The sequence below is a fragment of the Grus americana genome, chromosome 3 (assembly GCF_028858705.1).
Source record: "Grus americana isolate bGruAme1 chromosome 3, bGruAme1.mat, whole genome shotgun sequence".
Taxonomy (NCBI): Eukaryota; Metazoa; Chordata; class Aves; order Gruiformes; family Gruidae; genus Grus; species Grus americana.
Genome location: NC_072854.1, coordinates 82,313,812 through 82,385,900, shown reverse-complemented (window position 1 = coordinate 82,385,900; position 72,089 = coordinate 82,313,812). Strand labels below are relative to the sequence as shown.

At 42.0% G+C, this 72,089-nt stretch overlaps 1 protein-coding gene across 1 annotated transcript; it reads right to left on the bottom strand.

The window, feature by feature from the left end:
- Positions 1-28,240: 28,240 nt before the first annotated feature.
- KCNK1 (potassium two pore domain channel subfamily K member 1) lies at positions 28,241-61,424 on the bottom strand. Its single transcript, XM_054819926.1, has 3 exons — positions 60,891-61,424; positions 33,748-34,143; positions 28,241-30,879 (listed from the first exon to the last, which is right to left on the bottom strand). The coding sequence occupies exons 1-3, from the start codon at positions 61,243-61,245 to the stop codon at positions 30,620-30,622; spliced, it is 1,011 nt and encodes a 336-aa protein (XP_054675901.1). The 5' UTR covers positions 61,246-61,424; the 3' UTR covers positions 28,241-30,619.
- Between the last annotated feature and the right edge of the window lie 10,665 nt (positions 61,425-72,089).

Below are 72,089 nucleotides of genomic sequence, written 5' to 3'. Positions count from 1 at the left end.
GATCTAGCAAACACAAAATGCCCATTGCTAAAAGTTTGTAGCTAATTTGGGCTGGCAAGCAAAGGATGGTAGTCACTGCAAAGAGAGCATGTGAATGGGTAGATGGTTATTGCAACAGTGCCATGGCAAGCTCTTCAGGGAGTATGAGAAAAGCAATTTTGAGCTTCCTGAAAGTGCTGGCGAAAAAAAAAAAAAATTCTGAAGACCTACAGAGCAGCAACCATCATAACACAGCACGTTTGACCATTGCATCAAAATACCAGTGCAACTCACTAGGGTAGAAATATCTCGGCTGTAGCACAGCAGCACTGTCCTTGCAGCTCAGGCAACAACTGCAGCATAACATTCACCAGAGACACACTAAGCCTGAGGCAAAGCTAAAGTATAGAGATGTCATTTTGCCATGCATTGATGGGGGAAAAATACAGCAGAGCTGGACTTGCCAGGAGGTTTTGATCAAGTGTATCAGGGGATGTGTTGACTGAGTAGTGAGTCCAGTCGCTGGGTTTTTAACTACACCCTGGCCCCCAGTTTGGGGTCCTGAAGTGTAAGCTCTAACACGATGAGAAGACTTCACAGGGCTTCCTGGCAGTCAGATTTCACTCAGCTGGTAAGGTTTTTCTGCAAAACATCACAGAGACATGTTGAGTTACTTTTTGCGTGGCCGGAGCTCTTCTTCAAAACCGTTTAAGGCTCACATATCCAGGTGGACTTAAATTAATACATTTTACTCTCTCACAGCTGTTTGTAGCTGCTGAAGCTAGAGGTGGGAATAGGGCAAAGGAAACCAAAGATCTGAAATACAGTAGGCAACCACGACTGCTTCTGGTGGGGGTTAGAGCCAATTTGTACAGAAACACTCTATCTGACCAGTATTCATTTGTACACTGTGGGTGTTAATACAACTCAGAGCCATCTTCACAAGCTGCATGAAAATCTTTGCACACAGGTACTCTTAAGAAGCCATTACTCTCTCAAAGCAACTCCCATTAGTTTCGATAGGAGATCCAAGCTGATATCATGGGAGGTCACAGACCCATTAAAATTTGCAAATGAAAACCATAGCTTCCCATGATTGAAATACTTCTACAGAGATGCCCAGCAAATTTAGACAAGGCTAAATGTATTCAAACCTGCTCCAAGATCACAGGGAGTGAAAATAGTCACCATTTTTAAATCAATTGTAGCTTGCATGAGCTAGGTGCAATTTTTGGAGCAATCATGTCAATTTTGCAGATAACCATTGTGCAAGTTAAGAATATAAATTGTATGATATAAAAGAAAGAGAAAAAGCTAATTCCTTTTGAATTCACATAACTTCAAATGAAAGACAGCAAGAAACATCAGGCAGTCACTTTTCATAGAAGCACAGTTAGCAGAGGCTTAATTAGCATCGGATCATATGTATCAGGCTGAAAATGTGTAATGAATAGCTAGCACTTTCACATGAGACAAGGCTGATAATCTGCTCTATTCTTTCAGAAAACATTTATCTATGTAGAGAAATGATCCCGGCCAGAAATAATCACACTGACTGCTGTAGACCTGCTGAAAGCATAAATTTGAGCTTAAAACACCTAAAAATGAGCCTTAAAATGTATATTCAATAAGGCTGTAGTTTACATATGGCAGAAACCAGAACCTTCTGCCAGACTAAGCCACATCAGAGATGTATAATTTACCTTTAATGAAAACAACCTACAGCAATCTTTTGGGTTGCTTGGATTTATTTTCCTTGCATCTGACTAAGATGAAGTATGTCATGTTTAGGATCTATACTGGTACATTTTTGGGACAATTTTGTAGAGCTGTATTAACTGCTACAGGTTTTAAAGTTACTTGAATTTTTGCACCAAGATGGCTGAAAAGAGAGTGAATGGGTTGAACACTGTATAGGGAAGCTGGTGGTGTCAGGGAGAGATAAATTTATATAAGTAATCCCATTTCCAGACAAATGAGACACCAGCTGGGGAACACATTTGCATTACGGCTTCATCCAGATGTTACAGAATTTACCAGCATGCCTCTAGGGACTTCTCCTCTGCCTCCAGATTGCAGGCCTGGCCACGCAGACCAATCTTTAATAACCATTCCCTCTCGACTTAATAACTTCTTTCAACTTTCTCCCCCTTTTCCTCGGCAAAGTCTTCTACTTGCAGATTCCTGCTAATGACTGCTCTGGTGATAATATTTTATGAGGACCTGGCTGTCCCCTGCTCCTCCAAGCTGTCTCTGCAGAGCGAGCCCAGCCCTGGGCAAGTATATGTTTACAGTAAATAAAAATTTGAGGCTTGCTTAACTTGCAGGCCCTTGCTCTTCTTTCAGAGCCCTGCTGAGTTACCTGTCTTGCTCTGTCATGGTTTCAGTATGTGCCAGAAGAGTATTTCCTACAATGCCTCCCCCTTCCTTGCTTTCCCCACATTGTTGTGGTTCTTGCTGCACAGACAGGACAACCAGGGCTCAACCAAATCTATCCCTCGTCACCCAGTTTGCTCACAGATCAATCTGCTATTTTTTCACTGCCATCATGGGACATAATCCTTCATCTACCAGTCCATCATGGGAAACAATCCTTCACACAGCACAGCAGAGTGTAGCTCTGAACACTACTGCTTCCTTCCATGGTCCTGTAAGAGCTTATTTAAAGAATTAGACAGAAAATAGTACCAGAGTGTTTAAAAAGAATGTTTCATAGAATCATAGAATGTCCTGAGTTGGAAGGGACCCATAAGGATCATCAAGTCCAACTCCTGGCTCCACACAAGGACCAGCCGAATCAGAGCATATGACTGAGAGCATTGTCCAGAAGCTTCTTGAACTCAGTCAAGCTCGGTGCTGTGACCACTTCCCTGGGGAGCCTGTTCCAGTGCCCGACCACCCTCTCAGTGAAGAACCTTTTCCTGATATCCAACCTAAACCTCCCCCATCACAGCTTCGTGCCGTTCCCTCGGGTTCTATCACTGGTCACCAGAGGGAGGAGATCAGCGCCTGCTCCCTCGCTCCCCCTCATGAGGAAGCTGTAGGCCACGATGAGGTCTCCCCTTGTGAGAAACCGGACTGTAAGAACTTTTGTCTCAAAGATCACTTTGCTCAAGCGGGAAACCCCTCCAGCTACTGAGTGCGATAAGGACGATTGCCGGGTCGTAAGGACAATTGCCAGGTCTTCGAGACTTTCAACCTGAGAAAAACGCCTTGCTGGGTCATGCGCCACGGAGTCAGATAACAGTCGCGTGAAGAACGGGGCTGGAACTGTGTGTATGCGTGTGCAGGAACATGGAAGCCGTGTTGTACGTGCCATCGTGAAGACCGCCACCAGTATAAGAGGGGACTGCCAAGATGAGGGTGGCGCGCCTTTGCCCACCGTGGCAGAACAAGAGATTTGGACTCTCCCAAGACGAACCTCCGAGACGCTGTGGACCCGTGCCGCGCCTTCATCCATGGGACGCTGTGGACTCACGTCGTCGTCCACCGTCGCAGAACAAGAGATTTGGACCCCTCCACCCAGACACCGTGGATCAGTGGCGGTGACTATTCTTGCGGTTCTATCCAGGAGTCTTGCTTGGTTTTCTGCCTTTCTTTTCTGCCCTGTCCTATTGCTCTTATCGGTTACCTTTACCTTTTCTTTTTTACTCTTCATAATAAAAACTGTTTCTGGCATATGGCATTTGACCTCGTTTGTGTCTTAATCTCGCTCTTGGGATCATATTGAAACCTCCCCGATATTGGATCAGGACACCCCTCAGTCTCCTCTTCTCTAGGCTGAACAAAGCAAGGGATTTCAGCCTCTCCTCATACGTCTTCCCCTCTAGACCCTTCACCATCTTTGTTGCCCTCCTTTGGACACGGTCCAATAGTTTTATGTCCTTTTTGTACTGTGGGGCCCAAAACTGCGCACAGTACTGAAGGTGAGGACGCACCAGCGCAGTGTAGAGTGGGACAATCACTTCCCTAGACCAGCTAGCAATGCCATGCTTGATGCACCCCAGGATACAGTTGGCCTTCCTGGCAGCATGGGCACACTGCTGACTCATGTTCAACTTGCTGTCGACCAAGACCCCCAAGTCCCTTTCAGCATGGCTGGTCTCCAGCATCTCATCGCCCAGTCTGTATGTGTAGCCAGGGTTGCCCCTTCCCAGGTGCAGAATCCGGCACTTGCCCTTATTAAACCTCATGTGGTTGGTGATTGCCCAGTTCTCCAATCTATCCAGATCTCTCTGCAAGGCCTCTCCACCCTCAACGGAATCAACGGCTCCTCCCAATTTGGTGTCATCTGCAAACTTGCTCACAACACCTTCTAGTCCTACATCCAAGTTGTTTATGAAAACAGTAAAAAGAACTGGCCCTAAAATTGAGCCCTGGGGAACCCCACTAGTGACTGGCCGCCAGCCTGATGTAACCCCGTTTACCATAACTCTTAGGGCCTGACCCATCAGCCAGTTGCTCACCCATCGCACTATGTTTTTGTCAAGCTGTATGCTGGACATTTTGTTCAGAAGGATACTGTGAGAGACAGTATCGAAAGCTTTACTGAAATCTAAAAAAATGACATCAACTGGCTTCCCTTGGTCAACTAGATGGGTCACCTTGTTGTAAAAGGAAACTAAGTTTGTTAGACAGGCCCTTCCTCTCATGAACCCGTGTTGGCTGTGACCAATGACTGCGTTGTCCTTCAGGTGTTTTTCGATAACTCCCAGCATAATTTTCTCCATAATTTTACCAGGCACTGAAGTGAGACTGACAGGCCTGTAATTACCAGGGTCTTCTTTCTTGCCCTTCTTGAAGATTGGAACAACGTTTGCCAGCTTCCAGTTAACTGGGACCTCTCCAGATTCCCAAGACTGTTGAAAAATAATTGAGAGAGGTCTCGCAATGACATCAGCCAGCTCTCTGAGCACCCTGGGATGAATCCCATTGGGCCCCATGGACTTGTATGCATCCAGGTGGAGCAGCAAGTCCCGCAAAATTTCAGGGTCAGCTGGGAGTTTATTGTTACCGCAGTCACAGTCCTCCAACTTGGGGCAACTGGGGTCCCAGAGCCCGTCATCAGTGTTGAAGACAGAGGCGAAGAAGGCATTAAACGTCTCTGCTTTGTCTATGTCCCTGTTTGTAAGGTGATCATTCTCGTCGAGTAACGAGCTAATATTCTCTCTGGTCCTCCTTTTGTTATTAACGTACTTTAAAAAGCCCTTTATTGTCCCCCACAGTACTGGCCAGTTTCAACTCTAACTGAGCTTTGGCCACATGAATTTTCTCCCTACAAAGGCGAGCCTGTTATTATGCTCTTCTTACTTTACCCTAATTTCTCTCTTTGTTCCACACTGCAAACGTTGATTCTACAGGGAGCAAGACTCAATAGTTCACCATAGAAGAGGACAGTAAAAAAAATTCAGATTTTCATCTGCACGTTGTTCATTTTCCTACACAACTCCAAAACAGACTTTAAACAAGAGCTTTTAGTGACCCAAAGAGATTTCTGAAAATCCTGCTTGTTGATGGAGTTTGCAAATTTACTTGCACCTTTTCTATACCAGCATTTCCCCCTGCCTCAGATATTTCTCACAAATCCCTGAAAGAGAGCTTTTAAGAGCAGAGGAAACACTTCAGCCAGGGGGATGACAGCTTAGCTTTGGCCAGAACTGAACCTGATTTATGATGTTTGAACAAGACCAAGAATTAAAGCACAGTCTTTGGACACCATGCTCTAAACTAGACAGAAAAATAATTTTTATACCTGGATGCTTCTGTTTATCTAATTCATGATGCCTTTAGTTTAATAGCTTAATATTTCTTTGAACAATCATGAGATAAAAAGAGGATTTCAGAATTGCTTCTCATCTGTATTAGTAAATTACAGACTAAGTTGCAGAAGTTCCCTGAATTCGAACTGATGAGGGAATACAAGATGTGATGGTTTATCATTAAAGCACCAAAGATTTCTTTTTTTGTGGTTTTCTCCATAAACATTCAAATCCCTCTCATATCCACATACATGTGGACCATGATCAGGTCACCTCTAACCTTCAACTGCAGTAAGCAAATAGATTAAATTTTATACCCTTTTCCTCCCATTTTAAAATCTTTCTTGAACACTTTTGCACAAAGCGTGCTAAGACACGCCCTAGAGTGGGTAGTTATATTCCTGCGGTGGCGGTGGTATTATCCTGTACAGAAGCAAGACACTATTTCTGCTCATGTGATATTCCCCTGTTTATATATGCTTTGACACAATGCCAGGCAGATTCTTCATTGTCACAAAAAGGTATTTGAGTAGCGCTACAGGGAACATCAGAGCAGTGTACCGCCTGATTCCCGTTGAGTCAGGGAGCAAAATACAAATCTATTAATTAATTAATTAGATTTCAGTCCCACTTTTTGCCTTTAACATTGATTGACCATAGACTGTTGTTGTTGGCGTTTTTTAAAATAAAATACTGTTTACAGAATACAAGACAAGTCCCTAACTGTACCTGTCAGTTTAATATCTTGACTAAATACTCCCTCTGTTCATACTTCCATTACGCATGTCTTTAAGATGGAAGTAAAAAATAGCAATGACATATATATTAATGCACAGATATAAAAAATATGTATGCTAAGAGGTATGTTGATGTATGTTAAATATGTACTTGTAGGCATAATATCAATCCAAACTAATTACATTTATTAGATATCAAAAGCATAATTTAAAAAATCTTTATCAACATAGGTATTTTGTGACAATCCTCCCCCACTCATTTTCCCTGAAGCACATTTGCCTTTTGAGAACTATAACTGGGCTTTTCTTTCTTGTTCCAGAACCACATTCTTTTCCTCCATGAAGCTGTACTGTGATCATGCCTTGCTTATAGGTAGCTGTAGGAATTAATTGTTAAACTAGAAACATTTTTTAGAGATAATTCTATCTAGCAGACACAGAATAATCCTAAGCCGCTGGCAATACCTTGTTTGGAAAAATCGCATTTAGAGACTTGACAGGTATTTTGCCATTGGCGGGGATAGCCCTATGGTATCTGTCTTTAGACTCGAAATCAGCCATTATAATGCAGATCCTTTCTGCCTGTGAAGAAGCTGCTTATCTAGGTCATTCCCCTGATCTGGAAACCCTTGCAGACTCCCTGGCAGCAAGTCCCATCACTGAACCTGGGGTGCTCTACACATCCCCTTTCAATTTGTCAATAATTACAGCAGATGTCATCACACCCTGTGCGAAGTGCCAGTCCCTTCTGCCTTTCACCCGCCAGCGGTTCACAGGAAGCTCATTTTTTTCCTTTTTGGCTTGGAGAGTGTGCATTAGGAAAAAAGAAATTCCAACACATTCATACATCCAGATTTAAGTCAAACTGAAGATGATATCCCAGCATGTTATGACTTGATGGAAACTATTTGCATGCAATTTTTACTGGAATTTTTTTTTCTGTATCAGTGGAAGGGAGGCTCATGAAGGAGTTCCCACATATTATTATACAAAGCAACTTGTTTATCAGAGTTTGTTATTTAAAATCTTCATTAGGCACTCAACAGCTAATTTGGAGTTCTGAAAACTACAAGCAGTCTGCAGCTTTTGAACCTTGGGCTACTTTCTCACTTGAGGCGCTCGAAAACTTGTATAGGTGATATATATAATGAAGTTTGCAATGGAAACTGCAATCCCAAAAGATCTTCCTTCCAAGAGCTAATGGGATTTATAAATCCTATTTTCACATGCCACTTTTATACACTCGATACGCATGAGCACAGTTTCAGGCTATTTATTTCCAGCTTTTTACATCAGCTGTATGTTTTCATCTCCATTTTTTTTTCCCCAGTAGGAGAACTTCTCCATGCCTGTTAAGTAGATGCACCTCATCTGTGAGTACAAAGTAAGGCAGAAAACAAGTAGAGATAATATATGACTTCCACTGTTCCCCATCAAATCTAGCACCTTACGGTACTTCCATATGCTATAGACTTTGAGTCATGCTCTTCTGGAAAAAGAAAATGAAAAAGGCTGCTCAGCCTGTCTATAAGCAACGTGGTGCATGTGTGCATGCCAGAAAGCCTCAGCCTGAGAAGGAGAGTCTCTTAGCTGCGACTCAAGGATGGAAATATCTGCTAGCAGGTCAAACTGAATGCAAAATCCTGTTAAAACTGAAAAGGAGCACCGGGGTACATGACCTGAGCAGCAGCAGGACAGGGGACCCGTAATGGTGAAACCAGGACAGTGCCATCCTGGGGATGCTCTTTCAAAGATTTTTAGGGCACTAAGTGAGCAGCCAGCCATCATTTTGACGAGAAGCATCCTGAAGTTTAAACTAAAAGGGAACATGCTTGACTGGTGAAGAGCAACAGGATAAGAACATTTGAAAACTTCCGCCTATCAATTACTTGAAGAGAAAAACACATTTATATAAGAAAATGTGTACAACACTTGGGCTAAGCGAAGGTGGACACACAACTTGCCTCCAAACTGATGAGGACAGCATAACTATTTTTTTCATAAATAAGTAAAAAAACCCTCTGCCTGGGAAGCAAGTTATGGCTTCACGTATGCTCAACTACTTAAGAGAAGTCAAGGTGTGAAGGCACCGGCCCCAGAGTAGTACCGAGGAGCTGATGGAGAATGGAAGCACTCACGTAAGATGCAGAAACAAGCCTCTACCCACTGCACGTGTCACCTTTTGAGGACAAGGGCAGGGAACAGGGAAGTGCCCAAAGTGGTCAGGTGAGACATGGGGGATATCTGCTAACACTGAGGCAGTGGAAAGTTGAAGAAGAAATGAGAGGAGTGACACCACCCTCCCTCAAGAGTCTAGCCATGCCCGATTAATGTGCTTCCTTGCTCCTGTTGCAAAGATGGAAGAAGAAGCCTCTGTATCCAGGGAAGAGGCACTTATACTCATTTTTTGAGTCAGGTGGGCTAATACTCTAGGAATGGAGGCTGCAACTGCTATTTGATCTCTCCCATATCCCTCCCAGTGTTCAAAGAAGCTCCAGGAGAACTTAATCTATGAATTTTGGTCAAATTAAGTGACTAATTTTGAATACATTAAAAAACATAAATGGGATTAAGAACATGATTTTTTTTCCCCCGAAATGGTTACTTCTGAAAAATATATTTTTAAAAAGAATGCTTCAATTAATTTTAAGAGATCAAATTTATACCTGTCCTAATATGTGCTAACACTTGATAAAAAAAAGGGTGATTAAGAGCTCCCCCTCACAACAGGATTACTTTTCATACAAGTCTCATAAAGAACCCACAAACCTGAACCTTTCCTTTCAGGTTCAAGTCCTTTATTCTTTGTTTTGTTTTGTTTTATTGTTTGGGGTTTTTTGTTCAGTCATCACAGCAGGAGGAAGAACCCCAGTCCATTATCAATTCCACCCAGACGGCAGGCAGCAGGTGATGACCCATTGTATGAGAGACCCTGCCTTGCGTGATGCTGACTGTACAGAGGAGGCGAGTGACGAACAGACAAACTACACCCTCATCCAACTCCTCCTCGCCTCTTCCCCTACCCCTTCTGTCAATTAGGTCCTGTCACTCAAGTGATATACTTTCCCACACCAAAGGCAGTTTCCAAAATGCTGTTTAGCTGTTGCTTCGGCCGTATTACTTTTATTTACACCCTTTCTTTTAACCATCACGCCAAATACGTAGCCTTACTGCACGGCATTGCCAGTGCAGACACTATTTGGTCCTACGGCCCTAGGCAGAGTGCCATAAATTTAAGATGGGCCCTCTCCCGGCATGTCAACCATTTCCTTTTGGAGAGAATTTCTACTGAACACGCCTGTGACAAATGTCTTTTCTCCTTCCCTTTTCTTGGATTATGAGGATAATAAAACACACTCTATGACGTTAATGGTCTGGTAATATTGGTTGAACTATCTGGATGCTAGGAGACATCACAACTGAGGTCATTTGTTCAAACAATGTATTGGATTACAAGATTCTTTTTGTTTTGCTGTTCCCTGCAGGACCCATTTGTACACTGAACGAAGTACGCGCTTGCTTAATACAGCTATTCGGAGTTTTGTCTCACTTTCATTGTCTTGTCTAACCAAACGGTATTTCTGTTCTTCTGTGACAGGAGAACTGTCGCTTCTCCCGCACTGTTCTGCGCACTCACACGATAATGTCTGAATCCATAATAAATAGGTGTACATTTACTGTCACAGCAATCTGGTGTTGGGGGACTTGCACTTTCTCTCCCTTTTTACAGGTGGAGGATCAAGAGAAATTGAACTGTGAAACCATCCATTCCTTGCGTGGTCAGCTTCAGACAGGTAGGATTTCTCCTTTTAGAGCGCTTATATTATACAAACTTGTAATACATGATAATTATACAGTTCTATAACAACAGATGTGCTGGGGATGTGGTGACACTAATTCAGCCATTCTAGGCAAACTAGTAGTGCTGGGAGAGCCACAAAAATTGCACTGTTTGCATTTTGCAAGTGAGTGCCTTCCCTCTCAGCCCAGTGCTACATCGTCTAGGCACGATCTCCAGCTTTGAAGCCCAGTTCCTAGCTATTTAAAAGTGGTGTGTTTGAGCATTAAGTGCTTTTGTAAGTCTTACAACAGAAAATAGGGGGTTTAAATTAAAGGATTTTTAAAGGATTTATCTGCACAGCAAAATGAGATGTGTCAACTTTTGCATGGACAAGCTTGTACAGCTAATGCCATGGGTGAAGGGGACTCAAGTAAGCTTTGCAATATGTCACCCGGGGAAGGACCCAGGTGCCTGCGGATGCTCAATAGTTACGGCCCATGCACGCAGGCAAAACTTTCTCTTTATGGTTCTGTTTATAGCTTGCAGGAGCACATACACATTTACTAAGCAGTTACGTATGGTAATTCTAAAATGAGGCCACTCTTTGTCGGTTCCTAAGAGCCAGCGCAGTCTCAAAGTAAGGATTCAGGTGGGCGCTCAGTACGTGGAGGCAGCTGCTTGCCTGATGTCAGCGTTTCATTGCCGGAGAGATCCTTCTCACAGAGGCTTAGAACATGGGTTTTGCAAAATTTCCCCCTCATAACTGCATCTTCCCACTAAGAAAAGCAATATGATTTATGGACTTTTCTTCCCGAAGCTGTCACCGGCAACAGTAAATTGTAGAGGATGAAAGTCTTTCTCTCCATGCCAGTTACAAAAGGTCAAATCAATACCCCTTCTCTACGTGTCTTATTTCTCCTTTGTGGCCCCTTTCTTTCTTCCCTTGGTGTCCCCCCATCCTTCTCCTCTCCTGCTTCCCTCAGCTGCAGGCACAGCATTTGAAGGCTCCTGCTCCACTGGATGCTCCTGCAGGACCTCACCCCACCTCTGCCGACACTTTGTGCCCAAACACATTAGAAAGTAAATCAACATTTCAAGTTGCTACAGACTTGGGCAGAAAGTCCAGAGAGAGTGGTTTCTCTCTTAATTTTCTCCAAGATAAAAAAGATCAAAACGATTGATTCTGCTACGAACAGTGCCCCAGAGCCCCAGCGATCTCTCTGATAAGGTGAGGTACAATTAGTCCCACAGCAAACACAGGGCACAGAGAGCAAGCGAGGCGACACAGGGCACAAAGAGCAAACAGCCCAACCGCTGACGTGATGAAAGCTTACAGCTGATAGTGCCTGAAAAGGCCTTACTTCTTCCAGTGAACACCGGGTATTTATTACGAAGTCTGATCTGGGTTTGAAGGCAAGTATGTTTTAGCCATAAAACCTACAAACGTGTGAAACCTTGAGGCCAGGTGTACTGTTCACGTCAGCTGAACAGCTTGGGAGAGACTGGCGTTACACACGTGAAATTCAGAGGATTCAGAATTTCTTTGCCTTTCTTCCTTTCACTCATCCTTACTTTTTGGTAGAACAGAGAATGGAAAGCACTGGTTTTGAAAGCAACAAACCTGAATGCAGCCATAAAGGGTTTATACTCCGCAGTCTTTTTAGAAGGAAGTGTCGGCTGCTGAGGTCCGCATGCAAGTGACCTGCCCTAACGCTGAACTGATCGGAAAACAATGTGGAAAGGAGCCAAACATTGCAGAGGATAGAAGGGGAAAAGCAGCTGGCTAGCCACACCTGGGACTGCACTAATCAAACAGGAACTGGAAAAAAACTACCAGGCATTTCAGAGAGTGAAACAGGAGCATTGGGAACTCCCTTTAGGCCAAACCTCAAGAGATAGGGAGATGGTGGTTTATTGGCTGTCGCCGAGGCTAAATCAGCAAAGCTGAGGCCCGCGGGGAAAGATTAAATAGAGGCAGGTCATTATTTGGGGAAGGAAAAGGTGCGAAAAGGGATTGCTGGGTAAAACAACTCATATGATTGGGGCTCTGTGGGTTTCGTGTCAAACATCTGTGCAGCTGATCAATACAGCCTGGAGCAGGACAATAAAACTGGTTTTGTGACCATACTGTATGCACCTGGCTTGCTTCCCTTGTCAGAGGGGTCCAGAGGGCATCCTCAAATGTCAGGCTGGAAAGGGTTGGAGGATGGACTGAACAGCACTTTAGTATCAGTGGTCCTAATCAATCTTCCTAACATACACCCAACTTTATTTTGTTTATTTATTTTCATTAAAATGAAGATTTAGGGCAAGAAGAAGTGTTTTGAAGTAGGTCACGTTATTGGTCTAAGCCTATTTACACTCTTCTACCGCATTGTCCTTTGAAGCAGCCTTTTGCTGAGCACAGCCGCGCGGGTGATGTCTGTGCTCCAGCAACACCTTGGTGTTCTGGCCATACCCTGTCCCACTTGTTTTCCTTCATTAATACACTGCTCAGGGAAGGTTGAGGGACTTGCCAAAACTGGGCAATTTCTGGAGTTGTTTCCCTCAGTACAGCAGTACACAGGAGCTTGTGTCAGTCTGTCTTGTGGCTGTGCCCTTGTTCTCTTTCCACATTTGTGTCCTCCTCTCTACATTATTCCCTGTCAAATAGTTTCTCTGGTTAGCAGACCAGAAATGAAACTTCAGCAATACAGAGAATTCCTACAAGTGCTGGCAATGATCAGTTTCTACTTGAGCCAGTGGATCTCTATGTTAATTCACTCATGAAGAAAGTTTAGGAGAGGGGAAAAAAAAACCTATTAGATGGAAAAGAAAAAAAAAATTAAAAATTGATGCATTTGTAGCTGACAGCCAGCTAAGGATAAACTCAGAAGCAAAAGCTCCAGCAGGCTGCAGCCATGCGGTACAATCCTTTCCCAATCCAGTCACGCAAAGGTTGGTTGGACAAATCAAACATAGAAGCTGCAATTCTGCATGTCTCGGGCAATTCCCTCAGTGAATTTTGGTGCGATAATAAAAAAAGAAAATAACCCCTGACTCCTCTGCCAGGCGTGCTTGGCGCAAGGTGCCACCTGGGGCATCCTGGCCTTGCGGGCAGAGAGGAGACCCTTGTCAACATCATGGCTTCCTTCAAGCCATAGCTGCCCTCAACTGAGGCTGTGTGAGATGCAGGCAGGGCACGAGCCCCCCTTAAGGAAAACATACCAAAGAGAAGGTCTACAGGCAGGCAGAAACCTGTAATTGCAACTACAGGTCCCCAAACTCTACTTCCATACAAGGCACCTCCAAAAAGGCTCCAACTCCTATTCCAAATGGAGTTTTCCTTCGTGCCCTGTGTTGGGACTCCAGGAGCAGTGCCAGAGCCTGGGCTTGGCATTTTCCCTGGAGAGGACACCCTCAGCCAGGGTGTTGTGACAGACCAAGCACCTTGGGGCAAGAGACGTACACTTTCTCCAGGAAACAAGAGAAGGGTCCTGTCCACAGCTCATTCTTATCTGTTGTGCTCAGGTCCTGTGCCCCCCTCCATAGCTATAGCTCCTGCCTGGCTGTGGGGCCAAGCAGAACCTCAGCACACACCCCCATGCTCCGCGAGCCACTGCGTGGGTGAGGTTTTCATACCAGCTCAGACTCAAGCCGGCAGGGGTGTCTGCTCTTTTGTACGCTCCTATGTCTCCTCCCTAGATGATCACCTTCTTCTCACGGGCCCTGCTCACATATCATGGTTTCTCATGTCCTGCTTTTAATGGTTAGCACCAAGCAGGAAATACATTTGAATTGTTGTGTGCAGGAAATACATTTGTTATGCAAGATTTCACTCGACCTAAATCGAGCCAAGCACTGGCCTTACAAAGAGATCAAATGGAGGTCATATCATTACAGACGTGGTTTAGGGCATCGACATACACCTCCACCTCCCTACAGGCTTGAGGGGATGTCCCCATGCAAAAATCTCTTCCAAATAAGCACAGTAGGGTCATATCAAGCTTCCAGTCTCTGACAGCCTACATTTTACTGAAGGTTACTTCATTTTTTGGAACTTCGTCAGCATTCATCCCTAACCTCTGACACTCCGCAGCAGTCAGCTGTTTGGCATTCATTTGGCATCACAGTGGGGTGATTCTTTCCCCTGAGAAGTGTCCCAAGCAGCTGGGTTTCTAAAGGTGCCAGAGCCTCACCTCAAAGACCCTTTTGCTTGCCAGTGGGTTTTAAAGCAGCCATTCACTTGGTGAACTGAGCAGAGAGAGAGGAAACAAGAGCCCAGGGGTCCCCAGAAAGGGATGGTGTGGCAGGAGGTGGTCAGAGGAGAGGGAGGACAAGGGTGAAGGAAAGACTGGGAAGAGAAAGGAAGCGGGCAATCAAGTGGAAAGGAAGGACTTATGGCGACGACAGCGATATGGGTGACAGCTGGGGTTTTATGAAGCATATGAAAGAGTGACATGCTTTTTAGGCATTTTGAGTCTTTTCCGCTGCTGTGTGATAAGGGAAATGCAGCTGCAAGAAGGCATATGGCTCAGATAAGAGGAGGCTAATAAACATATGGATGAGGTTTAAACCCAGCTAGATCAAAGGAATGTATTTGGCTATTCTCATAACAAGGGTTTTATCCTTGCCTTGCTATTTCCCCTCAGAAAGGAAACTCATCCTTTAGTCCCAGGGCAGTTCAGCTTTTTTCTCTAGGTCTCCAAACAGCACTTGCAAGGGTCTAAAAAGAAAATTGATCTCCTGGCTTACATTTGCTCCCAGCACAGCCCTCTGATTTCTCTCTAGTCTCAGCTTCTTGCTCCCCAGCATCACCCTCAGTCCTTTACAGCTGCACCCACCCCAAGCAGCAGTCACATCCCCTCACCAGCCCCTGCACCCCCAGATCAGGCCAGGATGCTCCACAGCTCTGGCCCTGGGCTGGGGAAAGGCACAGCAAATAGGAGACGCACGCTCAGACCTTACCTTTCTCCAGGAGCGAGGCCAGAGCTGTTGCACATACATGGATGCGCTGACCTAGATAGGCTGCCTGCGAGGCTGCTAACACCTCCTGCACCCGCCAGCACCGATAAAACCCACCATCACTCTCTGCTGCAAGTCCTCACTCCATAGCTAAAGATGCCAGGACTTGTTTTACCAGGTGTTTATCCTGTGCACGTTGCTTAGATTTTTGTGATTTTCCTTTTTAGCTAGCCTGACCCTCTGCAGAGGAGAAGCTCTTGCCCTTCAAACCACAGAGCTTTCCCCACCTGGGCACTGATTGCCATTACCTACCGCAGCTGCCCGGCCTTGGTTCAAGGGAGAGCTGCCTGAACCCTAGAGGATATGCTTTTTCCTTTAGGGAGCTCAGCCCGTCACTCTGTGCCTGTTCACTCACATTTAATCCAGCAAAGTTAGCAAACATGTTTAGCTAAAAGAAAATGACAACATCTTAAAGATAGCATTGACTGTGATTTGGGGGCGTTTGGTTCACTGAGGAATAATAACTCCCCCTTTAAGGTAAGATCTACTTTGTCTGTTGCAAAAAAATACAGCTATGTTTACTCTCCATTGGTATTTGCCCAGCAGACAGTATTATCTAGTTTTGAAAGCACATCAGGCCACACAAAAGAGCTGCCAGATTCTTACTGAGCTGATGATTCCTTTTGTATCCTCGTTTTCCTTATCTTGGGATCCAGGCTGTCGTCTTTAATTATTTTTAAATGAACTGCCGCATCTTATCTCTTTTAGAATATTTTATCCTCTGTTCGCTCTTGTATCTCTTCCTTATTCACAACATTAACGGGAAAGAATTTTGATTGTTCTTCTTTGATTATTAGTGTTTTAGCTCATTGCTTCTTAAAGTGGGGAACTTTTTAAAAAAACAAGTTATACTCAGCTTCCCTATTCTGGTTCTCTGGTGTGAGCGTCCTTACTGGCTGCTCAGCTCTTTCCAGCAGACTTTTCTCCTATGCTGGCTGATGAAGCTCCATGTCCTCCAGTTTGCCTGGAACGTATCAGCTACGTGACATTGGAGAAGAAGGACTCAGAGACTAGAACAGGTGATGCACGAACCCACCTGCTCTGTCTGCATTACTCCACTTCTCCTGCCACATTAACCACAGGTCTGACATCGTAACCACTATGCCCCTCGCTGCCAGCCCAAACACCATGGCCCTTTCCACCCTGCTTGACACAGTTTTTGTTAATAATTGCTATCTATCTAGGCACAATAAATTTGTGCATGGAGTTTGCAGTCTCCAGGCTCTACTTCACACCAAAGAAATACAGCATTTCGCAGTTGCACCCTGCTCTGCAAGAAGGAGTGACTATGCCTATGAGTGTACCTGAGCATACCCATCAGGGTACATCGCTGTCATGGGGCTTGGCTATAGTCTGGGGAGTCGGGACAAACACCATTTAGGATAAAATTTTAAGAACTCTTGCTGTGAGCAGCGTGAATGGACTGAGGATCTTTTTTAGATACTTGAAGTGTTTGTGAGATGTCCATACAAGCCTTCCTAGTCCCTTGGCACCTGAATATTCTTAGGTCTGCGGGGCGTTCACCCACGGGCTGCGACGTGGTGGGCCCCACGTGGTCGCTGCGTTATGGCCAGCCAGCATCAGCAGCCGCTCGCTGGTGGCTGCTGCGGCCTGGGAGAGGAGAAAGCTGCTGCACCTCCAGGAGCTGTCTGCGGGGGTCTTCAAAGCTGACTTTGGCGTGTGTGTGCTTCTTTCAAAAACAGGCAGGTGGTCTAAAAAGGTGACGGGCAGAGCTCTGAGTGGGAGAGGAGGAATCGTGGTTCTTAGAAACCAGCTTTCCTTTAAGATTATTTTAATTGTGGCCTCTTATTCGCAAAAATCAAACTGATTTTACACAATCTAGTCCCACCATAGCATGGACAATATGTAGATAAATGCCTAGGTAGCTACATTTCTATTTGTTTAGCACAACACATGCTTCTAGTGGTCAATAAAATACAAATTTGGAAAAGTGGGGATTGAGTGAAATAGGTTTTTAGCATTTTGATTATCACAGGCAGAATGTAATAAAGTAGCTCTATGCCAAAACACTCAAACTGGCATCTTATAATGTGTGAGTGTGCCTGTCAGGAACCATTTATTTAATATTTTATCGTATTAGCCTTAAAATTAAGAAATATTCTGTACAGAATAACAATCACATGAGCCTGCGAATACAAGAGGGTAGTTAAAAGCTGGGACACGCAGATACGGAGTAGAAGTGAACGAAGTATACACATTAGTAAGAAGTGAGGATGCGACACTGGGCAACAAGCTGAACTGATACGGACATGGAAATAATTAGAAGCGGCCCAAAGAGTGGAGTACAGCACCCAGCGAAGCAATCAGAGCTCCGCACCGGAGAGCAGAACAGTAACTGGCATCAGAGCAGAAGCTGAAATGAAAGCTGACAGTGGAACAAATGTTGGTCGGTAAAACACAGGCTGATTATATATACCAGTTAGCATTGATTCGGATGCCAAGAATAACAGCAGGCACTGGAACAGAGTGGGGGAGTGTGAGGCACTGAGAAAGAGCTCGGCACAACAGAGCAGGAGATGATTAAACAAACAAACAAACAAACAGACAAACAAAACAACCCCCCACCCCAAGGAAGAAATGACTAAAGCGGCGCGAACAGGGAGCTGCAGCCACCTTCTGTGGGAAGCACATTCTGCGGTGAGCTGCCAGACCTGGGAAGCCATCAAACGGCAACTTTAAATTACTGGGGGGAAATGAATCTGGGTTAGCCATTAGCCTGATATGTTTGACCTTTCTGAGAAAACTGGCATAAGTGCTTTTATTAATGACCACAGCAGGGAGATGGGCCGGCGTGGAAGGAGGTTTGATTTCCGGACCATCTGCGAACCTGCCTGCCAAGCGATGGTAAGGCAGGTGGCCACCAGCCAGCGCTGGCCCAGGGCAGCATCCCTTCTCACAGGCAAGGGAAGGTGAGACCCGCTCATCCGCACTTCCCTTATGCAGGGGTCTCATTTAACTCATTTAACTCTTGAGCGCTGGCATTTGGATTTGGGGACCTGTTGGAAGCTGTCATGCGAACAAAAGGCACCGCTCGCCTGGGGAACGGCATGGCCAGGCTCTGTGCAGCCACCTCGTACCGGGAGAAAGGGAAGGGTAACAAGAAGACGCACCCAACAGGTTAAACCATGTCAGATCTTGTATTTCATGATACATAAAGCTCATGTTTCTGTATCCATCAAGTCATTTCTTTTTTCTTTCAAGTACCCATGGCAAGGTTTTTTTGTCTTCTTTGTTACATTTTATCAATGAACAGGGGTGAAGCCAGGCAGATAACAAAAACCATCATGTTCACTGAAAAGAATTAGAAAATGTGATCATAGAAATAGCTGGTTATTATGTACCAGTGCATACAGATGGAGAGTGCTGCGGAAAAGGTTATTCCAGTTAAGAGCATAGATTGGTTGGCCTCGTCTCTACAGAAGAATTTAGTACAGTGACTCACAAGGATTTCTTTGTAACGCTGGGATGTACTGCAAGAATTATAAACAGCGTAAGGACTTGGGTGAAGAGGACAGTATAAGAACATTAATTGGTAGCTTTACCAGCACATAGAAGTATCAAATCACAAATTAGCCCATTTCCCTTCATGCCTACGGTGCAAGACGACGCCTGTGTTTATAATGGGTGATGGGATAATTTCATAGGAAGAATTAGGTAGTCCTGGGGCTAGTGAAAGTATGAAAGGTGATGGAAAAAAAGCGTGGCATAATTCACCTGGGGACAAAAGTCTGTTGCCGTGTGCTGAGATGTTATCAAGGGATGCTGGGGAGGAGGGTGACCTGGGCGCACTGCAAAACGATACGCTGCCGCTGAGCCTCCTGCGCCAGACAGCCGGGGCAGACGCGATGGCAGATCCAGGAGGAGTCAGGTGAGATGTTTTCCACAGCGGCAGGGAAGGCCCTGGTGCTGGCTAAGGCACCACGACAGCCTCATTGAGCTGTCGGTGTGCTCTTCTCATCACCTGTCTTCCAAAAAGATGATTTTAAACAGACAAATGGGAAAAGGGCTGATTCTCTCTGTTTCTTAAGGGCGGGTTTAATAGCCTGTCTCGTGTGGCTGTGTTAACAGAAGGTTGAGGGAGGGTTGGATTACATTTGAGCAATAAATACAGGAAGGGAGAGGAAATATGTCCATTCAGATAAAAGCTACTACAAGATCTACCAGGTGTGCACTGACCCTGAATGAATTTGGGTTGAAAAGAAGATGATGACATTTAAGAACTGCTTTCTGGAGCAGCCTTTGAACAGGGATGCTAGGAGAAGGTGTCTGACAGTTATGAGATAATGTCAGACTAAGTTACAGAAGAGATTGTGTGAACACAGGGATGGTTCTTGGTTTTGGAAATGATTGTGTAAGATACGGGGTTTCAATTCCTTTAGTATTATTCGGGGTTCTAGTTGAAAGGAGACTTAGTCACGTGTGTTTGTGACACTAGATTTAGCCGTTCAGTCCTGTGCTAGGTTGGTTTCCTGGTTATCCCCAGACTCCAGAACAGATTTTCTCTTTCTTGGTTAATGCTGTTCATTTTGATTTTTACTCTTCTTTAGGGCACTGCAGCTGTTGCAGACAGCAACAGGGTGTTGGTCCAGGTGCATGGATGCCTCAGTGGCGCAGAGACCACTTTTAGGCACCCCAACCAGTTTGTGTCCCTCCCAATCCCAGAGTGGTCTAAGTCAGCTGAGACAGTTTTTCTTGCTCTTTTTCATGAAATTTTAACTTGCATTAGATATGATGGGAGAAGACTCTCCTGTTTGGCAATGGACAGAGCACGAAACTGGAGGAAAGAATATGATGAAGAAAGGCATTGCCATCTGCAACTGAGAAGTCCTTGCAACTGACGGACTTTTTCCTTTGACCTGGGCTGAGGCCAGTCCTGCAAACATTTCCACACATCAGTACATCTGGCCTGGGAGAGACCCTGATTTTGGGGGAAATTTACCTACAGAAACCACGAGTATTGGTAAAGTGGGGCTTTCAGCCAGTACCCTTCCCAAGCTGAATGCTCATCCAGGCTTTCTTGTTTTATTAGAACAGAGAACCAAATCCTGTTGAGTGACAACAAATAGCAAACATTGCATATAAGTACCCCAAGAGGTAACAACCCATTTAAACATAACCAAAGGATCTGTTATTTAAAGTACGTATTTTTTACCCAGGAATATTTCCCAGCTGTTAATCTGCAATGTAAATGGGCATGAAGTCTTTTTTTCCTCAGCAGGAGTACCATTTACCCCAAACCTCCTTCAGACCCAGTCTTGCCCAGCCATTAAACACACTGGATGTATTCAGACTAAGCCATTTGACAGCAGCATCTCTCAGAGGACCAATAACTGAGCAAGACTTAAGCCTGATAAAAACATACACAGCTCGGTTGTGGCTTTAATACATACCTACAGCTGATATAAAGCCTAGGTCTCTATTTGTTTTGAATTTGCCCCTCTAGATGATAAATATTTATCCAGCATCTCCCAGTCTGTTATAAATATTTTCCTGCAACCCATTTAGCTGGGCTTCAGATTAAATAGTACATCGAAGAAGAGCTGTTAATGCTATGGCTTGTGCGCAGCATTAAAGTTTGGATGTGAAATAGGCCAAATTTATGTTAAAATTGCTAAGCTCCCATGTGAGCGTGTACCATGACTGCTGCGTGGGGGTGAGAATATGAATTGAATTTAAGCAAGAGGGGAACAGAAATTCACATCCCAGCTCAATGCCTGTTCTTGCTTCCTCACAGTCCTTCAGAGACCAGTTTGTCATTAAAGAGCTGAATTTGGGCTCTTGGGATTGAAAGAGAAGTCTCAGGTCTTGTACACGTTTCTGATTCTCGGATAAACTCTGTGTCAATACATTCATCTCTAGTAAAATAGTAGCACAAATATGAGGGGGATAGAATGTGGCTGCACATCTAAAGTATGATAAAGCCACGATCTATCAGCAGCAGTGTTTATAAAATCAATAAAGAAGATAAGGAGCACCTCTCCTATGAGGACAGGCTGAGAGAGTTGGGATTGTTCAGTCTGGAGAAAAGGCAGCTCCGGGGAGAGCTAATTGCGGCTTACCAGTTTCTGAAGGGGCCTAGAGGAAAGATGGTGAGGGACTGTTTATCAGGGAGTGTAGTGACAGTACAAGGGGTAATGGGTTTAAGCTGAAGGAGGGGAAATTTAGATTAGATATTAGGAAGAAATTCTTCGCTGTGAGGGTGGTGAGGCACTGGAACAGGTTGCCCAGAGAGGTTGTGGCTGCCCCATCCCTGGCAGTGTTCAAGGCCAGGTTGGATGGGGCTTTGGGCAACGTGGTCTAGTGGAGGGTGTCCCTGCCCATGGCAGGGGGGTTGGAACTAGATGATCTTTGAGGTCCTTTCTACCCCAAACCATTCTATGATTCTATAAACTTGGTTCCTTTTGAGAGAGGTGCAAAACTACTGGCTGAAATTGGAGTGGTAATTCCGTGTATTATTCAATGCGTGGGTTTTGTACTGATTTTATATCTCACACTTCACGAGATGTGAGGGGTTATTAAAATGCCAGATTGACCATGGTGGCCTCAGTGAATCCCTCATGGAGCTGCCAACATGATGGTGTTAGGACCCGATCATGTTGCTGATGCAACATCTCTAATTTCAAAATAAACTTGGACTGCATTTGAGAAGGGTGGTACCCCCTGGATGACAGGATGACTGCAAAGTGTAACATCAATAAAAAGGTAGAAAAATAGCAGAAGCAAATGGTTGTGTTAGTTATCCCACTCAGTCACTTTGGTGCAGAGACATCCTCTTGTTTCTTGGAATGCAGCAAAATGACCTTCCTGGGGTCTTGCTGAACTGGGGTGGTGTGCTTTCCATTTATTCCTACTTCTCTGCTCCAGCTACCATCTCTGAGAGTTTCCCACAGGCTTAGATTTTGCATCTGGGGAAGAAAGTCCTGGGGAACTATTTGCTCAGTGGATCTATTTTTGTTCAAGCATTCAGTGTCAGTCTCCTGTCTGTGTGCAGATCAATACATTATTCTGTTTAGTCACCAAAATCACATTTAAGGGCATTCAGGACTAAAACCATTGGAAAAACTATTGACGTTTTGAGATTAGTTTTTGTTTCAATGCTAACATGCAAAGAAAAAAACTTAAACCTTATTAGCCTCCTTTGTGGGAAGGTGAGATAGCAATACTTGCACCATCAAAATAATCAGTAACTTGGCAGATACTCACAGGTTTTTGGATTGTTTAGAGGTGGGTCCTCAGTGCCTGACTCAGAACATTGCCTCGCCTACCTCGGCATCCTGGAGTTAGGGCTCTTGCCTCATCGCTAAAAGGAAATTGCAGCCTCAGCTGCATTTTAATCAAAGCCAGACCCCCCTAAGGGGGTTGCAGCACCAGTGTTCCCAGTGCGCATCACAGGGGCACTGTCTGTCACAGGGGAATGGTACAGCCTGAGAGCAGCTCCAGTGAATGCAACAGATTATTTTTTTGAGCTGTACCCTAAAGTTAATAAAAATACATCTCCTCTCTCTGCAATGCCCACCCTGCAAGGTGCTTCACTCCCTACCAAAGGTGCATTATACTCTCAGACGTGTGCTCAGCACCTTATTGATGCCCGAGGCGCTGCCAGGAGGGTGGGAGGATTGATGAGTTACCCCTATTGTTGAAAATCAGTGCTCTGGGATTGCCTGAAGTGGATGTGTAACTCTCCCTTCCAGCCGGTCAGCCTGTTTCTTTGAGCTCTGACAACCTCTGACAGCCATCCTGAGGATCAACACAAGACACAAACACCTCCCGCCCAGCAGGCTGGGCAGATGGGCTGGAAGGGGGTTACAAAGCTCCTGGCTCTCGTTGGGTGCAGCAGATCGTGTTTAAAATGAACGTCACTGTTTCAGACACTTAGGACCATGCAGGGCAGAGAGGACTTGGTGCTGCCACAGCCTCTTCCCTATCCCCATGCATCTCCACTTGGGTTAAGAGGGGTAGGGACAAGTACCTCCTGCCCTGCAGCCCCGGCTGTGGCACCAGCCATGCCCCACAGGGCTGGGTGAGGAGAGGGATGAAGGGAAACTTTGGGGTCCCCAGGGAGAGAGAAAGCAGGGTGGTGGGGGCATGGTGGCTAATGCCATCTCCCCTTTCTGCTCCATCGCCACAGCCCAGCCCCTCTGCAGGGGGGTACGGGCAGGAGCGTGGCACCCTGGTTTCAGTGCCTGCGCTGAAAAATGCATGTTGAAAAATTGAGCCAGGAATGAGCTGAGCTTTTGACACGATGCTTGCGTTCAGTGCCCAGAGCTCAGCCTGCGTCGCCTATTAAGGAGGACATTGAGGGATGCTCACCCACCTTCTCAGGGCAAGCTGATAGCTAATGTAACATGGTCTGTCACCTAGCAGACATAAACATAACAAAGCCCTGTAGAAATGCTGCTTTTGGGACAATTAATTAGAAATTGTGCAGCCAGACAAAGGAAACAGGAAATTTTTAAGAGAGAAGGTAATTAGCTTCTGGGACAGGGGATGAGAGCCAGGGCAGAGTCTCTGTCAGACTTGGAAATCTCATCTGTCTTAATGCAGCTATTGCTGATGTGTCTCGAATCCTGCAAGAGGTCAGGGAAGAGCATTCACAAGGGTCATTTCTGCCTTTAGAAGACAGAAGTCCATATTTTCTCTCAACACCTCCTAATTTTTACAGATTCCCTAGTTCCTACTTCTCTGTTTCTTTGCAGTACACTTCAAAGCTCCCCACAACTCAGTGTGGAAGATTAAAAGTAACTTGAAAAAGCACCACCACCACCACCCCCTTCGATAATCCTGATACCAAATTATTTCACTCCTTTCTTCATGTTGCAGCAGGCGCAGGTCCTCCCCCAGGGGCTGGAGCAGGCTGTCTGCCCCTGCCCTCTCCAAGTCCCACTGCGTGTCCCCTCCTTTGCTGTCCGTCTTTGCTATTTACCTTGGGCCTCAGAGCAGCTCTGGTTTCTCCTCTTGCATCCCAGAGAAGCTGCTATTCCCTCGCCGCTCCCCCGGGCCACCCCATCTCCTGAAGGCTGGGGATGTTGCTTGTAAGCCTTGCTGGGGCAAAGACTGCCTTCCTCCATGCTCTGCACGGGCCTGGACAGCCAGGGGATTTTCCAGCTCCCAGCATGGTTCAGCACTACCAGGGCAAGCTCCCTGGGAGGTGGGGTATGAAATAAGGTCATCTTCTTTCATATTGATTTTTTCTTTTCTCTGAACATGCAGTAGGAATTTGAGTTAAATGGAGTGTGGATTTTAATTTTTGCATAATAAATTTCAAACAAGGCCTTATTACCCCTTGCAAAGAGGATTAATCTGCAAAAGCAGCTAACTAAACATTTGGGGGACTTTTCCCAAAGGTGATATTGTACTTTATTACTGGACATCAATATTTTTTTGTATCTCTGTTCAGAAAGCATGCCTCAAATCACAGCTGCCAATCGCTAAACAAATTTAACAGATCTTTGCCCATAATAAGGAAACCAGCCCAGGAATGCAGAATTAGGATTTGCTAATTCCCATTTAGACTGATACTACAGTTTGCCGTCTTCTGTTTATGCAAGCATACGAATTAATTTTTGCCCATGCGTGGCTGAGACAGAAGCTTTACAGTTGTGGGATAATGTGGCATTTGCAGGCCAGAATAAAATTAGTCTAAATAATGCCCAGAAGCACAGCAACGATGCACTTAAAAAGAAAAATAAAATAATTTAATTCTTCTAGATGAGCTATTAGTTTTTATAGTCATTACGTTACTAGCAGCATGAACTTTGGCTGACGTACAGAGAGCGCAGCTGGGTGAATCGTACAGTCCTTATAGACATTGGAACAAGTTTTCAATATAAACCGGCACACCTAGTGGTGGCTGCAGCTGAAGTTAACGTATACTCGTGGGCAGGGATGGGGCTTTCCCAAAGACTAGCTCTCCTCTCACCTATTCCCATCACGGCTCCTCCTTAGGGCAGATGGTACATAGTCCCTTCTGTTCTCTTCATCTCACCTTGCCGCCTGCTGAAGTGGCCCAGCAAAGTACCAGTGAGCACTTAGTGAACGGTGTAAGTCACATTCTTAAATGAGGAAGATAAATTCAGAAGGTTAAGTGGGTTGACCAGTCCCAGAAAATTAGGCATAGAGAAACTGAGTCCCAGTTCTCTGTGCTACTCTGGATACTTGCACATGTAAACTATAAGCTCAAGACTACAAGACCTCTAGGATTGGCACAAAATGGGTTTGGGGAGCTTTGAGCCTCCCATAAGAGTGGGTTCCTCACTTTTTATGGTACGGGTTCCACTTTTTCTAGACAGCGTGGACTTTAAAAAGGGAGGCAGCCCCAGTACACTGAGCCACATTTGCCTCTGGAAAGTTTCAGCAGTGTTGCTGACTTATGCTCCTGCTCATGGGTCTGAACACTGAGTGACCTTAACACAGAAAAACTCGTTACGATAGCAAGTATAACTTGCTTCAGGGAGCACAGGGACCATCTACACTGGGGAAATGCCAAACTTTTCTTGGTTCATGGTACATACAGTGCAACTGAAGTAACAGAGAGCCACAGACTATAGACAAATTGTGAAAAAGGGTAATTCCATTGAACTTCATTTCAGGTGACTTTTGCCAATGTCCTTTCTCTGGAAACATCTTCCTCTTACTCCTAGCAACAGGCAACGAAGCCAGGTGAAAACTATATGGTCACTTAGCAGTCTGCCAGGATGGTTTTGTCCTGACATTGACTGTCAGCCCGTGCAACTGCTCCCAGCCACATTGTCCCTCCTTGTTACCTCAGCCTGTCACTTGGCCCCAACTGCCGCACATGAGGTAGTCTCACTGTCAGCTAAGGCAATGGCTCTGACAAACTGGCATCATCACCAGCAAAATAACTACATTGCAGCACTCATCATCACTGGCAACATGATGACCTTTGAAGATAATTGGGGCAAGAAATCCAGGGTAATAAGCAACTAGAATGTTTAACTTAGGAAGTGATGAGACTAACACAGTGGGCATTAAAAATGACATACATCAAGTGCCTAATATACGTTAGCGAGCATGTGAATTTGCAGAGCTAGTCATGGTGATTTCAAAAATTACTGTTTCTGTTTGAAACAAGTAACATGAAAATATACACTTTTTTGTCTATCTAGGAGCTTCTTGATACCTATTATGATGACAGTTACTAGTGGAACTCTCCACATAGAACAGAAACCCTGTTCTTTTTTACTGGTGCACACCTGGAATAACACTGCTTCCAGCTATAGGAACTTTCTTTTGCTTCAGTATAAAGCAGCATCTAGAAGAATGAATAATAATGGAATAGCATTAGGGCAGTAATATTTTTAGCAACTTACAGTTCATCTCAGTACATTTCTGACTACAAAGCAAATGGTGATGTGGAGTTGTGAGATTTAGCATTAGCAAACAGGTTCTGCGTATGTTCCTATCCACTCAGAGGAGAGCAATGTCCAAGGAACAGCGCATAACAGGCCTTCTCGTGCTTTTCTTCCCTTTTTCAAAAACCCATCCCATGCTGTCACAGTGTTAGTGCTGCCCCACCTGGTTACTGCAAAGCACTTAACTTGAAACTGCTTTCTGGGAAAGTAACAGGTAATCTTCATTTGATCCTGTGCAGGACAGTCTCTTACTGACCAAAACAGAGAGCACACACATCAGTGCAGCACATCTTCTACACAGCATACCTACACTGACTTTCCGTACCTCCTACATACTATCATAGATCAGGGCTGCACGTTGGTGGGAGCTAGGAGAACGCTCTGGGGAACTGCTGCTACATGCTTGCCCTCTCCCTACACAAGTTCACACATATCCGCTCTTGGCCATTGCCAGAGACAAAATACTGAGCTAGACAAACATTTAGTGTAATCCAGAACTGCTGCTCTTGTGCAACTGCTCTGACATAAACACCCAACTAGGTAACTTTTGTATTACTGGCATTAAAACTGCAAACCACCCAAGTCTCTGAAGCAACCTACTTAGAAATAACTCATTTCAACCTTCAGCAAGTGGTGTGTTCACCCACACTAGGTGCAATTGGTGAACCTTCAAAGACACTCTTAGGGAGGGCATGTTCTCAAAGGGACAAACGTGGCTGTCGCTCAGCTCCAAGATCAAAACTCAAGTGGGTTCTTCCATTTTCTTTCCCCCAGCACAACTGAATGGCCTGCCAGTTCTTTCCCTTGAAATAATATTAAAACACATTGAATGACTGAAAGACAAAGAGAAGCTGGCAAATGTCATCAGTAGCATGGCAATAAAGCTATTAATGGGCTATAAGCCTGGAACAATGGAAGACAGGAGAGTGAGGATAGGACCCAGGCACTTCTCTTCTGTGTACAAGTCATTTGCTCGCATTTCTAACTCCCTCTTGCAACTTTTGTTTCAGCACTGTTGTTTTATGACCCATGCTCTCCACTTCGGTTTACATGCACCCACTTCACAGTTTGCCTCTGGGAAAGATACGCACTTTATACTAAGGTTCTTGCACGATAATCTTTCTCCTTCTAATCTGGATTCCGGTTTTAACTATTCTGAACTTGTGTGTTAGCTTCACATGAAGATGTAAAAGCTGTAGAAAATGAAGGCAATTGTTTTCATCAGTGGTACTGGTAACCTGCAACGACAGTTTTTCAGATTTCCTCAAATATTGGAGTAGTTGGGTTATATTGGAATAGTGAGGTTATAAAGACAAGATAAATGTTGTATCACTATTTTTTATTTGCTATAATCAGTCAGCATCTGAAAGAAAAACAAACACACTTCAGAATGCTTTTTTTCTATAGGAATAATCAACACAATACTAAGCTACAATTAATATCAAGGTTAGGTAACACACTCTGGCATTAATGGTCCCTCCTTGAGTTGAGGAAGACTAAGGGATGCACAATCTTGACAAACGCAGACAAGATTTTTGCACAGTATGTGCACGCACACACACTACTAAAGAAAATACTCCCCACTTCATAGTGCAGGCAGGCAAAAGCCAGACTTTTTATTTAAGTTTAAAATAAGAAATACTCACCTACATCACAGTATACTGCTTAGTTTATCGCTTCTGCTTTGAATTCTGTGCTTTCATTTCACGTGTCTACATTTTGCAATTGTGTACACGCTGCAAAATTAACTTTATGTATCATTTAGCATCTGTGCATATCCTTTAGAGCTTAATGTTACACTGAAATTAAAAGAAATCTTGAATTTTAAGGTACCGAAAACAAATCAATAAAATTCCACTGAAAAAAACCCAGTATAAATGTTTCTTGTAGTACAGTACTCTTAATTTTATGTCTGTATCATTTTAATGCCATAGATTTCAATTATTCACTCTATAAAGAGAAGCCTAGGGAAAAAAATATCTAAAATGCCATTTCTAAGTCTGTTAAACTCTGGTGATTTGATATATGTACAGTATATAAATATATTTATGTATATATGTACATATACATTGGTTAACATTCATTATAAATAGAACTGTGTTAACTTAAGCAGTATAAAAATAGCCACTTTCCTGGGAACATGCAAACACAGTATGCTCTCACCTAATCTATAAAACCCAAAACAACCAAAACCTTTAGCTCTGGTTTTCTATAAATATAAATTTTAATTGAAGACTTTCAGATGATTTAACCATAAAGTAAGTTTTTCCAGTAAAGATACAAAAATCTGTTTGATGCTAGCTATAATTAAGCTCAAACACAGTATATTTTGGGTTATTTACTTTCAAGTATTTTTCCCACGTGCGCTATATCTAGACACACTGCATTTTTTTTTTTCTTTTACAGTAAAATGTTACTCAGCTCTAAACACTAAAAGCCAAATTACAGGCAATCTGGCATGCTTGCACTGCAGGGAAAAGGCTCTCCTCTACACTAATCCTATGTGGGAGGCTGTCCTAATATGGCTATTTGTGCTCCAGATCTTTTGTTCATTGCAAAGCATTATCAAGATTCCCGTATCGCAGATTCTTAAGGCCAGAAGAGAGGGTACTACAACCACTTAAGTCTCATCTCCTGCTCACTGGAATTCACTCCGAGGTCCCTGCGTTCAGCACAGTGACTGGTAGCTGGACTAAAACGCCTCTCCTGTTACAGCCAAAGAGGTTTCGGCTTCAGAAGTTGAGCGAGATCTTGACTTTTTAGTGACTTTTCCCAAGGGGAAAAAATTTCGGTTCCATCCGAACCAAATGTGACATTTTTCCTTTTTTCTTGCCATATGAAAAACTGAAAAATTGTTTTGCCCTGAAACATTCCCTTCTCCTTCAAAGTGCTCTGCGTACTAGTTAGAAAAGCAAAAGCAGAAAAAGGGGCTCCATTCAAAGGTGACACTATTTCTGTTCCTCCGCTCACCTATCAGGTCAGCGGAGAGCACGCACTGGGCTGAACTGTGGAAGGAACAGTGTCGAGTCCTGCTGCTGCTGAACAGATTTCAACCATCTACTAGGAGAACGCTGTAAGCACATGACTATGCCAATCGTGGCATATGCTGACTCATTCTATTCCACATAGCTAAAAACCCACTCGTCCCCATATCAGAAGACAGAACTGAAATGCAGCTGTCTCCCTTCCCTACAACCCCATCTCACCCAGCACTTTGAATTGGTCTTGCTGTCTCTCAAGAGTTTACAAAAGTATTTCATACAAAGACAGACAGCATGGAAGACTCAAGGCACACTCTCTTCAGGACAATATTTTTCTTGTGATTAGGGGACCTTTTAAGGAAGTAGGAAATTTGAATGTAAATTGCATGGGCAAAGGAAGGACCAGAGCCTTGTTTTTTCATTGCTAGAATTATTATTTGCACCTGCAAGTTACTGGGTAACAGAGGGATGATCTAGATACTCCCCCCTCCAGCAGATCTATAGATATTGCTCTGGAAATGTTTTCCAGATTAAGATATTTGGTGTGTTTGGATTAAATCTGTGACTACACTTCTGACAATCAGAAGTGCACATCCCAAAATTTACTGTGTCACCCAGTTGCAAGATGGAGTGTGCAACTAAATGAGTTGGATGCAGTGAAGGCCTACTCTCCTAAAGACATTGGATGAAGTTGCTTGTGCAAACCTTTCTCTCCGGCACCTCTGAAAGTGGCACACCTAACTCCTTATGCCTCAAGCAAAATGGCCTAATGTTTCCAGCCACATCCTACATGTTTTTCCCTATTCCCAGGGTGGCTCCCACATTTTTCCCAGAAGTCTTTTTTACGTCAGAAGTGATGAATCCTCGTTAAAGTAGTACAGTCTTCCAGCTTTTATATTTTCAAACAAAAAATAATAATGAGGCGTTCTATTTCTTATGGTAAGTAGCATAAATGCACCAAAACAATGGTATGGATACCCCTGTATTAATTGTTTGGAGAGCTGTCATTGGAAGTTGGGGACTGGGAAGTCACAAAGGGCTCGTTTGCCTTCTGATCGTCCTTCATGGAGGCTGCTTGGTCTGAGATGGAAGAGAAGGAGAGCTGGTCATGTTCCATTATATGCACTTGGTCCTCTTCCTTGTCCTTCTTCACATAAAACAACTTCCTAAACTTTTTGAGCTCATGGAGTTCACAGAAAGTCTCGAGAACCACCAACATTGCGATAAGGCCCAGTAACAGATAACCTGAGTAAAAAAAAAAAAAAAAAGTGTTTTAATTATTAGCAAATTGAGGCTAGAACAGTTTTAACCCTATAAGTCTTCCCACCCTTGTCATCTCTGACTAGTATGTTAATTTTCTTTATGACCCAGTTTCAGAGCTCTGTAACCCACTTTGGATTGTCAAATTCTTTTTTTCCTTTTTCATTTACAAGACCTCACATAATCAAAAAAAGTAATGCTAGTGGCTTTAATTCTGTTACAAATGTACAGGAGAAAAATATGTAAAGGCATTAAATGAAACAGAATACTAAAATATAACGCATGCTCCCCCACTTACTTACGACCTTTATGGTTAAGTGCTCTTCAAAAGATTTTAGTTCCCTTAATATTCCTACATGTTACATATAAAAGTAAAAATATGGCAGCTCATTATGGTTACTTGTTGTTTGTACCAGTTTAGCAGGACAAATCACTTATATTTCATGAAAACTTGATTTATTTTCCTTGAATATTATAAGAAGATACGCAACACTCTGAAATGAGTGGAAAAACAAAGCAACTAGAAATGTGTACAAAATCAACAAAATCCAAAAGAAAAATTACTGGAAGATTACTGCTGATATTTTAAAAACCTGACAAAGTTGCTGTATCTGATGACACCTTGAAGATTATTTGCAATGCTTAACTAACATACATAAACAATCCAAACTTGGAAGTGTTACTTAAATGATATTACTGATGACTTTGGTGGTGTACTGACTCTTATTTTTAAAGGTAATAGTCAGTTCTCATAGACTGAGACTTTTGGAAATGGAGCTTTGTATGGTTAAGAGCCCACTGTGCTTTTTTTTTTTTTCCCCTCTCCAAACATATACATCTAGAATTTGAGGGAAGGTGTTAAAATGAGCATTTCTTAATGTGAGTGTTTCATTAGATCCCTGCTACTGATCATTACAATTTAATGAGAAGCATGACTACTTGAATATTTTATCATTTCAATGAGTATATCAAGCAGAAGCTAAGTGTATAATTATTAGTACAACATGCTCATCCAAAGGCTGAACATTAAATGTGCTGAAATATCAACACAGATTAATTATTATAATCTACATATGGTCGCTGTTCTGTTACCTAAAGGCATAAATATTTCACCTGTAGTTACACATTATTCACCAGCAACAACACTCTTCTTTTCCTTCCAGGAGCACCACTAAATCAATATTGCAATACCAGGTACTGATCTAAATTAGCACTACTGCTAAAATTTATAAATTGTTTCTAAGCTTTGTCTCATGACATCAAATGGGAGCTATGCATTAATGCAAGGAAGAAGTGACAAAGCTATGCCAATTAAAAGACATCTATAAATCTGCACTGAGAATTCTGTAATTATCTCTGAAACTCAGTCCAGCTGATCACCACTTGATTTAGAACAGGACTTGTGTTCTCCTAAAAATTCTTGAAAAGCATGTAGCGCTCATTAAGCATTTTCCGATGTAAAACTCAAAAACTTCTGTTGAAGAAAATTTAAGTTCAGTAAGAGAAAACATTTTATACATCCTGTTTGGTTCCTTGAATTGTTCACATGAAAGGAAAAGAATAATTTAAAAGTTATGACCTTAAAACCTGTTGAAATTAAATATTCTAAGGTCATAATTTTGCCTAAAAGCTACTTTTTCCTTTTAGTATCGCCTGCAATTTATTTCATAAGTGTTCTAAAATTTGAAAATTTTCTTCTGATTTTGAGTTTTCAGAATAGCTAGGATTTTTACAAGGCCTTTACTAAGCGTGACTTCCACCATTCACTTCATCATTTAGCATCCTCAAATCAACTCTACAGATCAACAGGGTAATAATTAAAAGCTACTGCTAGTAGGATAAACATAATGGGTAGAGGGGCAAATCTCCTGCAATGACAACAGGCTTGGCAGGAGAATAAAATAAAGTGCTCTGTTGGCTAGTTCAAGGCCCTGCTTCAAGGAATGAAAATTCAAGGCCCAATCTTTCTTTAGGTAAAACACAAAACCAAGTTAATGGACACTTTGCCTACATTAAGATTGCTGGATCATGCACAGGAGCACAGACAAATGCATACCAGCCTAAGAAATGGACCTGACAATAAAGGTTTGTTTTGGCCATTCAGATCTCTTAACTGGTGCGTCTCATGACCCAGAACTGCACAAACTGAAGTCATATCAAAAACTGGGATGCTTCAAAACACTATCACTGGAGAATACTGCCCTCAGCATACATTCATTCAGAATGCCAACATAAAGATAATTTTCTTAGCTCTACTTTGATCAAATCACTGATCACTGTGCCTCTCTTCCATGTCAAACATAATTAAACAATTTAAATTTAACATTCATGGTCTTGCTTTGTTATCATCTTGGTCTACTTGTCTCTGACAGCTAGTATGTGCCAGCGCCAGCTTCAGCTACCTCCTGTTATAACTGGAGTCAGAAACTTTGCTATTCTGCCTCATTTCCCATTGCTCCTCAATTTGTCTCTGTCCACCTGTCATCTCACCTTACAACATGACCTTAGGTTACAAGGATCATCTTCCTGGCTCTGTGATGCACTCAAATCTTAGCCCAAGATGCTTGTAACCATTTTCGTAACAGTAATGTGAGCATTTTTTTCTACTATTAATAAGAGAGTAAGTAGCTATGGTTTAGCACAACAGAATTCTGGTTTTGGCTTTTTCTTTCTTAACTAAGCAAGCTGACCTTATTTAAAGGTTTCCTCTTAGCACAGCCACCTACAATGCCCAGTTTGCTAGCTGACAGCTCACAAAACAATGACCATCCACAGAATGGAGAGGGAAAGCCTGATTTTTTATTTTATTTTTTATAAAATGTCTTTTATTTAGCCGGTTAGTTTGACACTTACAAGTAATTCCGATTTTATATAGCTCTCGGAATTTTTGATTGTAGCCTTCTCCTGGCACATAGTCTCCGAGGCCAATGGTGCTCAGGGAAATGAAACAAAAGTAAAAAGATTCCAAAAAATTCCAGTCATCCTCCAGAACAGAAAATATTGCTGCTGGGATTAAGAAGAAGCACGAGACAGTGATGAACCCAAGGACTATAGCGTGGATGATTGCAACAACCTGCTTGGAGAAACCCCAGCGAATGTGGAAATACAGTACAGGCCGCCTGGTGACATATACTATGATGCGCTGTACCACTGCTGTCAGGAAAAGCAGTGTAAATGGGATCCCAATGACTGAGTAGATGATGCAGAAGGCCTTTCCCCCATCAGATAAAGGCACTGTGTGTCCATAACCTGGAACAAAGCAGAAGAGACAGAGGTTGAGCTAAAGCTAGGAGCTCACGTACCAATTGGATATTTGCTATACTGTGTGAGAAAAAAGAACAACCATTTTGTTATTGCTAATTCTGAATTCTGCTACTCTTGACAAATGCTGTTCAAAGGTCTGTTTTAAGCAGGCAAACAAAGCCTAAGTACTAGCAATAAGCAAGTAAAAATAGAAAAATATGGGTTTTTATTTCAAAATTGTGAACATAATTGTATAAATGCTTTTTTGGTGAAGTAATGCCTAGTCAGGATTGGGAAGCTATGCCAGGAAATCTGTGTTTTATTCTAGGTTTTCCTGCTGACCTTTCTGTTTAATTTTAGAGAGTGATGTAACTTTTTACCCACCTTGTCAAGTGGAAAGATCCATACTTCAGAAAAATGTTCCTACATCCACTTTGTAGTAAAACACTCTAAGACCTTTTGTGAAAATAATTTAAATTACATAGAGGTATTATAATCAGCATTCCACACAATATAATTCCATGCTTCTGCAAGGTGTTTAGATGATAATCCATCAAAGATATCTAAAAGCAGAACAAACATTTTCACAGCAAAACTCCTGGGATCTAACCACTGTGGCTGGACTTTTTCTTAGTCATTTACACACAAAATGTACCAATAGCGACCTGTTCAGAGTGCAGGAATGTGTCCACTGGTGTACTGGCTGATCATGGCCAGCAATCTCAATTCCACAAATGTGTGCAATTACACTTGTACGCAGTGCAAGCAGCTACGCTGCCAAAGCACACTCTGCCAGGCACCCTGGTTCTAAATGTAAATCATAGGCACAGAAAAGAACAGTAAATCCAGCATAAATCAGGAATGCTTTCTTCTGTTTGCCAACCAAAAAAATGAGTATTTTGTTTTCACTGCAGCAAGGATGAGGAAATCTCTTGAACTCTAGTTCGGGTAGTCTTTACACTGACATCAAACCAAGCAAGCACTGACAGGCCCTAGTAATTCTGCAGCCCCAAATCTGCCAGTTCATTTGGGTTACGTTAGTGCTGTACAACGAGGCATTTTCCAGAGCTACTGCAAGTAGCTATCTTGAGGAGCCCAGGCAGAGTCCAGTGCATACAGGGTTGTGCTGCTTCTGATTTCTGAAGTGGGCTCACTCTGCACTCGCCCAGTCTGCCCAGTGCAGCACTGGACCAGGCAGACATTTTCCAAGGGCTCCTGGGAACCCCCTGCCCGCTCCTCTGTGAAACAGGCTGCTCAGCAAGCCCCTTTGGGTTTTATATGAACACGGGAGAGATCCCCTCTACGTTAATGAATTTAATAGTAGAAGCATTGCTCCTTTAAGTTTTCCAGCTAAGTAAGAAAAAGAAATGATCTTTTTATTTAAGATCCATAGAGATACTTCCAGACAATGAAAGACGGGCAAAACATCTTATCATTACAACATACAAAGTCTTAGAGAAGAAACGCATGCGGTGTACTTTCTCTGTGTTGACTAACCCAACAGGAAACTTCAGTTGTATTTGAATTTTAATGACATTATGAATAATTTACCAAAGCTGAGTCTTTTGAACCCCAGAAAATCGTATTAATTAATGGCTTGTTTTCTTGCTCACCTTCCGTTTGCTTTATCTGCTTTGAGATAACAGAACTGGAATTGCACAGAGCATGCCAGACGCAGCTGAATCAGATTTATGAGGCTGCAGAGAAGGTTTCTCACCTTGCATTCTACTCCATCCCTAATAACACTGGACATTTGACTGGCATTTCTGACTTCCACTGAGCTGACACTTTCTTGGCCCTGTCTATCAGAACCCCAGGATCTTGCCCCTCAGAGATATCCAGGGATCCACCAGTGCAGATCCCATCACTTCATATGTGAAACTATGACTGGTTCTGCTGTGTGCATGACTTAACATCTTACCCGCGCTCATTTTTAAGTACCATTTTATTGCCCAGTTGCCCTGCGGCTCTTCCATCATCCTTACTGCCTTAAATAATTTTGCGTCTTTAGTAAACTTTGTTACCTCCCTCTTCCAGGTCATTTATGAATGTGTTGAACAGCACATGCCCGAACACAGGCCTCCAAGGAACAACCCTTGTGACATTCCCCTACTTCAAGAACTAACCATTTTCTCCTACTCTGTTTTGTCTCTTTCCCTATCACACATCCACATTAGGACCAGCCTCAGTTGCTTCGTTTTCCTGAAAGCGTTTTGTGACAGGCAATTAACGCCAAGTTTGGAAGATAAGATAGATGTGTGCTTTGAGTAGATCATAATGTACCTAAAACTGACCCATGTGACACAAACATAAAAAAGCAAACTGCAATGCTGCATCACATCAAGGTGTCTTCAGTAAAGCAGAACTAGAGGTGTGTTATTTGAGTAAGACACAGATCAGACCTCATCCAGACTAATCGACCTCACTCTGTATACCCACACTTAAAGAATGAATTCACACTGGAAGAAGAGCAGAGAAATGTTACTGAACCCATTAGGGGAATAGAGACTATTTTATAAGAGGAAGATAAAAAGTGGTTGGCTTCCTTGGCACAGCTGAATGGAGGCTGAAAAGTGATATAGTATCTCCCTGTTAATGCATCAGCATACAAGTACTATCAAGGGAAAAGAAATGCTTTAGATGAAGACTAATATTGCCACACAAACAAATAGCTCTGATGTAGCATGAATAAATTTAGTCTAGAAATTAGAAAAAGGTTTTCAAGCTTCAGAGAAGAGTTCTGGAGCAGCCATCCACTTTCAGTACTGAGGAAAGAACTCAACTATGTTTAAAATGGAGCCTGATGAAGCTTGGTAACTTTATGGATGGTGCAATATCATGAGGCTACACAGGACAAGCTGAAACTGATCTTGCAGGCCTAGAAAGTCCTTTGCAAGCTCCAGGTTCCTAAGTTTAACATGTTTGCACTGTACAATTAATCTGAGCTTTCATTAATTTGAACCTAAACATCTGCATCATGCGTACAAAAAAAATAAATCTCTGACACATTTGTCAGTTCATTACGCACTGAGCAGGTTGATGGGGATTTGATCCCAGCCTCTGCACTGATCCAGGCAGCAATCAGCTCATTTCTTGGTGAGGAGGGGTTCTGTTACCTCTCCAATACTTCCCTCGTAATTCCTTCTGAAGGACTGATATTATCCTTCCAGGTGCTACACAGTATGCACCCAGACTCAGAGGAAAATGTAGAATGAGAAAGACTTTACTACAGGAAAGTTCACAACAAGGTTACATTAAACTAGGTGCTCAGACTAGCCTTCCTGGTTAACTATTACAGCAATTTTCCCAATTCACAGAATTAGTTGAGGTGCCTGAAGCTGATGCTACCTTTTAAGGTCTGCTCTGCCATTCTGGTGAGGTTGTCACATCACTTAAGGGACAGCTGAGGGGATTGTGTATCTGCTCCGCAGCTGCTAACAGTTACAGGAAGAGCAGTTACTAACAGGTACTAAAGAGCCATGACAGTTTCAGACTGAGGAAAGCTTAGATGCTCCACTCAACCAGCAGCAGTAAAAGGATGACATCTTCCAAAAGCAATGGATGAGTGATCAATGTTTGCTTGCTACTCAGGATACAGAATCACTGCTTGGGAGTGATTATATTGAAAAGCTTGAGCTAAACCAGTCACGATTTATGAGGCTATGGCAAGTGGGGAGGAAAAAGATCCATATTTTTTCCCAGTATGAAATTGCTTTTCTGTGACTTTTCCTAACAAAGCCTATAATCTTAGTCATCACTGTACAAAAGTCATTAAAAAAAACCCAACACAGCCATACATTAAAAAAGAGGAAATTACAGATCCTAGGCAGGAGATACTCCATGTCTGCTTTCAGACATTTGTACTCTATTGCCTCCCATCTCTGCTCCTGCACCTGTTTGTAGCATCTTTGTACTATAACCTCTTCAGGGAAATTCCCTTCTATAATCCTTCTGTAAAGCACATGCTAGTTCTACATAAATAATAGATAATAAAATGTATGCCAAATTCCCTTTTTCAGTGGAAACTACCATGTTCAGAAGCATTACAATCACAAACCTAGGATATTCTTTTTGTTACGAGAAAAGGATGCTCAGAAAAAGGGGACTACTTACGAAGACATTTCTTTGTTCTATTAAGGAGACTTGCTTTGGGTGACTAGAATTAAATTGCCCGTGTAGCATATCTGATAACCGTATTACTGATTATGAAGACAGACAAGATTTACTGAATGCTGTATTTTCATATGTATAATGCAAATATCAGATAACAATCACCTGTTTAAAAGCACTGACCTTTGAAAAACCAAACCCCCAGATAACCTGCCTAAACTCAGAAGCAAAGTGACACCAGAGATAAAAGGATATTACACACATATAATCCCTTCTATTGTCTATTCCTAGCTTAGAGGTACCATTCCTTCAAAACAGCTCACAGGAAAAAAAACCAAAAAGGTGTGCAAGACCAGCAGTTTTTGCCAAATTAAATAAGATCAACATTCCATCTGGCTCAGTGTCTTCAGACAGACCATATTTGATTGATCATACAAAGAGCAAAAACCCCCCAAGATGTAGACAGTTGGGTTTCAGTTCTGTTCATGTATGGGAATTTTTTCCTTAAAAGTCATTTACTCTCTTATGACTTGGAAGACTTCTACTGTTGTAAGTTTACATAAATATACAAGATGTCTTTATCTGTTCTGAAGTAATTTTGAATGTCATCATAGTCTACAAAAGTGCTTATTTTAAAAAATAATTTTAAATGCTTAAATCTTTTTACATTGATCTTGGTGCTGTCAGTTATGCAGGTCAATTATGTGTTCAATAAAATATTTACTCTTCCATTTGCTGTCTTTCAAGTTAGTCTTTTGCTTGTATATCTTTCTAAAAAGGCTTGGTCATGACTATTCTATACTTTTCAGTGGTTTGTATCCCTCCTTGTGCAAGTTCCTCTTTTAGTTATTTTCTCTTCTGTCTTACCTGCACCAAATTGTTCCTGTTAGACCACTTTGTAAAGAAACATGCAGAATTGATCATTGTGTTCCAGGTAAGATATATTCTCTCCCTCCATTTTTATAAACCATCACACTGTTTTCCGGAGTCTCTAGGTAGCCTGCAACAATGTCCAACTCATAACAGCCTGTGTCAAACTCAGCATGGTGTACAAGCATTTCACACTACTCTTCCATCCTATGTTAGCTTGGCACACGTTGGCACCGGGTGTTATCTCCTTTCATCCTTCTCAGATACTGCTTTGACCAATCTGAGTAGTTCTGTATCATCACTGCTTTGTCTTTCTATAGTTCAGTTCCTCCTGTAGCTCATTCATTGGTCCTCTCTCCAATAAGAAAGAGTGGCCTTCTTACAGGTCTTTCAGGACCCCGATAGGAGCATTTAGTGCCAGAGTGCAGAGGTGCTGCAATTCTGTGTTGTGATAACCCAGCCTGGACTTCCACACAGAAGACCTCAGAGGCCGCCCGAAGGGCAGATGTTGGAATGTTGTAAATGGATCTGACATCAGGTGAGACAAGCAACAAGCAAAGAGAGGTGCCACAGCTCTTGAAAAGTTTCCCCCAGACAGCCTCTTCCAGGCTATGGTGATGAAGCCTGGAAGGTGCATATGCAGGCTGCAGCACTGGCTCTTTCTCTTGCCCCTCTGTTACATTCCCGGGGTATTGGCTGTCCATGATTGCTCTCATGGGCTGGTCCCATGAATGGGGACCACTGTCCACAGCATTAAAGCTCACTCTTCTCCCTTCATGAATTAAACACTCAATGGTTTTGTGTTGTCTGTTTTCTTCTGCCAGGTGCTCTTCTCCCTCTTTCCTGCCACAGGTTTTGTCAAGCCACTGCTCCCTCAGGTTCCCCTAGCCCCAGGTGACCTGATGCAACACTATCAACCCTATGTGCCACCACCAAGCTTCTCAAGGGAGGTTATCTTCAGCACATCCAGTGTCCTTCCCAACACACCCATTGAGACAGCCGAGTCATAACACCCAACGCAATGTGGCGGCACAACACGACAAGCGTGCTCATCCCTTTGCTGGTTTGAGTCAGTGTCCCTGAAGAGAAGTCAGCCCTTTAAGTCTGCTCATAATCTCAAAATGCCCCGACAGATGAAATGAAGCATGTGCTATGTATTAAAGTTATGCAAAAATCTTTCATTCACATCAAGCGTAACATGACTCACTGGAATATGATGATGGTCAATGATAATATTTACATAATTTCTACACTGTTATTTTTATAAACTTTTGACATTTTTCACTGTGTTTAACAGTGAAATACATCCTTCTTCATAACTGGTCTATTATCTTCTAAGATAAAAAGGAAATGTCAGGTGATGGTAGATCTGTGTGGTAAGACAGATCACAAGTAAGTCTCAAGTATTTTGTCTATTGCAAGGAAGAGCATAGCAGCAACCAAAGTCATGAGAAACTTACCCTACAGAGTTCAAATCAACAACATTATGATTGAAGTAGCTGATTAGGAAGTTTATGTAAAGTATAGCAGCTGGCTGTGCCATAAATTTGCAGGTAAAACAGCACCTAACATACAGAATGAAAGAAATTAGAAAAAGATATGCTATATTATGCAGCATATCTACACATGCCAAGGCAGCTGCTCAGAATCAAATTCTTTCAGAAAAGGTATTTTGCTTTTTCTGTTTCTATAGGGTGTGCACTGAGAAGGACCAGCTTTGAGGATGGCTGATAGCACACCATTGCACATAAGCCTCTCTTCCCTGTAATACAGATAGAAAAAAAAGAATGTAGAGGACTAAACAGATGTGAAAACTGGTCCATAGCTAAAAATGTACAAAACAGTAGTAGCATTGTGCTCCTAGGAAAGACTCTTCAGAACTCTTAGTCAGATGTTTGAGCCACAGCAATATCATTAAAACAAGATATTAAAACAGAATTATATGTTAACAAGGGGTAAAAATCAAAAGTTTGCTAAACAAACCTGAGAACTTTGATTTCCAGCCAGGCCGAGATAAGCTACCGTATATAGCAGAAAGGAGGAGGAAAAACTCCACTATGATAGGCATTTTTAAGCAGAGGAAACCCATTTGGATGTTACATTTTGCTACCTCCTGTGTTGAGCTAATGGAACTGGTTTTGTGTGCATTAGAGAAGGGAAGAGGAAGAGGGACTGTAAACTGAATTGATGAAATTATCTGGGTAAAAAAAAAAAAAAAAAAGAGGGAAAATGAGATCTGTTTGAAACCTGGTTCATTTCACTAATAAAATCTGAGGGCTGCGTTGCACTGGCGTAATCAGGGAGGTGATGAAGGGTGTGGCAGAAACCTCTTAAACCAGTTTTGCCACTAAAGAACACATTCATTAGGTTGATCCTCACACAGCACCAGTAAGGGTGGTTTAAACTTCCAGCTGAGATGATCCAGTATGGTGCTATTCCAGCTCCCTTCAATAACAATATATAGCTCAGACCTCATCGGAATAAAAGTAATAAAAATATATTTAAACAATTAAATTAACCATGAGGATTAGATATACATTGATGAGCTCCTTCCTCCCAGAGCCTTTTCTTCTCCAGGCTCTCCCACCCCTCATAGGACAGATCCGTTCAGCATCTTCGTAGCATTTTACTGGACTCTCTCCAGTAGCTCCACATCTTTTTTGTACCGGGGAGCCCAGACCTGGACCCAGCACTCCAGCTGTGGCCTCATCAGCACTGAGTAGAGGGGAAGGATCACCTCACTTGACCTGCTGGCAACTCTCCCAACGCAGCCCAAGATACCATTAGCCCTCTTTGCCGCTGGGGCATGTTGCTGGCTCTCCTTCCGCCATTAATTATGCAAGGAAAATTCAAAGTGCATTAGGTCTTTCTAGATGAGTTTACCAATCGGAACTGGAATAAAACCATACATTGTGTATCTATTTATTTTCTTAATTATAGAAAAATTACAGTACCATTTCTTTATAACAAGAACTCCTGTATCTCTTTTGCTATTATAAGTCCACTTACAATTTTCTAGAGCAATACATGCTGTCCCCTTCTGCAGCTTAGCAGTCCTGGGAACTCCCAAGTTCCAAAAAACATTTTATCATTCCAAAATTATGGCACAGAAATCCTTACATTATTCATGTTTACCATTAACCCATTTCTGTGATCTCCAAGGAATATTTTTTTCTTTCCAGCTAGGAAATGTGTTAAGATGGTTGTTGCCTTTGTTCCAACCTAGCTGCTGATGCTGGAGAATTGTCTGTTCGAGGTGAAATTTCTGTACCCTGTACCATGTTAAGGTTGCTGTGCACCTTTATATATGAATGTGAGATAGAGGAGGTGGGAATATTGACACTGTGGCCTGGGCATGTCTTTCCAATTCCATTTTTTTTTCTGTAACAATTATGTAGCAAGAGGAACTGTTGTTACCTTAAATATTCAGGACAAATTACAATAAAGCACAAATAACCTTTTCTTTCTTCAAATTCTGACATACTTTCATACGAATTATAAGTATTTTCTCTCATGTAGAGATTAAAATATAGATATGTCTTTTCAAACTGGGAAAAAAAGTGTTCTTGAAGATGGTGAAAAATAGCTTTGCTCCACCTGTGAGTTAGGTACTCTCATGATCCACAAACACTAATATAAAAATGCATGTTAAAAACATTTTTCAATCAAATTTGAGTGGCAAAACATAAAGCAGTACAAGTACCCTGCTGTCATTTCAATCAACAAGGGAAGAGCTGGAGTCAATGCAGGGGGACCCCTGGAAATTATATATTTATAGATGGCAATTTTCCATTTTATAAATGTGATCATTTTTGATACTCTTCATGTCCCACAGAGGTAGTGGGAGAAATTACAAGACGTCACAATGAAGAAAATGTTTTTGAGTTGTTGGGCTTGTCAGCAAACCCAATCCTTTAAAACATGAAAATAGTTTGGTTGCAATAGGAGCTGAGATCTTATGCTAAAAATCTCATCTGAATGTAATGAAAAAAAGCCACATCTGATCATATTACTTAAAGGATCAAGTATCTGCCAATTCCTGCCCAGAACCAATTATTTTGACTATTGCAATGTAAAGTATAGCAACAGAAAAATAAATGAAAAAAACAAAGAAAGAAGAAAAAGAATTGCAAAGTCACCTTGTTTACATCAGTATTACAGCACTGTAAATGTGGATCCATAGAATGGAATACTTGGTAGCACGGACCTAAATTCATCATTACATTTAGGGAAGCCAGGGTTTACTTCAGATTTGTTCTATTCTGTTTGCAAAGACTGGATGCCCAGTAACAGCTGAGGCATGCTTCCCTGCTCTCCACAAGTGCCTGTTTCAGGTTGTTCAATTGAAAAGAAGTCCAGTCTGCACACTCCAAAACTGCTCTGCAAGTGTAAACCAAAAGTGGCAAGTGGGAGTAATCTGGAGCTTTGTTTCAGCAGTGCACTCTTGATCTGAATCAAAACACTACTGTGGGGCCAAGAAATATGGCAGACTTCAGCTGCCTTCAGAGTTTGAAATTGAAGTTAACAGCACTTCTCTAGCATCAGCTACCGCACTTGTGTTCAGCAGGGCTATGTCAGAGTGCCTTAAAAGCACAGTTCCCCATACATGAAATGTTTCTACTTCTCTGATGGGCTCCACATTTTTTGTAGGAAAGACTTTTACTTGCAGTTTCTGAATTGCCATCATGACTCAATAAGATGAACAACAGTCTGTGAGGCTACCTGAACCACAGGTCGCTCGAGAGCATACAAGGATGCTCCATGAAGTGAAGAGAAACTAGATATAACTCTGGGCCAAACTAAACAAATGCTAATATTTTCTAATGCTGACCCAGATATTCTACGCTTCCTTTCATGAGAAAGTTCACCCATATCTGGGAAGTTCACCCATGTCTTGCTCACATCACCATGCAAGCCAATGCACACATACTAGCTGTAAAGACTACAGTGTGATGGGCATCCTGAACGCCTAGCAAGCAGTAACATTTTGACCACTTACAGCGACTGCTGTTTTAGACAGTATTCACCCATAGATACTATCTAATGAAGTGATAAACTTTACAACTGTATAGCAGTGATACTAATGGTGAAGTCATTCCCATACCAACAATTAAGATCCATATGGAGGGGGTTATAAGGAAGTGCTTAGTACAGATACTGCAGAGTAGAAGGATACGCTGTACTAAAGCAGCACAACAGTAGATGAAGTCCACTGCACAGGAACTAAATGCAGACAAAAGAGTAAGTACAGAAATTAGTATGTCCCTCCCACATCTGAGATGATTATTAGCAAGTGTTTGGTGCATTACCATCTCTTCTCAACAAAAGTATCGGAAAGAAATACAACTCAAAAGATAATAATGTTAAGTGGAAAACGATAGCGTTCTTTCATGCCACCACCGACACCAGATCTTGCTAATCCTGCCTGGATACATTATGCATGAGTAAAGCAGACACAATCAAGCCAAGGGAACTGTTCGACCCTTCCAGCAGAGTCTTCACAAGACCAGGCATTGCTCGCCACCAAAAAGGGACCTACCATGTGTGAGACAAAGGTAGCAGGACTCCAGGTGAGGCATGTACTCCACTCCAGGGCTACTAAACATGCCTTTAGAAAGGATACACTCTACAGGAAGAGCTTGGGTTCTCCAGGCATTCAGATGGCAAAGTTTTCCCACTTATCCTGCAAGAGCAGATTTTTCAAACCCTAGCTGTAAGCTACACAGCTTTTATCAAACTATCCATTGAGAATCTCCTTTTTGTTGTGACATGCTAAACCTTCAGTCTGACATGAGGTTTGTGTGGGCTGGACCTGTGCTCCCACAGAGCCCTGACAACTTCAGTTGTGTTTGTTGAAGGGACGTGTCATTAAAGACTTCATGCCCTCTGTGTGCTTCACACCACATTGAAGGCAGGAGCAAAGACGAAATACGTGAGTACATTCAGCAGACAGAGGTCTGAACCTCTGTGGCAAAGCATTCAAGCTTTACTTCTATCACAGATGATAGTCAAGAGATATGCATGGATTTCTGGGTTTGCTGTTTGGGTTTGGTTTACTGTTGTTTTTCAAAGTTAACAGCACCATTTTTTTAAACCCAAAGTCTTTATACTAGAAATTGGCTCCTCTTAGTGTTATCCTGGATTTAAGACCCTATAAGGGTTAAACTGCAATCAAATCAGGATCCATCTGGTGTTGGGATTTCCCCCCCACACCCTCTCAAGAACAGCCCATCTCTAGAAATACCTATCCAAAACACGAACATCATATCTTTAGATCTGCCTCTAGCAAAGATTTAGCATAAGAAACCTGTATCTTCTTTCAACAGTTATTTTCCCTGTTATCTCAGATTCATTTTTCAGTGGAGGAAAAAAAAATGAAAATGACAAAAGTCTGCTGAATAAAACCCAACCAACAGGTCAAAAGCAAGGTGAGACTTCCTGAGGGCTCCTCTGAGAATTCAGCCAGGAAAATTCCAATTATTCTTTCATTGGTTTACTTGCCTGCTAGGCAACAGATGGTCAAAAATCTGTATCAAAGTAGGGGCCCCACCAACAGACTACTTTAGTATGAATGTTTCCTGATGGCACAACTCTGTAAGTCTCAAACTTAAACTTGATAAAAGAGAAATATGAATGAGCTTTATTAGGAAAGCTTTACTTGTGGTCCTCAGAAATATTAGAAAACAAGATGAGGGTTTATGCTGGTCTTTTGTTAAGGGTTTTTGTACTGTTATGTTCGGCAACACATGTACAGCAGCATTCCCACAATAATGGATTTTTAAAGGCACTGATCACCAAGATTAACATGCAATCAGAGGAACATGTTCATTAAAAACCTTCTTAGGAACTTCAACACCAACTTCAAGGTATTGAAAGGGGTACAAGCGTTTCTGCAGTTCTTCCTGGGACTGACATTCTGAAATACTCAAAGTAGGAAAAAAACCTAAAAAATAAAATCTCAACATGGACAATGTTTTGACAGAGAGACCAGGAAAGAGAAAATGACATTATTGACTAGATTCAGCCAATAGCTTGTCCATGATAGTGATCTTCTCATCTCTCATGCTTGGTAAAAAGCGTGATGAGACTTTCACCTTGACTGCAGCATAACGGTGATGTGTCTTACACAACAGTAATGCTTCCAGATTTTGTCTGTAGATATGGCAGTCTGCACCTATGGAAAAACTTGTTTTAGCAGCTAAGACACATTTAGCATCTAACTGGCAGCGAAGCTGAGAGGATACACACTTTCTGAAGAGACAGGTAGAAGATGGAGCTTTTTCCTTCCAGAAAAGATCTGGAACCATGGTTTGATTTCATGCTGCAACTTTCTCTTTCCCCACTCCCTCTAATTTTCCTGTAACAGGTTTTAAAGTTCTATCAATTACTTCTGCCTTCACCGCTAGAAAGACCTTGTTTATGCATGGTATACTACAGGGATGTCCCAGCTGCCGCTGCTGAGCCCAGCACCTATGCAGTATGACACTCTGCTTGAAGCCTGGTGCAGTTTACTGGGAAGAGGTTTCTAAAAATTGGTAATTTGCACCTGTTACCATTCAAATGTACCTTGGGATGTGTCAAAAGCTTTGAATGTGTTGCAGTGGCACTTACTGCAGTGCTTTAATCATGTATCCAATTAGTGAAGAATACCTATCTAGCCTTGCTAAGTTATCATTTCTTGCACTAAAATGAGCCACAGTTGTTCTTCCTACCATCTGGGAATAAAAAGAAACAACCAGCTGCAAATTAGTATGCTTCCCACCTCCACTTCTGAAACAAAAATTGCTTTATTGCACCATCAGAAAGAACAGAGCATGAAAACAGTGAGTGAAACTGGTATTGTGGGCAGTAAGGAATTATCACATAATATTAAAAAATTAGGCTGTTTCATGCTGTGGAGTTAAAATCAAATCTGTGAGCAGCATCTTTGCATTAAAATGCAACCTCACATGGAAGAAAGTGTTATCTACTAGATACAGCAGGGGAATAGGAATTTATACTTCTAATCTTGTTATTGATTTAACATGTGGAACTCGGGGAAATGACTACCATCAGCTCCCTTGTTTGGCAGAGGAAGACACATAGTCCTTATCTATCTTGATTTACATATGAAATATTGAAGTATCTTACAATCAGAGATCATAATGCATTTGCATACAAATAAATCCTATATCTGTCTTCTGTTTTAATAGCTATTTCTCAGAAACATGAAGAATTCAACAGCACACAAAGCAAAACAGAAGCAAATAAATTTAAAACAAATAGCAAAAATCACTAAAGCAACTAAGAAAACCACACAGAACTGAAGTGCATCAGTCTCCACTTTTACATGTGGCATATTCCACCTGGAATATTAATTTCTAACTTAAAAATAATTAAATTAAGAGACCACATTTACACAAGGGCCAAAGTGCGATACTTTTTCAGATGAGATGATTTGTTCTAAACTCTAAATCATAGTCCTAAATATAATGCTTGATGGTACTCTGCCACATAGCCTAGCTGAATATACACACAGTTTCATGCTCAAAATATAACATTAATTTGCAAGGCCCAATGGGGAAATACTTCAACTGTTTCAAGAACTAGTTTACTGAACCATAAGCAAATTTTTTTCAAATATATTAGTCCCATTGAATCATTCACATGTTTAGGACATCCTGCAGAGCGAACACTAATTGTGGGAACCATAAATTTGATTAGTTACACTGGAATCAGGATACCCAGGATAATCACAACTGTATGTCCTAACAATAAATAAAGGGAAAGGAAAAGAACAGCATTGTAGTTGCACATACTATTTATGTTCACTAGAGGATGAAATGTAGATGGTTTTGCTTATCTAGAAGTTATTTAGAAATAAATAGTAATGTAGCATTTAGAAAGGCAAGCTACAGATACAAGACATTTAGCCAGGAATGTAAAGATACAGACTGAGCAACTTAAATGCTCTGTGGTTTTCAAACACTATAGTGTCTGTTTAGATAAATGGCAATTTACTTTAAAACTGTGAACGTCTCTTCAGTTAAGAGAAATGTCTCTTGGTGGGATATTTGATGTTTCCAGAAATTCTTACAACTATAGGATGATCTTCCTAGTGAAAAAGGCTGGATCAATGCAACCTGTGACTCTCTAAGGAAGGTGGGATGCTGTAAGTAGCATCTCTCAGACATCAATATAAAGGGAGGGGGAATGTAAAATGGTCAGTAATTCCAAAATAAAGGCCTAGCATTGAAGAGCTTGGGCAGCAATGTGTAAATTGATAGTTAACACATCTTTTCAAGGCAGGAATTTCTTTGCAAGTGTCTGGCTCTATGAACGCATCCAGTTTCTTGCAATTGTCAATAATCAGAATTTGTAAACTAGTTACGGTAACCAAACACAACGGTATGACTGCATTACTTCCTTACTAGTTTCAAAGACTATATAATTTATCACATAACACTAGTTACTCAGTGGGAAAAAAATAGAGTTCCCCTTGAGATGCATGTACTTGAGGTATACCAGATAGAAATATTGTAGCTGTGGCATCTGTATTAACAAAGAGGAGTCCTGTTAAGTACTTTCAACTTTGCTAGCTATCATTTTAATCCTGCTTGAAATAATGCTCCTTTAGGAGGGGCAGCCAGCAATTGTCAGATACATTATTGTCAGAAATACTTTCTTAGGTTGCCAGCTCCGTTCTTAGATCTGTTGTTAACTTGGCCCTACATTTTTTATTCTTTCTGTGCTTTTACCAAGTTGTTACGTGAAAAGTCTAATCTAATCCCAGAGTAATTGCTGAGAAAGAAGATCCTTTTCTCCAGGTGGGTCTACCCCCTCTTGCATTGGTTGTAGTTTACCTGACTGCAATAACGCAGAGTAAACTAATCCAGCAGAAAGTGAATATGTTTCTTCCAGTCTGATAAACTGACTTGGCTTACTGTTGTGGTCCAGTAGGCAATGGTCCTAGCACAAGGAATAAGATTGGACCATAGGGTGGGAATCAGGAGTCCAAGAATCTTCCTTCCGCTGGCAGAGCGGTTAAGTAGGCTCAGCCCATTTCATTTTACATCACCCTGAGCAAACATTTTACTAGGTGTAAGGAAAAGCAACCAGTACACTAAAGCAGAGCAAACACTGCCTTCTTCCCACAAAGGCTACTCACACATTTGGTAAATTATGTGGGCTGTATTATCAGATGTTTAGTTTGTTTTCTACACACAGTACACAAGTGAACAATTTCCTAGAAGGGAGTGGCAATATTTCTGGAGTGTCCATTGAAGGAAAGATACAGAAATGTGTATTGCATGCTTTGTTAGAGTTTCTGTAAGTCCCTATTCAAGCAGCTGCAATTTCCTCTAATATTACTGAGTAGAAAAACTATTACTAAAGGAACAGAAAAAAGAATATCCAATGCAAGGAAATGAAAGCATGCTGAAGTGCATCCACAGGATGGGAAATCAGCTTACTGTATAGGAATGCAGCCTAGCAGCGGGAGCTGAGAACTGCAAGACAAAATTCACAGGCTCCTAATCTCAACCATACTAACGGCTCTTACATGATCTTTCACAACTGTTTTCCTCTTTGTCTTAGTTCATCTTTTTTTCAAAATACATACGGAAATATCACTCTAATCTCACAAGATGCAGAACATAATAAAAGTGCTCTAATCAGGAAAGCAGTTCCCGGTACACATGCTTCAGGGTCTACTCATAAAAGGCAGTTCAGAAACATGAAAGATTATCACCATCTCCCTCATGGCATCTAAGGACATGGTGTAATGCAAGGCTAAAACCTGGAACTCAAACTTCTGTTTGAGATGTTAAAAGATATGACTGAAAGATAAAGATTTATCTTTGCACTATAGATAGGCATAACAATTCCAATAATGAACTAAAGCAGGAGTTTGCCCTTAGATGTACTCTTTTCTTATCAACATGAATTGTTGATTCATGCAATGCAACATCATGTAGTGTTTACGGTTCTTTGCTTGCCCAACTGGAGTTACAGCAGTGGACCAGAAGCCAGGTCGGGGGCCTGGATTTCTCAACAGATGTGCAAATGCACATAGGTAAATTAAATAATCTCTTACCCTCACATAAGAGAGTTTCATTGCCAACTATTAACCATTCAAATGATTTACAGTGTTTTGCACTCATTTCTGTGCATCACTCTTACAGTTTACAGTAGCTAGGACTTTCAAATAGTAACACAATGGTATGTCTTTAAGCCTTAGTAATTTTTGCTATACTGCTGAGTCAGCTTTCCAATACTAAATAAAAATATAACCACAAAAATAAGTAACAAGACATGCTGTGAAGTGTTTAAAGTTTAATTGCCCATTACTAAATCATACAGCCTACAGCTCTCGAAACTCTACAAGAGATGGAAGTTCTACGGTTTGCTTTAGGGTTTTCTCATTTCCTTTAGGCTGTAGGCTTCAGACGGAAAGGTCTATGCCAGTCTTGTACAGCACAGAGTTGGGTAAATAGCTACTTAAATAATACACAGAGTAGAGATTTCATTGCCTTCTTACATTAATTTTAAATACAACAAGCAATTTTTAGGGCTCTTTTTCCCCTTTTATGAAGTGAGATGTATAGGATTGTACAATGAAGTCCAAGAGTTGAACATCCAAGCTACTTAATTTTTTAGCACATCTCTGAACACGTTGCTACTTTCCAATCACAAAGGGTTTTTTTTCACTACAGCTTTCTTTGAAGCCATATATAGTATGATCCCAGCCTCCTGGGGAGGAGATAAAATCAAAATCTTTGCCTTGCCTTTGCATTTGGTGACTCTGAAGTAACAAACCCCTTTTCAAACTATATTGTAAACAAAGGATACCTACTCTAGCTTGCGTCTGGACGTCGGCACTACTACTGCACATTGCAATGTCTAAGCCTGCCAATCACTTTTTAAAAGCTCAACTGAGTAAAATATGTGTTCAGTGTGCCATGTAGGTTTAAAAAAAACAAAGCAAAAGACCAAGTGTGACGTAAGAGACAATTCAGTACAGACTTTAAAACAAAACCATGCATAAGCCCATTCCAGCCAGTGCTGCCATCATTTGAGATCTTCTGAAGGATCACTTTTGCCTCTTAATGCTGAGAAATCTTCTCACGTTTTGAAATAATTAAAGTTTTAGCATGTATTTAACCCTTGTGTGTAACAAAAAGGGAGAACAACTTTCTGAAACTATAGTAAATTTTAGTCTTTGTTGAGCTGGCTGCCTTCTTTTTCCTTGATAGAGGAGACCTTTTCCCTGCAAGTCTGTGTTCAGCTTAGCTTCAGGATACTCATGTGTCACCTTTAGACACATTACTGCAGAAAAGAAGATGCAAAAGCAGATGTGCACTCGTGACAGAATTCCCAGCAGGCTTCATAGTTGTATAATTTTCTGTAGGGCAGACTATTTTTCTTTTGCCAACAGACCATGTATTGTCTGACTTTTAGTCTCACTGCATATATCTATTTGAAAAGCCTGGTACACAGCTTTTACCAACATTGCAGGAAACATGCTGAAGAAGATGGGTAACTTATTTGCTATTTTTTCATGGCATATAGCCATATCAACTAAATGCAGTGCCTTTACTGTAAACACTGAATAAAGAATGTTTAGCCTTTAAATAAAATATTTTCAGTAAAGTTGGGAAAAGGATTCCTTTTACAGTCACTTCAGCATACTACAACTAGCAATATCATACAGCCAGTACAACAAAGAGACTAGGTACCAAAATCTAAGCGCTGCCTGAAATGAATTTTGTTTTGCAAAAGCCAGAATTCTGAAGCTAGATTAATCTATCATTAAACTTCTGCTTAGGAAAAAAGAAAGAAAAAAAAGAAAGAAGAAAAGAACGGTACAATGTCTTAACTCTATCATTTCAATATCTAATTCTGGTTAGTCCCGCATCCCTCCCCCCCAACCAATTCATATTTCTACTCTTAGAAACCATTTGTGAAGTAGCTACTGTTAAAGAATGTAAGGATTTAAGGTTATTTAGCTGATTCAATTTAAACAGTCTTTAAATAATTGAAAGACACAGGAAGAGGTACTTAGATACTACATGTAGGATGAAATTCAGAGGTACATTTTAACCTTTTCATTTTAGCTTCTGGAGTTATTTTTAACAGCTTCAGAAAATACATTCAGCATATGGAACATGAAATGCACGAGGAGCAAAAAGAGATGACAAAACCCTATTCTCATGGTATCAATTCTCTCAAAAGCTGCGTTTGCAATAATATTAAAACATGCTTGAAAGCATTCTGTATAGAAGTTCTGGTTACTCCAGAAGTTTTCACTTTGCATTAGAGGACAGTAAAAAGATGCAGAAAGCCTCTACTCCCTGTTAGCATAACAACAGTCTGGACTCAGGATTTTGAGGAGAAAACTGCTGTTAAAGTTTCTACTGGTAAATAGTACGCAACTTTGTCAGAGGGCACAGCGTCACTGTCTCCACGCAAGCGGAGCAGTACTCAGAAGACTACTGGGCTGGCTTGTTCCGCTAGCAAAACCTGTTTCCCAGCCCAACCTCCTCTCTCAGCTGCTGCCAGGGACTACTGCCTAAGTGATCTCCTTGCTTCTGCATCTGCATTCCCCCAGGTCCTCAAGGATGCTGTGATACCTTCTGAAGCTGCTTAAGCTACTGGCACAGAATCAGTTTAGAGCACAGACTATGGTAATACCTAGGAAGCATCAGTTAGTAAATGTTTGGGGTCTGGTGACAGCTGGTGCACCACTTTGATTCATATGTGCTTTTCCTGCAAGGAAGTTTTCATACTCTGTTTTCAGAGATGAATGCGTGTCTTTTTCTTTCCAGAGGAGAAAAAATCCCTATGTTCTTGCAAAAGCCACTCTGATACTTTTCTGAAGTACAGACACTTGAAAAGCTTTGCTCTGTTCATTCCTTTCAGTCCTGGTCTTAATGAGGACCACATTGCTGTTTTTTCCTCATAAGAAATACAATCTGTTTAAGGTTTCAGCTAGGTTCTTAAGTGAAAAAGCAAACTGACACATTTGTCCTACAGTCTTCTGGGTCACCATCAGTAACTGCTCTAGGACTTCAGCTGAATTTTGTACAAATATCATAACCTTCAAGCAGCTGAGGTCAGATCCAGAGAGACAGTAGGAATTTAGGTAGCTAATTCCCGAGAAACATTTTATTGCTATTCTTTAATCCTGAAGGCATCAAAACTCTCATAGGTATCCTAATTTTTCTTGAATTGCTAAAATTCCACTTCTGCCCATGCCAAGAAATATCCCAGTCTTCATATGAGTTAGCAGCTTGTGGCCTACTTTATAATTAACCTGGAACAGTGGCTAAAGTAGACATTTCTCCATATATTATGATGTTCTTCTATTAAAAATGCCATAAATTATTAAAATGATGATGCAAGGGGCCAAAATGAAACAAAGAAAGAACAAAAGCCAGCCAACAAATAAATGAAAACAGGAGAAACTACAGATTTGAAAGAAGACTTATTTTAAATTGCATTCACATAAAAGTGAAAATCCTACTCAGCAATGGTCAGAAACTGCAGGATTTGATCGCTAAGTTTTAGAAGTCCTGCTCAGAAAGCGTACAGAACTTTTAGCTTCAGATTTGATTTGGACACATCAGTAGAATCGTAATAAAAATTCCAGCTTTGCAAAAGGATTATAAATAGAAACTTTTTAAATGAAAGGCAATTTTTTTGAGATTACTTTCTTCCTTCCACTAAGGATGTAAATCTCACAGAACAAAATAAAGCCAGAGTAATAATTAGAAATAATAGTAGAGTAACAGGATGGCATGTAATCCGTCTATGACAAACAGCAAATAATTTTAACATAGCGAAATTAGGAAAAACCCAGAGAAATAGGAAAGTTAACATTTACAAAAAATAAGCCAATTAATAAGCCCAGGGCAGAACAGCATTAACTCAGTCCTGACCACAGCTGCACTCTGTGTATCACACTAAGTTCAATGGACTGGTTTCGTGATTTTTTTGTCCTTTTTTTTTTTTTGTTAAATTTCAGCAGAGGAACAATGACCCTAGACCTGACATAGAAGGACTACAGAGGCAGCAATTGCAGTCTCTTCATTTGCGGAGTGTTGCTGGGCTGGCTCTCATCCTTGGGAATTTAGCAAGGCAGGTGGAACAGCAGGACACAGAAGTGACGACAGAGTTGGTACGAGACACTCTGTCTGTCAGCAGCCAGCACTGCTCCAAACAATAATATGCTACTCCATGGCTTCTCTGATTTCTGCCAGGAGATGGTTTTTACTACTCATTGGCCTGTAAAGCATAAACATTGGATTAGAGCTACTCTTGCCACCCTTTGTTTCAGCAAGCACAAGCAGGAGCTTGGCACAGCTGATTGCTGCACTCATATGAGAAACCAAGAACTGCCACCCTGCGTGGAACACAGAACAAGACAGACCCGGATTTCCTCTCCGCTACTGCCTACTTCAGTAGAGAAAACAAGAACTTTGTCCCTTTGTCCTGGACACACGAGAGATAATGCGACCAGTCTGCTGGCTGTAACTGTCATCTCTGGTAACTAAAGGGTGGCTTGCGTCCTGAAGCACAGAGCCTAAAACCCTTCCCAGAAAAGTTTATTATCATTAATTTTGACAAATACAGGTATTTTGGAGATATTCATACAAGAGATTTTTTGTTTGTGGTTTTTTTGGTGGGTTTGCTTGTTGGTATTTTTTAAACTCATTAAGTCCCTTCTTTTCTTGTTTTAAATTTGATGTCTATTTTATTTCATTGAACATTCCCATGTTTTTGTGTTGTAAGACAGGGAGACCAGAAGCATTCAATCTGCTGTCTCAGTATTAGTCCATACATATTCATCTTACCTCGTCTTACAGCTTCTCTAGATGGTAGTCTTTTTGTCTTCTCTTCCTAAAGACATCTAGAAAACCTTAGTTCAAATCCTTGTCCTGAGAATGGCATTAAAGCAGAACTCAAGTGAAACCTCCCACATCCCATGAGGCATCATCTTAACCCTGGGGCCACACTAGAATATGACAGCAGCAAGTCTGGAGCTGTCCTGTGGTGTATAAAATACAGGCATTTTCCCTGAGAGGAAAGCAGACACACAGGCAGACAGAATGAATCTTTCACTTCATGTTTATGCTATGTAATCTGAGAGGTGGGATGCCTCGTTCCAGGATGGTCTACTGATCTATCTGGAAGGGGACAGCTGCGGGGACAGTAGCTATGACTGACTACCCTGTCCCAGAACACCCTGTAGCTTTCAATCACCCTCCTGGGGCTCAGTTTCAAATCCCTCCAGGCAAAGGAGGATAAAGAATGTGGTTTCTCACATCCCATGTCAGTGCCCAAACAGTTGGCCTATTGAATGTTATCCTTCTCCTCTGGCATCTTTCTCAACCTACCTCTTCATTTCCTTTGCTTTTCTTAGAAGTACTCCAGGATAAAAACCACTCTGTTGCAGAACACAGCACAACCTCGCTTTCTCTCCAAGATCATCCCCAGCAAATTACCTTTTCCTGTAGATGTGTTGCTAAGTAACAAACAACTCTTAAAAGAGAAACAAAGTTCCTCCCAAAGTTTGGCATACCCACCCTGGTGAATAGCTGCAATTTATCACACATATTTAAATGATCTATGAGTGCTCCAGTCAGAGCAGTAGTACAATGAAGCTTCAGTTTTCTGCTGGAGTCAGAGGTGACTACTAGAGAGACTGGTCTGAGTTTAAACCATCACAAAGTTTGTACATTTCGTACAAGAGGCAACAGAGAATCTTATGTCAGGTCTCTAGACATACATTTGGTATGAATTATGAAATGTATTTATTTGGTGTGTATTAATGAACTAATACAGGCATCCTCTGGGACACAGGCCACATATTCTCATGCCAACAAAATAAAATACGCATTTTACATTAAATTCAAGTATGGGCCTAAAAATTCTGCTTTCCTTAAAGCCTCTGTGAACTATCCTCTTTCTAATAAAGTTAAATTTACATTCTTCCATAAGGTATGAAAGACCCAAGCAGTCTCTTCCACCCAAGGGCTCTATTGTAACAGCATATGAATCTTACAACGGAGCATTACAAAGACATCATGATGCTTTCATGGCATGCCCTAATCTTCCATGGATTTGTTAAGATCTGTACTGCACTAAATATACATTGGATGTGGGGTCTGTTCCCCTGGAGGGGAAGAAGAGAGAGAAAGACCATTTCTAGACACAAAAACATGGAGAAAATGATGGAGACTGACAGGTTTCTCTCTCCCTGGTCTCTTCATATGGACTGCACCTTCTTTTGTAGTACCTCCACTGAACTCAGCACAATCTCCCAGCCTCTTATCTTTCATAAAGGCATAGTTTAGTTTCTCTTGCAAATCATCAGTAGTAATGCTTATGAGAATCAGACCTAACAGAGAATACCCTTATGAATCAAATTATATATGCATTAATATTAACTCTTCATACTGCTTGCCAGTAAGACTCTTAAGCTATTTAACTTGAATGCAAAACTTTCCCTGAAAGCCATAGTTTCTTTACTAGTCCTTCAACCAAGCAGTCTTAAGGTAACAGCCACTGTCAGCATTTAGCTACAACTACTGTTCCTTACTATCTTCAGAATACAGAAAGCAGAAATGTGAATTCAGTACATCACAGACCTTGGGTGTCATTCCTTGCCACGCAGCATAATACACCCATCCTCGGCACCAACACTGAAACTGGTACAGGCTAAATTCCAGAGAAGATGCTGATATGCACTAACCACCTCGCAGACAATGATGTTACAGGCTTCAGAAGCAGTTGAATACTAGCAGCCCTCTCCTCTCTTCTCTTACTGTCTTGACTCCTGTGGCTCAAATGAGAGTCCAGCCTGATCTTAACCAAGAAAAATTAAAAATGTGCATTACCATCACTGAAGATGCAACTTCTCCTCACCTTTCCTCTGCAAATCCCTAGATCAGGACAAGGCTATCCTAGCTTCCTTGTAATGCACATCTTGCAGACTGTATCACAACAGAGAAGGATGCACAGAAGTTCTTTCTCAGCATCCCTCTGGTATCCAAATGGGTATGAATTATAAAATGAAACCTACAGTCATGTTTGTGATGGAGGCAAAAATACTCAAAGCTGGACGGTCAGAATAAGACTTATTGTCCTTTTGCTAAAAGGCCATGGAATATCCTTACATTGAGAAGACCTTTTCCAGAAACAAATGTAAAAATACAGGCCCTAAGTTCCTAAATTGGCATCTTCTTTCCTTCAACAAACAGAAGCCACCTTACTTTTCCTATCTTGCAATACAACCAACAGCAATTTATTTTTTTACTCCATTCTGCCTACAGTTCACGTAGTGCAGCATTCCCATATTGCACCAAAACAGGATAAGATCTTAAAGCCTAACAGCATGCCAAGAACAGTGAGAACACACAACCTGAGAGAGCAAGTGCAAAAAATTACTTCATTTTTATTGTTAGAAATAAAGCACATATTCTTACAGATGACTTCACAACAAAGCCAACCAGAAACAACTGCTTCAGCAAGATCCTTCATGGCATCTAGCACTGAGACAAGCGATGACCATAGATGTGCATAAGGTCATAATTACAGAGTTTCCAAGACAGATGCTGTTTAAATGCACGCAGTTGTATATTCTTAGTGTTTATGTTGTCAGTGATTAATGACCAAATTGCTTCCTCTTGCACACTACTCATATGGCAATCTGTATGACTGCTTAAGTTGCATAGGGATGAATAAAGTTATTAGAAGAGAAACTTGCTGCCAGTCACTGCTATAATCTGCTGCAGCCTCGCCCCCAGTCCATTTCATTGCTCTTTGTTTGCCCGTCCTTCAAGCAGCTTGTGACAGTCCTGTGACAGTCCATGTGTGCAGTAATATGAAATGCCTTCAAGAAACAATTTGCTTTACAGTGTTTATTCAGCAAACTCCCTCCATTGAAGAATTTTTTCAAATTCTTAACTGGCTTTATGATTTTCTTCAAGAATTTTCTCTAGTTAGTGAGAAGCCAAAGAATATAATAAGGATGGGATGGAACAAGAATTGCAGTTGGGAATGCTAAAATTAAATGCTTTCCTCATATAGAAAACTAAAAGGCTGTGAAATAAGCCTTGTCCTCTTTACAAGGGGTAGGTGTGCATTTATTTACATGATGAATCACAAATTCAGTCAGCTGAACATAATTGCTCTCTGCAATTTCATTTCACTTACCCTAGCACAGAAGCAATCCTCAGCTGGTACCATTAGTACCAGGGTTCTCTTTTCTGTATATGTCCTTGCTGTACTTGGCAAAGAAAGGGCACTTCAGGTGTACAGTTTGTAACAATAGAGAATTTTTTGAATGTTCAAACACTTCCAAGCAGCTGTTTCAGATGGCCAGGCAGGTTCTGCCTCTTGCTTGTCTTTCATTTTAATGATCATTTCACAAGACTTGGAAGATTTCTTGCACAAGTGCAGAGTAAATTGGGGGTGGGGGGGGATGTACCTCACCGGAAACTTGTGTGCTCTGGGAAAAATTTGAGCAAGTGTTGGACATACTATATTGGTCTGGATTTATACTTGTTTACTTGTACAAGTTCTCATTTATATTAAATAGGACATAAGTAAAGCTAAAGATCACTGCATAAAACAAGAAACAGATGGATTTTGTTAAAAGGGGCTCAACCCAAAGAACTATTGGACATAGAAGGTAGTACCATCATTTGATATCTGGTCCATTATGTCAATGATGACTAGATGAACTTCAGTTTCTGAAATTCAGAGAAATAATGATAATGCACACATTTCAGACCTCTGTGTTTTCTAAGCGTATGCCATTTAAGTGGAGTTTTCTAAAAGGTTTTCAATTTGAACAATGGTACCTTGTGTTTCCAATACTTCCCTTGTAGGGCCTCTGTGATCAAATCAGCTAAACATGCAGGACCAGCTTATGCCTTGCCCTTAACCAGATGTGCAGTGGGAAAGAGATATCTGTGCCTGAACTGTACTACCAAATCCAAACGTCCTGTAGCTATGTCTTAGTAGGCGGTACTAAAGTGTTACCAACTCAGTCCTATCCCCACTGTCCTGATTGTGAACATTTTTGATTGATTCATCTCTGAAATCAATATTGCCAGATTTAAGAATAATAAAGTGCAGGGATTGTGGATTAGATTTTTGTTTGATGAAAGAAAGAAAAAGTTACTTACACTACACTATATAAGAACAAATAGAAAAAGCAGGGCCTTTTTTAATATTTTTTTTTAAAGTGTGGGTTGTTATTGTATAGAAAAATATAATTTGAATATTAAAATAGTTCTTGGACAAAGTAATTTACATTTTATAGTACCAGAAAGTGCATTTAATTAGGAATGGAAACTGACATCATAAGGTCAATTTGGCACCTTAAGTTTGAAGTGCTTTATGGTTTTACTGGGGGGGAAGTGCTGAAGTACTATCACAATTCCATGCTTTTCTCACCACTATTATGACTATACATTGATTAAAGCTTAGGTATTTATTCACTGCAAGCATATAATTGTCGCAAGCATGTCACTTTATCTGTTCTCATGAACTCTAACTTTAGTTATTAAGATGGGGTGGGTGGATGTGTTACAGGGACACCCATAACCCTATTTTACTTTAAAAAAAAACCAACAAAACAACTCCTTATGACAAGCAGACAACCTGATCTGTATACTCAATGACAACTGTTTTTAGGACAAGCATTGCCTGTTTGAAATCAGTCAGGAAGTACCAAAATAAGATCAAGTAAGTAAATTATTAAATGTCACTATTGGTATCAGCTGATTACATTTCTCATTATAGAAAGAGTGCTCACTGGGAGTGGGGGGAGGGGGAAGTAACTATTGCATTTTTTATAGTAGTATTGATGTACTGCCAAGGCCTCTGGTTGGACTAATTTTAGGGTGATTTTTTAAAAATCTTTTCTTATTCAAGAAGCCTTTGTTACTTATTTCAGTGAGCCACATTCAAATCAGCACAGCTCAGCTCCCCAGCACAAATGCCTGCACTCATCCTTTACAAGAAGGCTGTCCACTACAATCTTATGTGAAACACGACTGTTGTAAAAATAAGTGCTTATAAAAACGATGGCCAAAGGAATGTTTCCTCGAGCTTTTCAAAATACCAATGAAAATTGCTATTGGGAAGCAAATTAGCATTATCTTTCAGTCTTTTAAATGCATGTATTAGGCTGAAATTGAAGGTAAAATATGAAACTGAAGTTTAACTTCATTATTATACTCAGGTTAGCAGTTCTCCCCCCCGCAATTCAGACTGAAAAGAATGCAAAGGAGACCAAGAGCTTAAGGAAACACCCCTAAAAGCATTTAAAGGTTAAAAAAAAAAAAAAGAGATGGCCACCTCGCCGGCTTTTCAAAAGCACCAAAATTTTCAAGGGGCGGGGGGGGGGGGGGGGAGTTGGCAATCTGGCTTTTAATAGGAGATAGGGTGGGCTTAAAATATAGGTGATGCCTCTTACATAAAATATTCCTCTCACACAAAAGAGTTTGAGAAGTAACGATCACTCCGGAGCCCAACGGCCCCCCCCCCCCCCCCGTCCGGGGACGCGGGGCCGGTCGGCCCCGCACCGGCCCCGCGTCCCCGGGCGTGGGGGGGGGCCGTGGGGGATTGGCAGACCCCAGTCCCCCTGCCCACAGACCCTGCTGCTCCCACGCTGCGGGGAAGGCAGCCCCATATCAACCCTTCCACCTCCACAGCTGCCCTGAGGGGGTCCGGGCCTCCCCGGAAGGCCTCCGGCGGCGGGTGGGCCGCCGTTCCCTTACCCGTGGTGGAGAGGACGGTGCTGGCGAAGAAAAGGGAGGAGGTGAAGTCCCAGTTCCAGTTGCCCGAAGCGTTGCTGAGCACCGAGACGCCGTAGTTGCTGGCCTCCAGCACCCGCATCAGGAACTGCTCCAGCTGCTGCTCCGAAAGGCAGGCGTGCTCCTCCAGGAAGCGCTGCTTCAGCTTGCCCAGCTCCTGGCGCAGCAGGTCCTCGTAGGGCAGCTCCACCGAGGAGAAGACCACGGCGCCGAACACCAGGTACAGCAGGTAACCCAGCACCAGCAGAGCGAAGCACCAAGCCGACCGGTGCTGCTCCACCAGCCGCACGCAGGAGCTACCCGCCAGCGACTGCAACATCTTCCCGAACCGGGGCCGGCTGCGCCCCGGGCCGGACCACCTAAGGGGAGCGAGGGGTTGAGGGGAAAGGGGGGGAGAGAAAAGCGCGGCCGATGCGGCCGCCGCCTGCCCTCCCTGTGGCCGCTGACTTTGAAGGCGCGGAGCGGCGGTGATGTGGCGCTCACGTGGCCGCGGCGCAGGTACCGCGGCTGAGGGACGGCCTGCTGCCGCCAACCGCCCGCCCGGCCCGGCCCCTCCGCCTCACCCACCTCACGCCTCTGCTGCCGATTAAAAAGGCGGTTTTCTCTCTTTTTTGTTTCGTGGCCGCAGCTAACGTTCGGTAAAGCCGACCGAGAGCCTCCGTTCTCTGTGGCGGGGTGGCGTGCGGCCGGGCGCCGCGCGGAGATTTCTTCCTCTTGTCACACAAAAGTGAGCGGAGATTTCCTCCCTCCAGTGAGATAACCCCCAAAGCAGCAATTCCTTCCACTGGGTTTGGGGGTTTCGGTGGGGTTTTTTGGTGGTGTGTTGGTTGTTGGTTTTGGGGTTTGTTTTTTTTGGGGGAGGGTGTCGTATTTCAAAAGGCGCTGGGCAAAGCAGAAGATGGTAATGCCAGAGACGGAGCAGTGTGAAGCAGGAGGCTGAATTTCAGTGCAGGGATGTGATGTGTTCAAGGAGGAACCCTGATGGCAGGTGTTAATGTCCTCCCTCAGGCCCGCTAGGACAGAACTTCAAAATGGGGCCATGGGGGTGTGGTTTGAACCAGGTAACCTCCAGAACCAGGTAACCTCCAGAAGTCCCATCCAAGCTAAGCGAGTCTTTACTTCTGTGCTGCGCTCCTGCAGATCCTTACTGTTCAATGGTACGAAGTACCCAGCTAGTGCCAAGAGCAGTGTCCACGATGAATGCGAATGCACTTGTCCAGCCAGCCTTCTGTGTGGTCCGAACGAGTCATCTTCCCAAGTTTCACTTCAAAAGCTTTCTTCATCCATCTCGAACTCTGGCCAGCAATCATACAGTTAACCCGCTAAGAAGTTCCCCACCACATGAAAAGCAGCAGTGAAAATTGTAGCTTCTCAAAGTGTCCCTTAAGGTGACTAAAAGCAGCTTCTGGTAAAGGAGAGAGAGGAGCTTCCCTGGTTGCATGCTGCAGGGCTCATCCGATTCCCTTTCACGTCTCAGCTGATGGCAATTTACACAGTTACAGAAACAAAGTAGTAGCTTGTAAATGACAAACTTACTCGGGCTGAGACAGTGAGTTCGGACAGAGTTTATCAAATCCAGCAACATACCTTAAGCCATGAGGTACCCTTCTAAGCTGTAAGGACTAAAATGGGAAAAGAATACAAAAATGAAAGGCACGAAACAATTTTTCATGCTAGAAACTTAAAATGATGTGTCAACATTTCCTTTTATACAAAAGCTATGCTGGGCTGTGGGATGAATCTGGCCTGGCTGAATGGCTCATCCAGTTCCTGGCCCATTCTCCACTGCCAGCTACGGCTCAGTTGTTCCAGGGGCTTAACCCCCGCTCCCTTGTTGGATGATCAAAATGTAAATGTGTTCATGCATGGAAAAAAACAGCTGCTTGACTGCACGGTCAAATCGCACACTTGGGGGATGTGATTGGTACACACCTGACAGGCCCAGCAAGCAGGCCCTTGATGCCGTGCCAGGAGTGCACACGTGTTCTGGCCTGCAAACGTGCGCCTGTCATGTGCGTGCATGTGCACCTTTTGCGTGCACATTCCATCATACAACTAGGGAGGGGGCACCGTGGGCACTTGTGTATTTTGGTAGGAAGATAAAGTTTTCCCCCACGGCTGAACTCCTGAACTGTTGCAAGGTGAAGTGCCTTCTTCGTATGTATGAAGTGTTGCACCGGACAGAGGTGCAGCATAATTAAATTCAGAGAGGGGTTTGAAATGAGCAACTGAAGAGAATCTATGCTGTATATCCAGAAGTTAATTGACAGAAGGACAGACAAAGGCAGAGATGTCACATCCCTGCACTACCACTTCAGCACCAGTGTATCTTTAAATTGTAGTTTTTTGCTGTAAACCAGTGATGTGTAGGAAAAAGGCGATCTAAATCAATAGCAATGACAATTAATAATGGATACTGTCTGAAAGAATGTAATGCAGACAAGCTTTTGAAGGGAGTATTCCAAACAAATGTTTTATTGCATTGCACTAAGACAGCATGCATTTAAGCATCATTACAGGAAAAGAGGTCAAGGAACCTCATTGACCAATTTGGTATGCTTGGCTAACTCCATCCAATTACTTAATCACTTGTCCCCTCAAATTCCAAATGACTGAGTATCTCTATCTATAATAGAAAAGCCACTTAAAACAATATGTGTGACATACTGGGCTCCATTTTGATCAAGTGCACTTGCTTTGCCAGATACAATAGGTTTCATAATGCGATACAATTTATGGCAACATCTGGTATGTACAGTTGCATTCGTGACAGGGAATGGGCATGTCTTCACTATGAAACAAAATTTTCCCAACTTTCAAGCTAAATATTTGTTTAAAGGTTAAAAAATGTTTGCCTAAGAACACACCCCTTTTCAGTGGTGATAGGAAACCGTGGCTGGGTAGCTGAACTGGCCTGCTTCAGTTTTCCATTTTTATGAATCACTCATTCTCCATTTTTAGAAGTCCCTCACACTTGGAGGCTTGCTGGGCTAGAGAGAAAAGGAGGACTCTGCTGAACAGAACCTGCACTGCTCTTGTAACTCCGTTTTTTCCCCCACAGGTTGGGCTGGGGGGAACAACAGCAGAGCAGAACAGCTGTGTCACCGAAGCATTCGCGTTCTTGCTTCCAAAGGAAACGTCTAGACAGCCTGAGTTTTAGCCACCATTGTTTATATTCATGTTTTAACTCAAATCCCTTAACATACCTGATAATTTAATTACAGATTTCATTGGGATAGATGTGCAGAAAGGTGTCATAATGTTCAGATTTCTGACATCAAGTGATCATATTTACTATGATAGTATTATATCTGACTGCAATTATGTCATTCCAGTTTCATTCCAGAGTATGCTATGTCCATTTTCACATTGGTTGACTAGTCAAGGATCCAGCTAGTCACAGATTGAGTGTGCTGAACTTAGTGTTATGTACTGTATACCAGAAAGTTGCAACATGCTTCAGCAAGGAGTGACTGAAATTCTGGAGCAGGCTGTTACAGAACAGTCTTTTTCCAGCAGAAGTTTCATTCTACTGTGATCATCCCTCTTAATAAAACATGAATCCAGTTAATAAAGCGTACCACATTGTCACATCACTCATCCACTAGCTACGGTCAGTGAGGACTGGGCTCCTTACTGCCAGAGAAGTCCAGCTGCTAGCAGGGAGAAGAAACCTGCTACTGGAAGATACTGGTGCTCTCTGTTGCACCAAACTCCAAGGTACAGAAAATGCAAGTACAAGCTGCCTGTCTGCAAGGGTAGAAGAGAACACGGACACACTCATCCACTGAGATAGAAATCATGTTTGTGCCCTGGGGTGCTAGAAAACCATAAAGTTAGCAGTTTCTCTAACTGTGCTGCTTGGGGAATTATGACAACTCCCCTATCACTTCACTGGGTTAGCAGCTTCTCTGGTGGTGTTCAGAGATCGGGAATATCCTCTCTCGTACATAAGAAATGTAAGGCCCTTGCAGAGCTGTGTGAATCACATTTTCTCTTAGGAGAGGTGAAATTGAAATAAAGAGGTTTTGTGTTAATGGCAGCCTATTTTTATCTGAGCTTTTTGGTTAACTAAAAAAAATCTTTTATTACTGACACATTTCCAGTAAAATGCTGAAGTGTGCCAAACACTGGAAGACAAGGAGATGGTGGTGGCATGGAGGGAGATGACATCCCAGCGAAGAAGAGGTTTGATGCTGGGGCTCTTCTGCTCTGATCACAGAGCTCTAGACCCTGAGGGGGATGAGTCTGGGGAAACACCCATGTTTGGCACTCTTCCTAATGTTAAGACTTTAAAATATTTTCATCACCGCACAGAAATAACTGAAAATGACTCAAATACACAGAGTTTCAAGTTGACTGAAAGGTGGGGTTTTTTGGTTGGTTTTGTTTTCCAAAAGAGCTAGTCTCCTGGCAAAATCACAAACAAAATCCTCCATTTTGACATCAGTCTTAGAAGAAAATGTCCTTCCTCTCAAAAAAGTATAAATAATTACACTGAAGAACCTTAAGTCCTAAGAAGCAGGGTAAATAAAATCAGTTACTAGGCAATACTCATCCTGCCAAACCTGTTCTGCTCTGGTGTACCTATAGCATGAGCTCACAGTACAGTGAACAGAGGAGGTGGTGTGGAGGGCGGGGGAAAAGTGGGACAAACCAGGACAGTGTGGGAGCCAGTAAACAGTTATGTGCGGAGAACATGAAATAGTGTCAAAGCTGCGTCACCCTGACAGCTGAATATTGAATAGCAATAGGGAACCGATTTGTCCTTCAGGGGTTTTCTTCAAATTTATCATGCGGATAAATTCAGTGGTTATAACAAGTCTAAAGTCTGACTGATCTGTCCTAAATTATGTGTGCATGAAGAAAGATAGCCATAAATATAAGATTCTCTGAATTCACTTGCATTAAGGATTCTGCTACATTTAACTGTTCCCATGATTATTTTTTTTTAAATGAAACTGAGAAGAAGTAGAATCCTTCATAATTTGCTGTATCTGTTAAATGAAGGCTGGAACATAATACATTTCCTGTTGTAGAAGAAAGTACATCTGAACAATTGTTTCTGAACACACAATTTGTGGGTTTTTGCAGAAGTTAATATAAGGTCGTCTAGTGGCTCTCATTGAATGTCATGCCCCCGTGAGCAGGCAGGATGTGGAGTTACAAGAATCACATCTTCAGAGGCACCAACACAAATGTAGTGAAGTTGTAAAGGAGTCAGATGGCTTGCCATGTATTCTGTTTTGGGTAAGGTGTTCTATTTTGACTAAAAGGAATCATCTACATTTGGGTCAAATAACAGTAATCTTCTAAAAATTGAAACAACACAGCCTGACTTTATAGGAGAAAGTAATCTTTGAAGAGGGGATTCATTCCCATCTTAATGTGGCAGGAGGATGGAGATGCTATAGGAGAGTACAGATATATTTAGGTCTTTAAAATTTATCACCAAGCAAGCTGGTGACAGTAGAAATACTGCTGTGGAAGAAAAAGAGTCAGCGAAGTCTGTGTCCGTGCCATTTCCAATATCCTGCCTGGCTGCATTCTACTTGAGAGGTAAAGGAGAAGGCTTGGGATTTAGTGGCTTCCTCAAAAAAAAATTATTTTATGCCATTAACTTAATGGTGCACACTGTCCACAAAGGTTAAGACCACTGATCTGTGATAGCAAAAGAATGAATGTGCCTGGTTTGGGGGCTATATTTCGGGGAAGGTTTACGTCACAGAGTAGTAGTATTTAGAATCAAGAAAGTTTGTATGCATGGTCAGGCACAATTTCTTTTTCGAGTGAGTCATGCCTTGTTCAGTGTACAGGTAATTTTCCTTAGAGTTGCAGTAAGTATTCATAGTTAGCCAATGATCTCGTCGTCTGGATGGAATAACTGATAGATAACGGGTTTAGTAGGATAAGCATTTTATGTCATGGAAAAAGTAATTTCATGTATACTTGCCATCAGGTTTACCCAATGGCATTTTCCAAAAGGGAACTTGGTCACGCTAAGAGGTATAGGTTCAATGGGGATGAGGGCCGCATATATGTACATAAATACATGCATTCATATATATACACATATATGTTTGTATATAATTATATATATGGTGTGCTTCCTCAAACTTTTCACTCTTATATTCTAAGTTGTGCCATATCTTGGTAGAAAGGTAATTACCCATGATTTGTAGGATTGTGTTAATGCTGAAGGAATGTAATAGCTCAGAGAATTCAGGATGTCAACATGACCTTATTAGAGCATTACATTAAATAAAATTCAGTGTTTTAAATAAAGTGACCTTGTCCTCCTAAGTCCTGTGGCAGTCAGCCAACAGAATCAGTCTTTTTAACCTCTTGTACAAGATGCTGAAAAGAGGAAAACCAGTTAAGATACTTAATACTTTGTACTGAAAATAAGGTTTCACAAAATACTTTATTTCCCTTTCTTCTACTCTGTAGAATTTTTAGTACTTCTTTCCCCTTCTTGGCAACCTGGTGTTAAGGATAGTTATGGGGGGAAATAAAAGAATGCAGTAGCTGAGATGGACTGGAACAGCTGTGGGTGTCCGAGCCTCCCGCCTGATCTTACCACCCTCAGGACCGATCTTGGTTTTGTCTGAGAGACGTTGTGCCGGTTCTTGGGCACCCCGGAAAGGATGGTGCCAGCAAAGCCCACCAGCTTTATCTGGGTCACTTTCAAAACACACAGCCCCGGAAAGGGTTGCGCACTAAATGGCCTGCCTGTAATTACTTTTTTCAGTAGTTAGGCTGTATTTCCATCATTTCTGGGTTTGGTTAATCGAGGCCCAGTCCCAGCCTCTTAGTTTAGCGCTGCCATTGGGGAGTATTGGTAGGTCCTTTTGCCTGTTTTTATTCAGTCTGCATTGCCTTAGAGTTTGCGCACCCGTATAAGCAATTTTATGCAACAAGCCGAGTTGGACTTGTGTTACAGCGGGATGTGTAGAAGTAAACCTGAACCCAGCAGTGGTGACATTTTCACTGACAAGTAACACACCCTCTCGCCCACTCGTGGAGAGGTCATGTTAACTTGCCAAAATAGCTTTCAGCTTCAGCTCCATTTGACTTTGTTTTCCTGGGCCCTGGCGTATGTACACAGCACAGCACTGCTCTCCGAGGCCTCCCTGACCCAGGTAATTAGTTCGGACCGAACCGTGTGCGCGCTTGGACTTCACGCACATGAGCTGGTGTGCTGAAGCCTGGTCCTGACACTGAGCGCTCTTTGGCTCTGCGTTGGGCAGTTGGGCTCAGGTGGCTGGAGATGTTTTTGAAGCTGTTGTCCTTTGTGACAGTGAACTTCTGGATGCCTACAACCGTCCTGGCCTGTGTGAGGCCTTGTGGTGACTACTCATCGCCTCCAGGCCAAGTGACTTTGCTGAAGTAGGGAAGTCTGGTGCTGGATGTGGCTGCCTGTGTGTGGATCATCCAGAGGCCACAAGGCAGGTTCTTAGGATGGCTTTCAGATGCAGCCCAAGCAGAACGGGACCCTGGAAGGAGTAGGATTGCAGCTTTGGGAAAGGATCTCTCTTTCCTGCTGCAGCCATAGCTGATAGCTAGGATGTGCAGCAACTTGGCTTTTCAGGGCTCAAGACTCCTAGAGAATTTAAATTCTAAAGAGAGACCTATCTTACAGATCATTGCCAGTCTCTAATACATAAAACGTGCTCTCGCCCAGATCCTCAGCTATACCTGAAAACAACCCTTGTGCCTGACCATATTTCTTATGCTAGATGGATCCTGCAACCTGAAGGAGCTTGATGTTTATCTGTAGTCTGGCACAAGCTCCAATACTTTCCTACAGCTGTCCTAGCGGGATGGAAAACCCCGGCAACCCTCTCCCCAAGGCACATGCTTTACAGCCAGCACATGGTGGGGGTGAGCGTTGAAGCAGGCATCTTTCCCTTGTTATTCCTGCAGAGCAAATCCATCTCTTCCAGTGATCCGTCCTGATGGCTCTGAGGTCTCATACCTCTGCACTGGGAGTGCAGCACAAAACAACACACCGTACCAGAAACCCTCAGCCGCGGCATTTATTCCTCGTTGCTGAAGGCCCACGTTACTACAATGAAGTCAGCAGGAATTACTATTCACAGATGAGGAAATACAAGGAAAACCACCTAATCTGTGATACTCCCACCTAGCCACACTTTATGGACAGGTGCATTTTCCAGGGAACCTTTCTGCCTCAGCAGAGTTAAATTTTAATAAGTGCAGTTCATTGCCTTGCTGAACCAACGCCTGGAACAGCCCATGGGTACTATTGCCACATGCACCTGCTATAATGAATACCAAAGCCTACTTCAGTGACCTGAATCTTTTGAAAATTTAGTCCTTTATTTTTATCTACTTAGAAGGAACACAAGCTGCAGTGTCCTACTTTTTCTCAACTGTGTCATCTGACTCATCAATCAAAACTGAATTTGAGTCCTATTTTCACCCACTGACTCTCAATCAAACTAACAAACCTATCAGAAGCACAAAAGGACAATTTTGTCACTCAGCCCAAGATACCTTTGCAAATCTTGAGTTGTGAGATATTTTAAGGTTTAAAAAAATTGCAATTTCAGCAAGGCCAAATTCTACACTTTCCCCTGAAAAAGATACGCTTGGATAGAAAGAACATCACAAGACAAGAGAAAAAGTTCTGTGAAGTAAGAAAACTTTAATGTGATTTTAATGGGATTTTATGCTATTGGGTTGATTGTTTTTTAATAGAATACAATAGTACCATTGTTTTATCCACTTCTGTCAGAGTGCACTGTACACTCTTGTAACATTACCAGATATTCAGGAGGGCATGTGTGCTGAGAAAGAAATATAAAAGCTGTCTGGCCTTCGGTTGGTTAAAGAAAAGGCTTAAAATCTAGGTCTATCCAAGAAAACCTCAGTTAAAAACCTGACAGTTTTTTTCCCCCCTGTACTTTCAGAAATGCATGAAGTGATTAAAAAAACACCACCACCACCAAAATCTGGTTTTCTTGCTGTTATGGCAAAACAAGTATCAGTGACCTGATCCTATTCTGTCTGGCTCCTGAGACACATATGGGAAACAATTACAACATATGCTAGAAGATCATGCCTTCTTTCCTCTTGAAATCTCTTTTCCCAGAATCCAGCCAGCTATCATTCCAGCGAGTCTTTAACCTTGCCAGAAATAAAGAATAAAAGACTGGAAAACACAGTTTCCAAGGAAAAAACATTTCTCACAGTGCCACCGTTTCTCTTCTGATCTCTCACACCTGATTTTAAGACAGCTCTACAACACACTTTGAGAAGGTGAGGCTGGGAACTAACATTTGCAGCCCCTTTGAACATTGCCAACTATGGATTCTGATTTTATGGTGCATTATGATTTTCTCTACCTCTCCCACTTCTTTGTTTAGTCTAATGACACCTGTTCCTGTTCTTGCTCCTAGATAAAGTCCTCTTCTCCCACACAATTCACATCAAGTGAATTTAGGACTAGATTTTCATAAACAGGAAAATGAAATTAAATTAACAGTATGTATATTTCTCAAGATATCTTTTCATTAATGAAGTCCTAAGCATTACCTCGTGCAAATAGCTAATGATAAAATCTTAAACCAGGCTGCAGAATTGATCATTAGCATAGGTTTTCCAATGAAGCTGAATTGATGTTAAACGAATTTTGGGACAGTACATATACAACTTAGTGTTAGGAACAATCTTCCTGAAAGGCTTTATGCATTAGATGGACCTCTGTTTTCTCTTCAAGTCAACATCAGATCCCTCATCAGCATAAAACAATCAAAATATTAATAATTAATATTAAAGTTATAAATTAATAGCAATCAGATATATTGCCACAATGGCAATTACTCTTATTTGTGTTTCCTAAGTAAAGGGAAGTATTTTTCTGGGCAGCACACACAGAAGGAAAGAGGAAGAAGAAACCCTTAATATTATTAGGTATTGGAATAATTTGTAATATTACTAGTCAACAGGGACAAATAAATTGTTTTCACATTGTATTGATGTCTTCTATTTCACTACAGTTAAATTTTTACTGTGTCTAGTTTGACTATAAAATACAAAGGCTTTCACGTGCTGTGTGGCTACCAAACCACGTGAAATGTTTCTTTTTGAAAAAGCTTTATCAGTAGAGTACAATTTACCTGCAGCAGTGCAAACCAGTGTTGGTGAGCAAAAGCGAGTCTGCTGATGAAATTCAGTACATCCCAAACCCATGACTGAATTGACAGGGAAAGTATTGTTTATAGAAGTAGCTCATGGGCTCTATACTCTTCTTTAGTTAATTTGAGGCTTGATTACAATAACGAAACCTAAGGCACAGTATGTTCCAAGGACCCAAAACAGAGAAGAATCAACTGTAATAAACTGTAATAAAAGGAAGTTTCAGCAAGATTTTTGTAAGAATGATGCATGGTGATATATATTGAACATTAAGCTTCACTGATACTAAGCTTTTAGGTTAGTGCTGAACAGACCCCTCAGTCCCCAAAGGATTCTCAGTCCGGTCGCACAAAGGAAACGAGCATGAGAAGACAAGAAATAGCTAGAAGCTGAATGTTGTCCTGTCAGAATACCAGTAAAGACAAGACTCCCCTCGCCAAAACCAGTGAAAGGATCTTGTGGAGTTGCCTTAAACTGTTTAAGGCACCTAGAAGAGACGTACTACTCGTCAGCTAATAATGACGACAAGAATCACAGAATGGGTGAGGTTGGACAGGATTATGTTGGTGACGAAAATGATGATGATTATTCCTGCTACACAAAACCATAGCAATTAGGTCCAGGGTTACAAAGAACTTTCTCCTCAGTATGTTATTGCATAATTCTATCCTCGTGCTATTATCAAATCTATTCAGCCACCAAATTTATCTAAGTTGTTATCGTGCCATAATTACTGAGCAGCTTAACGATTCTGAGCACTGAAAAGAGAGAAAGTTTCAGCACTTTTAATCTCCCAAGAGCCTTTGAGTGAGGAATTTCTGTTGTCCTCATTTTATATCTGGAAAATGGAGTCATACAAACAGAAGATCACTTTTTGAATCCCAGTCACCACGGGATGTGGAGAGGCATTTAGTAACAGTCAAGAGTGCCAGCAAAACCCTACTGAAATAATGAGGAAGTTGACACGTACAGTTCATAGCATTATTCTTTTCAATCCCA

Bases quoted from the DNA above. Each gene is read 5' to 3' on its own strand.
- KCNK1 (XM_054819926.1), bottom strand. From the start codon at position 61,245: ATGTTGCAGTCGCTGGCGGGTAGCTCCTGCGTGCGGCTGGTGGAGCAG. The intron at 34,144-60,890 runs GTAAGGGAACGG...GCTTTGTTCCAG, and splicing joins CACCGTCCTCTCCACCACGG to GTTATGGACACACAGTGCCT. The intron at 30,880-33,747 runs GTAAGTGTCAAA...TTTTTTACTCAG, and splicing joins ATATAAAATCGGAATTACTT to GTTATCTGTTACTGGGCCTT.